This window comes from Quercus suber, unplaced genomic scaffold (assembly GCF_002906115.3).
Source record: "Quercus suber isolate HL8 unplaced genomic scaffold, Cork oak 2.0 scaffold_211, whole genome shotgun sequence".
NCBI classification, from domain to species: domain Eukaryota; kingdom Viridiplantae; phylum Streptophyta; class Magnoliopsida; order Fagales; family Fagaceae; genus Quercus; species Quercus suber.
The window spans coordinates 568,801-640,889 of record NW_027069669.1 but is presented as its reverse complement, the minus strand read 5'-3'; the positions used below and the strand labels follow the sequence as shown (position 1 = coordinate 640,889).

Sequence of the window (72,089 nt, the reverse complement as noted above, 5' to 3'; positions counted from 1 at the left end):
TTAACTGTGAATTGTAAAGAAAAACGTGTGAATATATGCATAAAAGCGGTGAATTTATGTGAGTAATTGTTCATCACTTTCAACCAAAACGAACTACCATATGATCTATGGTTTACAAGTTGGATCCATCAAAAGCCATGTGACATAATTAACTTTACTCTTGGAGAAAGTCTAATAACGTAACTATTGTATTATAATTTTTATCACAATTCTAATATTATTGATTGTATGCAATGAGCGCTTTCTCATCTTACGAAAGCGATTATCCACTACTTACTTAATCAAATTATAACAAATGTTATAGTCTTACTATGTGTTTAAATTTTGATTATAATTCAGCTTATTGTCTTTTTTTTCTACTATTTATAGGTCTCACATGAGTTTTTTATTTATTTCATTTAACTATTACCTTTTATTCATAGTACTTTCAACAAAAAGCTAAATAAGCAATTCTCAAATAGACACTTGTGTGAATTTGGCAACTGATTATAAGCTAGGTTTTTGTTTAAATTATCTACTATTTGTGGGTCTTATACTACTTTTTGTTTCAACTTTATTCCAAATAATCTAACTTTCAACATTTTAGAAATAAACTAATTTTTAACTTTTTGTCTTACATTATACAAATAAGCTACCAGAAATGAGTAATTTTCAAATGGTAAAAAGTCAGCTTATTACTTCTTCTTTTTTCGACTATTTGCGAGTCCTGTGTAAGTCATTTACTTATTTTATTTAACTTTTAACTTTTATTTATAGTAATTTCAATAAAAAATTTCAACAAAAAATCAAATAATATTTTTTTTAAAATAAGTTATTTCTTGTTTCCAAACAAACACTAAATAACTGTTACTCACCCACAAGCTCCACACATTTTCAGCATGACTTTTGTTAGGGTATCTAAAATTTCACCAAAATTTTCACACCTAGCCCATTTTTCAAAACACAAAATAATAAAGAAATATTGTGAAAATTTTTGTAAACTTTTCGGTGGCTATAGAGTTATTGTTTCAACTTTCAAGGTCCACGAGATAAGATCAATGAAGCCTAACATGAAAAAGATGTTGCTAAAATGTAAGGTACTTGGACTTTTAGGCCATATGGCCCAAGAGTATTCTCAACAACTCTTTTTTTTGCCCCAGGTAAACTTGAGGTGCATCGAGAACCAAATAACAAGTTAAAGATGAAAGAAATCAGGCCCTTTTCCATCATGTGCAATAAGATTAAAAAAAATAAATTTGGTAAGAAAGAGATGGGGATCATTTCCTCGTAACTACACGAAATCGCACAACTAGCTACATTATGGACAAAAAATTAGCCTCTTATATTGTATGATTTACAAACCACTCAAAGAATAAATTCAAAATTAAGAGAAATGTTACGTTCACAACATTTTTATAATATTTTTATAACAAATCATTAGTGGTTAGTTGTTATTGGTTCAAATTTAAATCTATCACTGAGATTACTTTTTTACCCTAATAATAACAACCAATAAAAATCTGCTACTTAAAATTTGTTATAAAAATATTGTGAAGTGGACATAACATTTATCCAAAATTAATTTAGTCTTACCAATAAAATGTTTGATCGACCAATAAGAAGAAGATGATTATTTATGTAGTGGAATAATCACATTAAAGGCATCTCCTTTGTTGAGTACTTGTGTCCGTGTTAAAATGGATCGATTCACCTTGCAAAAATAACGAACTCAGTCATTTCATGAGGGCTTGACCGTCTTCTTAAGAGGTAGATCCTAGCATTACAAATTCTATATCATGATACTATCAATTAAAGTACTAATAACATACTATACTCAAAAAAAATTAAATAAAATGTGACTTTGTTTTTAAGGGGGAAAGTATAATAAATAAATAAATAAAACCTATAGTTTTATCCATGTGACAAATTAAATCTTATACTTTTAAATGTGCAACTTTAATCCCATACTTTCATTATTGTGCTAAACAAAACCCCTACTATGGTCTTAAGTGTTTCACAATTTTCAAGTGTTTTGCATAATAGTGAAATTTTAAGAGGCAAGTTTGAAAGTATGAGGTTTAATTTATCATAATGATAAGCCTATAGGTTTTATATATGGGCAAGACTTAGGTACAGTACTTAAGTATTGTTTCTTAGATTCCTCTCTTAAAATTTTGTCATATGGCTACTTAACTAAAAAATATACTTTCATCCATGAAAAAAAAACCACATGGCAGAATTTTAAGAGGAGAATCTAAATAATAGTATCTAAGGTACTGTACATAAATTTTATCATTTATTTATTTATTTATTTTTGGACTTTCCTATCTTCTTTATTTTGAGTTAAGGGTTGAGGATTTTAGAGTTTTAATGAAGAATTTACTAATATAAATAATAAAATTAGTTTATTTACTAAATTCTATATTAAACTATTTATATGGTTAAATGTATTCGCGTTAAAAATGGGTCAATCCACCTTGCAAAAATAACGAACTCAATCATTTTGAGTCGATCATGGGTTATATGGGTCAATATGAAATTAACCCATATATTAATCATGATGCTAAGTGGGGTATTTGCCAATTCAGTGGTGTGAGTTCAGGGGTTGCTTGTGGTTGGTTGTGTTGTAAGGAGAGAGAAAAAAAGAGGGAACGAGAAGAATGACTAAACAAAGGGAAAAAAAAATCAATTTAACTTCTAAATAACTTTAGTAAAAATTACATTTCTTCTAGTCATGTTTAATTTACAAAAGTGAGACAGAGGGTCAATTTCGTCATTTTTGATAACTCATAGGTCAAACAATAAAAAAATGGAAGTATCAAAAGTATTTTTGCATTCCGCAATAACTAAACAAGGGAAAAAAATCAATTTAACTTCTAAGTAACTTTAGTAAAAATTATTAAAAATCACATTTCTTTTAGTCATGTTTAATTTACAAAAGTAGGACACAGGGTCAATTTTGTCATTTTCGATAACTTAGAAGTCAATCAATAAAAAAAATGGAAGTATCAAAAGTATTTTTGCATTCCCCAATAACTAAACAGGGGGGTGAAAATCAATTTAACTTCTAAGTAACTTTAGTAAAAATGATTATAAATGACATTTCTTTTAGTCATGTTTAATTTACGAAAGTAAGACAGATGGTCAATTTTGTCATTTTCGATAACTCATAGGTCAAACAATAAAAAAATGGAAGTATCAAAAGTATTTTTGCATTCTCCCCTCACCCCCCCCCCCCTCCTTTAAAATTGAGTAAGTCATTGTTAACACCATGTCATTGCCAACTCATCACAACTTATTTCACTTTTTTTTTATTATTATTTTTTTAGTTCCAATGGAGTGGAGGATTTAAACTCTAAATATATATAAAACATTAGAATATGTCAACCAATTAAGATATAAGACTTTTGGCACTCATATCACTTTATGTTGCAAAGAAATGAAGCTTTAAAAAATTATATATTTAGAGTACAAGTTAGTGAACTTTTAGTATAAGTAGAAGACTTTTCTTACACACAAAGTAAGAACAACTTTGGCTTATTACATTAGGCTAATATATCTTTAACATATCTCTAATAAACCCGCTTAAAAATAAGTTGGCTAATAAGTGGAACTCTAAATTTTGATGGGTAGTGCAGCCATACAGTAATCTCGCTTCATTTTTAGAGTACTATAGAAATTCTTCAACATTTTGTAAGCAGTCTAATGATCAAAACACTTTTTTTGGGTTGTAAGAATGATCAAAGCACTTTTACTAAAAAAACTAGCTCTCTGCTTGAAAAAGTCATAACTTATCATGGAAGACACAATTAAAAGGAAAAAAAAAAATATATATATATATATATATATGTATAGTTTTAAAGAAAAAGTGAAAAAGTAACAATTTAGTATTTACTGATAATAAATTAATTGACTAAAAGCGTGCATGATGGCCTCTTTACCGTTAAATCTTACTTAGTAAATTCATAAGAAAAAAGAAAAAGAAAAAGAAAGATTCATGGCATTCGTGAATTGGTACTTCGGCTGTCAATTTGGTGATAATTATATGCAATTACGCAAGAAATAATTTGTGTGTTTGTATAGGAGAAATATGCAGTTAGACTCAAGTATGACTAGTTTTCTATGAGCAAATAAATAATAATAACAATAAAATAAAATTGTATACTAGTTTTCAAAACAACAAGTTGACTTGCAAAACTTTGCAATCCTATTGTCTACATGCATGTTGTAAGGAAAATTAGTAGGTATTTTTGATACAAAATAGTGTTACATCCTCTCACACTCTTAATAAATTAATTGTAAATATGAAAGAAAAGAGTATTACATCATTGATTCACCGAATTTTTAGAAATACTTTAATAATTATTTATCGTGGAATTGTTTAATCAGACCACTTGTAAAGGGATTTTCAAACCAAATTCTAATGTTTCCACTTTATTTATTTATTTATTATTGAAATCGATGCTATGTACACATTGTGACTTATAAAAAAAAAAAAATCCTGATCGCTATTGTTTTGCCAAATGGCGGGCTCTTATACTTCCTAGGGGATAGGAGAGCTGACCAGAACATAGGTTGAGGTGCACACATCCTTTCCTTTTTTTTTTTTTTGGCTGAATCACTCATCCTTTCCTTTTAGATGGGTATGGTGCTCCTTTTAAATGTACTTGAGCAAAATTGTAAAGAGTTATTTATAGTAGCTTGTTTAAAATTCAACTAAAGGACGATTAGGTTGAGTTAAAAAAGCGATGGGAATTTGGGATACAACCAAAAAGCCGGCAAGTTATTCTACATATTCTATCATCACTTGCATTGACTTGGGTTCCATTTCTTTTTGTAGTTCAAACTTGCATTATTTTAGGCATGATATGGGACCTTGAAAACTTTATTGCACCTAGTTTAAAGACGGCAAGGACCAATCACTAGTATGGTATCAAAATTTTTAGAATAATTAGGTTTGAAGATGGACAGGCTTCAGTGAGCCTACATTTTACAGATTTTCAAACTCATTGCCTAATGAATCAAAGGATAAGCATCATAGATTCACACAGGCATACTAATTTAGAATGAGAATTTAGTTTCTAGCATGGACTTTTATGGCCACACAACTAGGAGTCTAGGACATCTATTTGATTCATATATGGTCTTAGGGGCATTTATACCTCGGGAGCTCTATGGTTATTCATCATCTTCAAGGGGTATTTTCTCAAAATCATATTTAATTTTAAAGGGGTATCTTATTAAAACCATATCCATTTTTTAATATGTCATCCAAAATGCTAGGGTTGCCCAAAAAATCAACCAATCCCTTTTTAAATGGATCAATTTTTAAACATATCATAGAATAATTGCCAAGCAAACAACGTGATAAGACTAAGGGTCCGTTTGGATACAACTTATTTTTGTTGAAACTGAAAACTGAAAACACTGTAGGAAAATAATTTTTAAATGTGTAAATAGTGTTGTGGGACCTGTGAAGAATGCGTGAACAGTGCATTTTGTCTTCTGCATAGTAAATTCATGTGATGTAACTGTTCACATGCTAGAAAAAAAAAAAAAAAAAGAAGGCAAAAACTTGTAAACGCAAAAACGCAAACTTGAGTCAAAACACATAATAAATAATAAAAGCCTAATAAAAATGTTCTTACAAATTTCAATTAATTGCAATTGTTAAGAAGTTTGTATCTCAACTTGTTAGTACTTTTGGGTGGGTTCATAACATTTAGGTTCAAATTTCACATCTTCTGTTGTAATTATCAAATTATTAAAAAAAAAAATTGTAATATTACAATTATGACGGCAATGTCCTCACATAATGACTCGTGCACATGCAGTTTTTTTTTTTTTTTTTGGGAGGGAGTAAATGCGAAAATATTTGATCACTAATTTAATGCCAAATTTGAAGAGTTGAACTTGTGGACATTCGGCTGCATGTGAATCTTGCCCTTTTGATAAACGTAGAAACAAAATTCTGCTACAAATCATGTCAACTAACACTGACGTGGAATAAAATCATATCAAGTAGTAGAAGATCTAAAAGGGATTTTTGCACAAGGTAAAAAATGTGGAAAGACTCCTCTAACTTTGGGGTCGAAGCCAAACCGACCTATTGTAGTTTTAATTTAAGTTTTAAAATGCTTGAAATATAATTAGGAAAATTACCAAATTGGTCATTCCATATGTGATTTTGTGTCATTGTAAGACTAAAGATCCAATCAAATACATGATGAGAACCTTTAAGTTTTAATGATCAAAGGTGGCTTCAAGTGTAAAGATCAAAGCATCGGATTGAGAGATCATGCAAATCAAATTTTTGTAGTTGATAGACATCTTTACAATCGAAGTGAATGATAGAATAATGAGAAGTTAATTATGATTGGCTCTAAAAAAAATCCTATTCGTTTAATAGAAATTCTAGGGCATAATAAAATCTTATAACATTTTCACAACAATTTTGTTTTGAGTTGTGGTAAGTCCATCTATAATCTTATTTTATTTTATTCATGGGGGATAGACATTTTAGTTTATGTGATTTTGTGTCATTGTAAGACTAAAGATCCAATCAAATACATGATGAGAACCTTTAAGTTTTAATGATCAAAGGTGGCTTCAAGTGTAAAGATCAAAGCATCGGATTGAGAGATCATGCAAATCAAATTTTTGTAGTTGATAGACATCTTTACAATCGAAGTGAATGATAGAATAATGAGAAGTTAATTATGATTGGCTCTAAAAAAAATCCTATTCGTTTAATAGAAATTCTAGGGCATAATAAAATCTTATAACATTTTCACAACAATTTTGTTTTGAGTTGTGGTAAGTCCATCTATAATCTTATTTTATTTTATTCATGGGGGATAGACATTTTAGTTTGTTGTGAAAATGCTATTAGATTATTTTTTTTTTTTTTTGCAATTATAGAAGAACTCTTGATTCAAATCTAAAGAATGAATTAATTTTTATGCATGGAATAAAATTTAATAGTATATAGTTGAATATTTTAATTTTTCTAGTTAATTAACTATTATTATTTTAAATGGTTAATAAATTGATAACTAGAATACCTAATCAATCCTATGAAAGATCTACCTTGAAAATGACTTAAATATGATGATGAACTCAGAAGTCATAATTATCCCCTAAAAATATGGTAAAAAAAAATCTTAAATATATCAAAAGATTGAAAAATAAAATAGTTGGATAAGAATGAAATAGGCATTATAAGTGCGTGTGTGTTGGGGGGGGGGGGTGGAGAGGGAGAGCCCGAAGAGAAGGAACCCTTGACAAGATCAACTCGAGAAGTAATTATGACCTAGCTGTCTATCAAACCAAGCTCAACCCAATCAAGACAACCTAAGTACTCGACAGACCAGAAAAACCGTGGGTTACAGCCCACCTAAGGAGGCCGAGGAACATTTGCCTCTCAGGAGACAGGAAGAAGGCCGCAAGAGCTGTGAGATTGAAAAGCTGAGGAGGACCATGATGACGTACAGACAAAAGAGAGAGGAAACTTCCAAATAAAACGTTCATCACCTCCGCATTAAGTGCCCTCCAACAACTCAATTTCCCACATTAATGGCAGAATGACCCCTGAACAGTGTCTTCACAGTCTATATCCTACTCTACCACCACCACCAAGGCAGTGATGAGACAAATATCCAAGGAAAGATTAGCATCCCTCCAAGTGGAAGGCTGTGATGCAATTCAAATGGCTATAAAAGAAAGGAAGATCCCACTTAAAAAGATATTGGAAAAGGTTTAGAGAGAGATAGAGAAAGAAAGAGAGAAAGAGGTACAACTAAATGTATGTCCATGCAAAAAATATAAAGCTCATAGAAGTTCTATGAGCTTTTTATTTTTCATCAGCCACAAAACTCATAGAATGCAGGAAATTGAATCAGATTAAATCCCACCAAACAATGTTTAAGATCGCAAATAGAAGAACTTTGTGGCTGATGAAAAAGAATAAAGACCCTTAAAAACAAGGGTATTTTTCTAAAGGATCCTGCTAATGAATATCCTTAAGGTATTTGTTAATAAATTATTTAAAGAAAATTTTAATACTAATTTTATGATAAATATAAAAAGCCGTTAAAATAATTGATTACTTTTTTCTTTCTTATAAAAAAAATTTTAAAATACTTTTTTAAACTAATATTCTTAGAGTATTCGCTAATATTTTCAGTTTTTTAAAAAGGAAGAATGCTAGCTATGTGCCTAATTTAATGAATAATAATGGATAAAATTGAGAACACAACATTTTATTTTATGGATAAATTTTAGCTACAAAATTGGTTATAACCTTAGGTTACAACCTTACTTAATATCTTTTTATTGGAGATGAATTTTGATAAATCCATCATTAGATTACATATTCTTCTTATATCTTTCATACTTACAAAATTTCAAGAAAATTAAATATTAATAGCTATGTCATCAATAAATTTTTTAAATCATAAGTTTTTGTAATTTAAAATTATGTATAAAATATAAACTTATAGATCATATAATAAATAATATCCGATTGACACAAAATTTGACATATGTATGAAGAGCGTAACGAACATACAATACAATGATTAGATTTTCAAAATATGTAATAATATTTATTTTATTGAGTAAGTTTGTAACTTTAAACTACAACCAACTTTGTAATTAAACTTTGTTATTTTACTACAATTCTATTGGATGCTAAAAGAATACCAATGTGATAGCTAGGATATGTGCATTTTAGTGATCATGGACAAACATGATTACCTTTTTCCGCTTTTGCTCTATGTGAAAAAGTCCCCGATCAGCAAAAGTGAACCTTTTTTTTTTCCTTCTTGCTGAAGCATTTTCAAAAGATAACAATTTAGAAAAAGTCCATCAGGGATATATAATAAATTCCAATTATCTGACAATTACCCATTTCTTTCTTTCTTTTATTGGTCCCCTCTCCTGTTCCTTTCATGAACTAGTTTGCCGGGTCAGGCGTGTTGTCTAATGTGAACCTATATATCAACCATTCGATCACTGTCCACTCCAATTTTTTTTTTCTTTTCTCACTTCAACAGAGATGGGAATGAAGTATCCACTCAACCCAAAATTAACATGGGAAGGGATAATGTTGATCTTCTTTTCCTTTTTAAATAAGCCAGATATCAACCCAGGACCAGGACCAGAGAGAAGTGACACGCCAGTAAATCACAAACTTCACAAAAAAAATGATTTTAACTTTTAAGAGAAGGCAAGACGTCAAGTTAAAAAATGCAAACCTGATAAATAACACTAACACATGTTATTTCAGTATAACTATGTATTTGAATTTAATTCGTGAACAGAAAGTATGGTTATCTATATTTTGTGTTTAGGACCTTATGTGCGTGTCTTTGTTTGAAACCAGTGCATTGGTCAATTAAACCTCGTGGTGGTGACTAAAGATCAACAGTAGGGAGAAAAAAATGGAATGGTTAAGAAAACTTGAATAACATCTAGCAATGTCAATCATGGTCGACAAAACATCCAATAGAAAAGGTTTCCAACCACGCAAGGCGCCGGGGACACCAGCCAGGAAATTCTCACGATTGAATGGTTCAAATTCTTCTCTATACTTATCAATCATGCTAAAATATCGTATCAATAATATAGGAAATTAATGATTCAGAGTCGTGTAGTACTCCGGAATTTTTCACTTTACACCTCAACCAGAACAGCGATTTGAGATGAATATATAGGTGCATTCATCTGGCCAAAGCACAAAGGGTCAAGCTTGTTATGATTATGTAATTGACTTCATTGCTACATTGCATTTGGTTCCAAGACTGAACTTGAATTTAATACTCAAATATGCATATTTCTGATCACGTGATTAGCTTTTTTCGGTAAATAATTATCTTCCTGTGATTTTCTGAAGTCAAATTTACATGGTTTTCCATAAGCAACTAGCTTAAGAGTTGTGACTTGTGAGTAAATACTGGCGTGTGCACAAATCTTTGGAACGGGGCAATTCTTACATGGTCTTGGAGCAGTGGCGACTCTAGGATTATTTTCTAGAAGGTTCAATAAGAAATATAAATTATACAAAATTTTAAATAAAATATAAATTAAAAATATCGACATCACCAAAAAAAGCAAAAAATCTTTAATATATTAAGTTTTACAATTGCCTTTTATGATATTTCGTATTTTAAAATTGTTGCTTGATATCTTCATTATCAATCTTACTAGCTACATTTGTTTCAATGTATATAGTCATGCAATTATTCATCTACTAATTTTCTATTTGATTGATTTATCTAAAATTTCTTATGATCTAAATGAGTTTTTTCTAAGGTTTAAGATTAGCAAATTCTACTTTTGTTGTTGGGCTAATTAAAATTTTTTTCTCGGATTTTAGATCAAATTGATTTGTTATTGAAATTTTTCTGTGTTTAAAAAGATCAAGATATTGTTAAGATGATTATATTTAAGTTTATTTCAGTTGTGCTTAAGGTTAAGGTGTTCAAATTTTTATTTTAAATGTCAAAACAAGAAAAATAAAAAAAATATATTATAATAAATTTTTTTTTGGGTTCAATTTAGGGGGTTCATTTTATCTAAAATTTCTTATGATCTAAATGAGTTTTTTCTAAGGTTTAAGATTAGCAAATTCTACTTTTGTTGTTGGGCTAATTAAAATTTTTTTCTCGGATTTTAGATCAAATTGATTTGTTATTGAAATTTTTCTGTGTTTAAAAAGATCAAGATATTGTTAAGATGATTATATTTAAGTTTATTTCAGTTGTGCTTAAGGTTAAGGTGTTCAAATTTTTATTTTAAATGTCAAAACAAGAAAAATAAAAAAAATATATTATAATAAATTTTTTTTTGGGTTCAATTTAGGGGGTTCATTTGAACCCCCTGGGCTCCAAGTGGAGCCGCCCCTGTCTTGGAGGCTGGAGTAGCGCTTTGGGCTTAGAGATGACAATTTTGCCCCGTCTTGCTTGACTCGTCTCTCCCTGCTTCGCTTTATGTGGGTTTTTTCCACCCTGCAAATATGGTAGGGCAGGGATGGGACGAAATTGCAACCTGCACCATGGGGTGGGGTGGGGCAGAGATGAGTTTAGATTTTTTAGACCCAACCTGCCCCACACCATATTAATAAGAGTTAAATTGTAAAATTTTTATACCCTAAAACCCTATTATTTAAACAAACATATCATCAACTTATTTTATTCTACCCAATAAGGATTTCTACCCCTCTTTTTTTCTTTAGCAAGGTTAGAAATAAGGTATCAATTTTAACATTTTCTTTTGTCTTTATTATAAACAAATTTATATACTATTGAATCATTGGTTTTGTATTATGAGATTTATGTTTTTGTTGTAATATTATCTTGTTAAACACTTTAATAATATTATTCAATTTTTGCTAAAAATTAGTTTGATTTGATGGGATAAATTTATTTTTAATTTCAAGTATATTTTTATTAACGAAATAAGTTTTATTAAAAACAATTGCAATAATTGTGAGTAGATTAACAAGAAGTAGAGTTTTACGGGGTGACGCGGGGCTTCACAGGGCCCAAAGAGGTGGGGATGGGGCAAGAAAATTTTCCATGGAGCAGGGATGAGGTAAGAAAAAATCATGAGGGGCAAAGGCAAAGACTCCATCCTTTGGACCCACCTCATCTCATTGCTATCCCTAAGCTCTCACAAAAATGATGGATGTTGCTCCAAGACTATGTAAGTTTTTTACTTTTTTTTTTTTAAATTTTATTTTATTTTATTTTTTCCCCGGGAAGGACCTTGATCTTGAACCACCAATAGGTTTTGATAATGTTTTCTTAGTACGAGTATCAATGTTGATATTTTATTCTCCCTTTTTACCCTTTCATGAATAAAATAAAGGCATTTTAATAACATGCAATGCTCAAAGAAACAGATACCTTGTACTCTCCTAGGGGGGTTCACGTGGGTGTGTGTGATGGAAAGATGGTAGTGTGTATGAGTGCCCGTTTGTTTCCACGTTTTGAGCCCAATATGCGCGTTCAACAAAAAGCTGAAGCATTATTTGCGTTTGGTTCAGCCCAAAACGCAACTTTTTGAAAAAAGCTGCGTTTTGGGCCAAGGCAAAAAATGCTACCTCGTGGTGGTGACTAAAGATCAACAGTAGGGAGAAAAAAATGGAATGGTTAAGAAAACTTGAATAACATCTAGCAATGTCAATCATGGTCGACAAAACATCCAATAGAAAAGGTTTCCAACCACGCAAGGCGCCGGGGACACCAGCCAGGAAATTCTCACGATTGAATGGTTCAAATTCTTCTCTATACTTATCAATCATGCTAAAATATCGTATCAATAATATAGGAAATTAATGATTCAGAGTCGTGTAGTACTCCGGAATTTTTCACTTTACACCTCAACCAGAACAGCGATTTGAGATGAATATATAGGTGCATTCATCTGGCCAAAGCACAAAGGGTCAAGCTTGTTATGATTATGTAATTGACTTCATTGCTACATTGCATTTGGTTCCAAGACTGAACTTGAATTTAATACTCAAATATGCATATTTCTGATCACGTGATTAGCTTTTTTCGGTAAATAATTATCTTCCTGTGATTTTCTAAAGTCAAATTTACATGGTTTTCCATAAGCAACTAGCTTAAGTGTTGTGACTTGTGAGTAAATACTGGCGTGTGCACAAATCCTTGGAAGGGGGCAATTTTTACATGGTCTTGGAGGCTGGAGTAGCGCTTTGGGCTTGGAGATGACAATTTTGCCTCGTCTCGCTTGACCCGTCTCTCCCTGCTTCGCTTTACGAGGGTTTTTTCCGCTTCGCAAATGTGGTAGGGCAGGGATGAGACGAGATTGCACCCTGCACCACGGGTTGGGGTGGGGTAGAGATGAGTTTAGATTTTTTAGACCCAACCCGCCTCACCCCACATTAATAAGGGTTAAATTGTAAAATTTTTATACCCTAAAATCCTATTATTTAAACAAACATATCATCAGCTTATTTTATTCTACCCAACAAGGATTTCTACCCTTCTTTTTTGCTTTAGCAAAGTTAGAAATAAAGTATCAATTTTAACATTTTCTTTTATCTTTATTATAAACAAATTTATATACTATTGAATCATTGGTTTTGTATTATGAGATTTATTTTTTTGTTGTAATATTATCTTGTTAAACACTTTAATAATATTATTCAATTTTTGCTAAAAATTAGTTTGATTTGATGGGATAAATTTATTTTTAATTTCAAGTATATTTTTATTAATGAAATAAGTTTTATTAAAAACAATTGCAATAGTTGTGAGTAGATTAATAAGAAGTAGAGTTTTACGGGGTGACGCGGGGCTTCACAGGGCCCCAAGAGGTGGGGATGGGGCAAAAAAAATTTCCACGTCATGCGAGGCGAGATTGAGGTAAGAAAAAATCATACAGGGCAAAGGCAAAGATCCCATCCTTTGGACCACCTCTTCACATTGCCTTTCCTAAGCTCTCACAAAAAGGATGGATGTTGCACAAAAACGAGTATCAATGTTGACATTTTATTTTCCCTTTTTACCCTTTCGTGAATAAAATAAAGGCATTTTAATAACATGCAATGCTCAAAGAAACAGATACCCTGTAGTCTCCTAGGGGGGTTCGCGTGGGTGTGTGTGATGGAAAGATGGTAGTGTGTATGAGTCGCATGATAAAAGCAATATTGCTAAACTACATTTCAGTGACACTATTAAATTCAATGACAAAGAGATTATAGTTAATTTTGGCAGTAACAATGAGTCATTATTTCATACTTTTGCAGGTCTATTCACCACAAGTTTCTAATTGGCTACATATGATTCAGCCAATTATGCTACTCTGGTCACATTGCTAGGCAGCGTGCCCATTCCAGAATTTTCTTCCAGAGAAATTGCATTAGACAATTGATTACGGTAAAGCTTTTACTGTAGTTGCATAGGTGATTTAAGAAATGATCTTCAAACTGACCCTGGTAGTCTAGAGTTGGCCAGGCATTTTGATAAAATTCCTGGGACAAGGGGCCCAAAAATATAAGTTGGGCCTTGGGCTTGGCCAAGGAGGCTTAGTGGTTCAAGGACAGATCAACAATAAGGAGGATGTAAGACTTTGAACTTCATAAGCAAGTTATGATTGTGAAAGATGGGAGAAGTATGCCAGAGAGGAGTATTTCCTCAGCTAACGAGGTAAAGGTCAGAAAATGTGTTCTGTTGTCTAGAATGATGTTCCAGGAAGTTATTTTGATAAGGATATGCATTGTGATCGTACAGGACAGATGAGAGCTGTGAAATATCTAAGAGAAAACTATCACCACCGCATTAAATGCTTTGCAGCTAACTCTTTGACCGCATTAATGAGGAAATGATACCTGAACAGTAGCTTTCAACCTTACAGCTACTCTCCAAAACTTTAGGAGATGGCTAATGTGACAGGGATCAGGATCAATAATATGATTTACACGTGGGGGGTAGAGATAAAGAAAGGATGATAGTATAAAATAGAGAGGAAGCCCTGAGAGAAAGGGATAGAAAAATTAAGAGAAAAATATTGTGGCAATCAAAGGTTGAACTTGTAATAAAACTTGAGAAGAAATATATAAGAATTGATCTCCTTGGATTGTGCCGATGATATTTTCTTTTTGATTAAACCAGTCTATATTCATTTTCTTGTCATCTGGATCTACCTTTCTTGTTGTCTAACTCATTAAAACCCATGTTTCTAACCCACTCTCTACAAATTCATTGTATTGGGCTTTTTGGGCATAGACCCATCCATCCATTAGGCTAGGAATTCAAATTGAGTCTTTACAATTGGCGCTGTCTGTGGGAAGTTCTGGTATTGTAGTGAGTCTAATGTTCAACTATGGTAGGTTCATGTCCAAACTTAGCAGAGTCTATAGGGTCTCAGCGTCAAGATCACTTCTATAATCTTGAACAAAGAAGGGACGGGGAGGGAAGTGTGCACACTACCCATACTAGTAAGAGCCAATCTCGGGGTGGCAGCCACATCTCTCCATAAAGAGAATGCTAGAAACATGCAGCAGGAGATTGACCACTTGCGGAGGAGGTTACGCCGTGAACGACGGAAAAGAACTCCTTCAAGTTCTATTTCTTCTTCTGGTGGAGAAGAAGATGACAGCTACAGGCCCAGATCGAGGACACCCCCTAGTGGGTCTTTCTCGTGCAACGAGGATTATCATCGTAGGCGCAGGGGTAAAAGCCCATCTCATAAAGATCTGGGAAATGATGCTATGAGTAAGGCACTAAACCAAATTTCCAGATCACATTTCACACGCAAGATTGAAGCAAGAAAGCTCCCTCGGCGCTTCACTCAGCCAGCATTTACCATGTATAATGGTCGTACAGATCCTGTGGAGCATATAAGTCACTTCAACCAGAGGATGACTGTGCACTCGAAGAATGAGGCCTTGATGTGCAAGGTGTTCCTATCTAGCTTGGGGCTTGTGGTGATGAGATGGTTTGATGGTCTGGGTGCAGGTTTAATTAATTCTTTTAAGGAGCTCACTTAGACGTTTGGGTCTCGTTTTATCACTTGCAATAGGGTTCCTCGGCCTTTAGATTCCCTATTGTCCATGTCCATGCGAGAAAGAGAGACCCTGAAAACGTACTTGGACAAATATTAGGAGATGTTTAATGAGATCGATAGGGATTTTAACGATGTGGCCATCAGGACCTTCAAGGTCAGCTTGCCCACCAAGCATGATTTGAGAAAGTCCTTGACCAAGAAGCCGGTAAGGAGTGTGCGTCGGCTTATGGATCATATCAACGAGTACAAACGGGTTGAGAAAGATCAGCAACAAGGGAAAGGAAAGGCTAAAATTATCCCTTAGGATAGAAGGGATTTCAGGTCAGACAGATACAATAATAATAGACCCTGAAGGGATTTTACTGGGCAATCTAGGTCTATGGCTCCTCAGGTGGTTAACACGGTGTTCTGAGAGCCAGTACACCAATTCTTGGAGAAGATAAATAATGAGTCATACTTCAAATGGCCAAACAAGATGGGAGGAGATCCTATGAGGCGCAACCAAAATCTTCATTGCTAGTACCACCAGGAACAAAGACATACCACCAAGGACTGTAGAACTCTGTGGAATCACTTGAAGCAGCTGGTCAGAGATGGAAGGTTAAAACAGTATTTGTATCGGCCCAATAGGCACGAAGACTAAGCAGGGTCGAGGGCTCAGGGGAACGCTTCTTCAAGGCCCCTTTTGAGCACAATTAATGTCATCTTTGCTGTGCTTGGGAGAACTGGTTCTCATCCTTCTAAGGTGATGTCTATAACTTGGCTGCCCTCCGAGGACTCTAATTCTGAGCTGAAATGGGCTAGAGTGAAGGCTCGACTGACGTTGAGCTTTTTGGATGAGGACAAGATTGGAACCATACAGCTGCACAATGATGCTTTAGTGGTCACACTCAGGATAAGAGGGTATGATATGAAGAGAGTGTTAGTAGACCAGGGCAATGGTGCAGAGATTATGTACCCTGACTTATACAAATGGCTAAACTTGAAGCCTAAGAATTTGACAACCTATGATTCACCTTTGGTAAGCTTTGATGGAAAAGTTGTCATTCCAAAAGGTCAGATTAGACTACCTGTGTAGGCAGGTTCAAAGGTAGTGGAGGTAGACTTCATTGTGGTGGATGTTTATTCTCTCTATATGGCCATTGTGGCGAGACCCTGACTTCATGCTCTAGGGGCTATTTCTTTAACTCTGCATTTGAAGGTGAAATGCCCATTGGAGGACTAGATTGAAGAGCTTGTTGGGAGTCAATCCATGGCTAGGCAGTGCTTGGTAGTTGCAATCATGCATCAGCCTGAAGCTGAGTTCTCGGCCTTAGTCGAGGGGAGATCATAGCAATCAAGGACTCTAGTCCTATCTACGAATGCGGTGTCGAAAAGGACAAAGTGTGAGAAGCTGGAAGAAATTGTTATAGATGGTGATCTAGAGAAGTTCTTTCATGTTGGAGCTTAGCTACTTCCTCGGGATAAGGAAACATTGATAGCATTTCTTAGAGAGAACATTGATGTGTTTGCATGAAATGCTTATGAAGTTCCTGGGGTGGATCCAGACTTCATTTTTCATCATCTGAATGTCAACCCAACTGCCCTTCCTAGGAAACAATCACCTTGGCGCTCATGTAAAGAACATTCTGATGCTGTCAAGGAAGAAGTGAACAAGCTTAAGCAGGCTGTGGCTATTAAGGAAGTGTTCTACCCTAAATGGTTGGCTAATACAGTGGTAGTGAAGAAGAAGAAGAATGGAAAATGGCGGGTGTATGTGGACTTCACAGATTTAAATAAGGTTTATCCAAAGGATCCTTTCTCCATGCCTCAGATTGATCAATTAGTGGCCGCAACTGTAGGCTATTCTCGGATGAGTTTCTTAGATGCCTTTCAAGGGTACCACCAAATACCATTGGCTCTAAGTGATCAAGAGAAGATAGCTTTTGTCACTTCCATGGGAAATTACCATTACAAAGTGATGCCCTTTGGTTTAAAGAATGCTAGGGCTACCTACCAGAAGATGATGACCAAGTTGTTTGAGCCACAATTAGAAAAACACATTAAGGTTTATATAAATGACATGATGGTAAAGAGTAAGGCAGAATCCGAGCATGTTAATGACCTTGGGAATATCTTTGGGATATTAAGGAAATACAAGCTGCACCTTAATGCTTCTAAGTATTCTTTTGGTGTTGGTTCAGGAAAGTTCTTGGGGTACATGGTCACTTACCGCGGGATTAAAGTTAACCCTGACTAAGTGTAGGGGATTTGAATGGACCAAGGAGTGTGTCCTTGTCTTCCAACAGTTGAAGGAATATCTATCTTGACCACCCATTATGTCCAGGCTTGAAGTGGATGGGGTTTTATTTGTTTACATCGCAGTAGCATCCCATGCGGTGAGCTTGGTACTGGTACGGGTTGATGGTGATGTGCAGAAGCCAGTTTATTATGTGAGCAAGTCACTACATGAGGCCAAAGTCTGTTACCTACCACTAGAGAAGGTCATTTTGGCAATGGTGCATGTTACGTGTAAACTCTCCCACTACTTCCAATCACATACAGTTGTTGTCCTAACCCAACTTTCACTCAAATCTCTACTCCGCAGTGCTGATTACACAAGGAGGATTACCAAGTGAGGTACAATCCTAGGGGCTTTTGATATCAAGTACATGCCTCGAACCTCTGTCAAAGGTCAACTCCTTACTGATTTGGTGGCCGAGTTTGCTGAATCCCCAATAGAGGAGAGAATGAAGAAGCAGGACATGGATGGAAAATCAATTGGCGTGATCTCCTTACAAAAGCCTTTATCATGGAAGGTATACATTGATGGTGCAGTGAATCACAGATGATCTGGAGCAAGGCTAGTTCTGATATCTCCCAAGAGGATCACAATTGAGAAATCCTTGAGATTGGGCTTCTCGGCCACAAACAATGAAGCTGAATATGAAGCTCTGTTGATAGGGATGACCATGGTTTAGAGAATGGGTCGAAAAGCAATGGAGATATTCTCAGATTCAAGACTGATTGTGGGCCAAGTTCAGGGTAAGTCAAAGGCCAGGGATGTGAGAATGCAAGAACACTTAAGTTAAGTTAAACATTTACAGTCAAGGTTTGAGTCTTTCAACTTACAACACATTCCTAGAAGTGGAAACACCCATGCTGATTCTCTAGCTACGCTTGCAACGTTCTTGGCGCAGAGCTTGCCTCAAATTATCCTTGTTGAAGACTTGTGTAAGCCTACTGAAATGAAGAGTGGGGTGGTCCATATCCATCAAATTAGGTTGGGGCCTAGCTGGATGGATTCTATAATACTATTCCTCAAGGAAAATATCTTACCCGAAGTGAAGTCAAAGACTAACAAAGTGCGAAGAAAGGCTCCTCGATTTTGATTGTCTAAGGACCAAAAGTTGTATAAGCATTCTTTTTCCGGGCCGTACTTGCTATGCATACACCCTGAGGCATCAGAGCTACTTCTGAAGGAGTTATATGAAGGGATTTGTGAAAGCCACATAGAAGGTAGATCCTTATCTCACAGAGCCCTTACACAAGGATATTGATGGTCGAACATGCAGAAGGAAGCACAAAAATATGTGAAGAAATGTGACTAGTACCAAAGATTTGCCCCAAATATTTATCAACTAGGGGGAGTCCTTAATCCTCTGTCCAGCCTTTGGCCCTTTGCTTAGTGGGGCTTGGATATTGTTGGACCTTTCCCTAATGCAGCAGAGAATAAGAGATGGCTGTTGGTCAGTACAAAATACTTCACAAAGTGGGTTGAAACTGAACTATTGGTAAATATCAAGGATATGGATGCCAAGAGATTTGTTTGGAAAAATATTGTCACCTGATTTGGGATCCCCCACACACTCATCTCTGATAATGGTCTTTAGTTTGATAGCAAAGCCTTTAGGAGGTACTCTTGTGACCTAGGAATTACTAATAGGTATTCCACTCCGGCTTATCCTTAGGGGAATAGGCAGGTTGAGGCTGTTAACAAGGTCATAGTGGGTGGACTCAAGAAGAGGTTGGATAATGTGAAGGAGAAATGGGTAGAAGAGTTGTCACACGTCCTTTGGACATATAGGACCACACCTCGCAGATCAATAGGACAGACACCCTTTTTAATGACTTATGGAGCCGAGACTGTTATTCATCTAGAGTTTGGATTCCCAACACTAAGAACAAGTTCTTTCACTCCGAGCAACAATGATGGGCTGTTGAAGAAGAGCTTAGACTTGATTAAGGAGCGAAGAGAAAATGTCATGGTCCAATTGGCATATTATCAACATAGCTCAAGCAAGGGTATGAGGCCAATGTAAAGCTTAGGCCATTAGCGCCTGGAGACCTGGTATTGAGAAAGGTTTTAGGTACTACAAAAAACCCAGTATGGGGAAAGTTAGGGTCTAACTGGGAAGGGCCGTATCGCATCACCTCAGTGGCTAGAATAGATGCGTACTATCTGGAAAATCTAGATAAACATGTTATCTTACACCCTTGGAATGTAAATAATCTGCGTAGGTATTATTATTAATGAAAGTCTTTTCTACCATACTTTTGTTAATGACATTATGCGTTACGTATTATTTGACGAGGTATTAAACATAACTTTAGTTATGCTTGGTTTCTCGGATCACATGCTTTAAGAAAATTAATACTTCATGACATCTCTCTAAATATCAAATAGAATATTGGTCATGTCCGGCTCCTCAGACCACATACCTTGAGTAAATTGATATTGTCAGTTCATCTTGCTAAGTATTCAACAAAACTTTAGTTATGCCTGGTCTCTCAGACCACATACTTTGGGTAAATTAATATTCAGTTCATTTTACTAAGTATTAAACTGAACCTTAGTTATGTCTAGTCTGTTGAACCACATACTTTGAGTAAATTAATATTTCAATTCATTTTACTAAATATTAAACAAAACTTTAGTTATGTCTGGTCTCTCGAACCACATACTTTGGGTAAATTACTATTTTAGCTCATTTTACTAAGTATTAAACAGAACCTTACTTATGCCTGGTCTCTTGGACCACATACTTTGGGTAAATTAGTATTTTTAGTTCATCTTGCTAAGTATTAAACATAACCTTAGTTATGCTTGGTCTCTTGAACCACATACTTTAGGCAAGTTAATACTTCAGTTCATGGTCTCTCTAACTTGCCTAAAGTATGTGGTTCATGGTCTAAGGAGTTAGACATGACTAAGTTAATACTTAGTTCACTTTACTAAGTGTTAAACAGAACATTGGTCATGTCTAACTCCTTAGACCACATGCCTTATGTAAATTAACACTCTCTATTTATTTTTCTAAGTGTTAAAACGAACCTTTGGTTATACCTGGCTCCCCGGATCACCTGTCTTAGGTAAGTTAATACCCTTGATTATTTGCCTAAGTATTGAGCAAAACCAGGGCTATGTCAGGTCCCTCGGATCTTTTTTTACTTAGTGTTTTGTTAATCTCCATGAGGATTAGCCTTTCCTATGGGTGGTCAATGCTCAATGCAAACATGTGATCATTTTCTTTATTATTTATACGTGTTTAGTTGGTCTAAATTAGTAGCAATGCATTACTGTTAGCTTTTGTTAAAGTTTGGGTAGTAATAATTCACTACTGTTAGCAACCTTATCAGTCCTAAGTCTTATCAGAGGGCAAAACAATAACTACACCAATCAGAGAATAGATATTATAAGGAAAAAGAAAGATTCATGAAATAAAAAGTGAAGTCTTTTCATTGATTAAAAGGAAGGTACATTATAAACAGTGGCTAACTGCCACCAAAAAAAAAAAAAAGTACAAAAAAAGAAAGGAAAATTCCTAAAACTATGCCTTGGTGTGGGGAGGGTCATCTTTGGAGTCAGCGTCCTTAGCCTTGGCAATAGCATCCTTAGCTTCGGGGTCAACATACTTTGTCTTGAGGGCAACCTCTTTACCCTTGGCTTCTAGCAAGGTTTTGGCCTCATTACCCTTATCCTTGGGCTAAGGACATCCCTGGCTAGCCTCCTTGCCCTCAGTCACCTGGCTTTGGTTACTGGCCTTATTAGGCCCTTTGGAGAATTCAGGAGGAGGAAGAGAGGCCTAGGTGGTGGAAGGCTGTTCCAAGGGAGGGAGCGCCGCTAGAACTTCTCGGATGTCCTCGGGATAAAATATGTTCTCAGCGAGCCTCCGCTCGAAGGTAGCAGGGACTCTTGCTTGGTTGAACGCCTCTGCCTACACCTCTTTGCAGTAGTCTTTACACACCTCCACCAGCCGAACCTTGGTTTCCTCCACCCTACGGTTGTAGGATGCCAGCTCCGAAGCCTCCGCAGCTTCCTTGGCCGTCCGAGCTACTTCTTTGGCCTTCTGCAAATCTATTTTTAACTCCAGGACCAGCTGCTTCTGGGTGGCCAACTCTATCTCAGTGTGATAAAGTTTTTTGTGTTGGTCTTCAGCCTGGTCCTAGGCGCTTTGTAGACCGGCCTTAGCACTCCTTCGTGCCTTCTTCTCAGCTATCAACTAGGTTGTAAGCTCTTGGTTTTTCTGCTTGGCAGTGCCCAAGGCCCTTACAGTCTCGGCGCGGAGATTGGCCTTAACCGAAGCTTCATTCCATGCGTCCCAGACCCATTTTTCGGCCATGGACCTCCTGGATAGCCTGCATATGGGCAGCAAAAGAGCACATTAAAAAAAAAAAATGAGAAAAGAAAAAAGAAAAGAAAGGGATCACTATTGATAAAAAGTGCCAAGGAGCTCACCATGGCTAAGTCCCTTTTCAGGGACAAGAAAAGCTCTGGTTGCCTCATGTGTTTTAGAGCGTTCATATCTTTGGGGAGAAGGAGTGGACGCTCTAGACCCTCAACCACATGGTAGGTGTGGCCTCTTTGGAACTCCTTGATAGAGGAGTTCTAGGGCAATACTGCACCATCAACTCCAACTTGGGGTTCCAAGTTGGATGGTGCACATCAACGGAATGCTCATCGTCCTGCTTTCCACTGAGGAGGCCCGCCCTCTGTCTTTCGTTGTCTTTTGCTGCTTGGCTCTTTCTCGGGGATTGGCTCCCCCTCCTCGGTAATCTCTTTCTCTTTCATTTTCTTTTTCAAGTTTGGGATAGGGAGCAAGTTGACTGTGGAAGGAGGAAGGGGAGGGAGTTAGGATCCTAAGGAGTCCTTGGGGCCAACCCCCTACCCTTCAGGAGGTCGCACAATCCTTTCTTTTTGTTGTCCAAGGGCATCTCGTCTTCCTCTTTGAGGTCGCTGTTAACACACGCAACTACAAGCTGGGAAGATTAGGCAATGGAGTGCTTGTCTAGCTCATCCTCGAACTCCGAGAGATGGATTATAGGTTCTCCCTACTCCTCCCTATCCTTTTTGAGGTGGAACTGGTCAATCTCAGCCTCAAGGGACAGGTATGAAGAGGCTGTTTCTTCCCTCGGGGCAGCTACTTCATGGGGAGAGTGGTGGAGAGGCAATTCAATTGGTGGGAGGTCTTCTCGGGCTAGAAAACCATGCATAGAAACATCAATCCATGCTAGTCAAGAATCTCCTGCCCTTATCACATGGCCCACGTCTTAGAATTAATTTGACAAGGGCTCAATGTCAAGTATTAGGTATATGGCTCATAATTGCCTGTCTTCACTCACGAACACTTTTGACCTTAGCACCTTATTAAGACCGATGAAGTTAACAAGATTGCGGTTAGGGCCTACGTATCTTTTATCTGCAAAAACATCCGAGAAGCAAAAACATGGTTAGGATAACAGAGCCGTCTATCTTAAGTAAACAGGATACTCAAAGAAAAAAGACAGTGGTGAAATTGTCAAACTAATGCCCATGTGAAGAGAAAAAAGGGAAACCTAAGTCTAAGGCACCCCACCTGGCTCTCCCTCTCGAACAGAGCAGTGAAGACCGTCATGTCAATCCCCTGAGGCTATCAGGAAGTCATCCTTCATACCCTTGTTGGATTTAGGGATGCACGAGATAAACCTGACCACCGAGGATCTAGACTTAATATAGTATCCTGCCTTTCCAAGCAGGTGACACTCGTACATCCAGATGACGTTGTGCCAAGTGAGGTTTAGCCCCATGTGCTCGTTGAGAGCATCTACACTACCCATAATTCTAAAGAGATTGGGTGTACACTGATGGGGACACAATCTATGGGCAAGTAAATAGTCTCGGGTTACCCTTCCCATAAAAAGCGTCATTCCTTCTATGAAAGCGATTATAGGAATGACAACCTTCCCTTCGTTTCTATCTACAACTATCCGGTTTAGAGCATAATACCGAAGGGCTACTCCCTACAGAATGTGGAACTTAGCCCTGAAGCCCTCTATACCGGCGGGAGAGTCTTCAAAGAAAGGAAACAAAGAATAAAAGGCCAAGGAGATTAGTTGAGGAGAAAAGAATCTAAAAAAGAAGATACTTATGAGAATAAGCACGTGTGTTAATCCCTGAACTTTTTAAAGATTTAATTTTTTTTTTAAGAAAAGACTTGGAAGATTTAGAAACTTGGGAAGCCTTGAAAGTTTAAAAGTTTGGAACTTCTGGAGAGCTTGAAAATTTGTAAAATAAGGAGAAATAACTCCCCCTATGTGCCTTATATAGAAGGCGAAATTGAGTGGGAGTTATTCCGCCCAAAATTCAAAGAGAAACGCCAGTTGTAGAATCTACATTTTATTGTAGGATGTAGGGAACAAAGCACGGCCTGGAGCATTTAATGAGACATCACTGACTCCGAAGCATCAAGAATAGTTATGGAACAAGCGAAGCAATGCTCTCACGTGTGGAAATCAGAGAAACAAATGGATTTAATTCTCCAAAGTTAAAACCCATTTTTCTACTCAGATTGGAGGAGAAAACTGGAATTTTAAGGGGCTATTGTAGGGACAAGGGGCCTAAAAATATATGTTGGGCCTTGGGCTTGGCCGAGAAGGCTTAGTGATCTGAGCACAGATCAACAGTAAGAAGGATGTAAGACTTTGAACTTCACGAGCAAGTTATGACTGTGAAAGATGGGGGAAGTATGTCGAGGAGGAGTATTTCCTCAGTTAACAAGGTTGTTGACACCTTATTTTGCAATTCGCATTTAACCTCACTTGGAGGGTAAAAGGGTAATTTTACCTTGAAAATATGTATCTTGATTCTGGCCATTAGATCCTTAATATAATTTCACTAAAATGATCTTGATATTGTAACGATCAAATCGACTGGTCATAAGTTCTAATCGGACCACCCAATTGAAAATTATCATTAAATCAAGTTTTAATGGCTAAAATGTATTATCACAAATTAAGTCCGACTATATGTGATTATGAACAATTGATTTCAATTGGTTATAAGTGTAATCAATTTGAGATCAATGATGTGTCATAATTTGATTGGTTATGACTACATTTTATGGTGAGGTTGCATACACCTAATTAATTAGATAGTTAAACATTAATTATTCAATAAGTGATTTGTACAATTATCTTTTAATTAGAGTAAATTTAGAACCAATTAAGTCTGAAATGGGAGTGATTGGAGCCATTTAATGTTAATTGAGAGCTAATTTGGAACCTATTAATGTTAATTGTGCTGAAATCATTTTCTAACAAATGACCTCTGCTCACCATTTCATTGATATCTCTTAGAATATTTTGAATCTATGAATGAGGTTAATTTTTCCAGAAATTAGACATCCGGGGCTTTAATTTAAGCACAAGAACGAGGTGATTCCGATTAGAATTGAGTTAAATATGAGTTTTCGAAGTTGGCTCTACAGGCTATTATAGTAGCTACAGGAAAACCGAATTTTGGCTTACTCCTCACTCCCACCAGTCGTTCCATTTAATGCACCAGATTTTCCTCAAGGGTAAATGAGGTTTAGGTTCATGATTTTTTGTCAACCCTCATTAAATAATCTTCCATTTATATTTCCTCCACCATTACTATATAAACCCTTCCTCTCCTTCATTCCAAAACACAAAAAAAAAAAAAAAAAAAAAAAAACCCTTTCTTTTCTTCTTTTTTTTTTTGTTTGTTTGGTTTTTTTTTTTTTTTTTTTTTTTTGTGTTGCCATGATGAGAGTTTAAGATTAAAATGTTATAGTAATCATTTAAATTCCGTTGAATATGTTTGAATGCGCTTGATTGTTCTTATATGTTCTTTACATGTTCTTGGTTGTTCATCACATGTTCATGCATATCACTAGTTTTAATCTTAAATCTACATCAAAAATATGAAAAACATGTTTGTTTAATAATTCTTTCAAATCCTTGAATCTAGGTTATCACCATCCATACACATTCACTAGAATTTATTTTTCAATCTAAATGCAAAACTTAATAAATTGAATTAGGGTTTATCACATGCACACACATTAATTTCAACATATAAATTGGTTGACATATTGGATGATATGATATAAATGTTAGCCACCATAGTCTAGAAGACCGATTTCTCCAGGCAATATGGGTGCCTAACACCTTCCCACCTTGTAACATAGCCTCCGAGTTTAGATCAAGGGTTAGTAGATCAAATGCTTATCCATGTAATTTTCGATTTTTATATTGTAACTAGGAAATAAAGCCATGTACTTTATCTTTAATTGTATCTAACACCAAAGTCATGTAATTTCCTATAATCAATGTAAATTCATTTTCAAATTAATAAAATGAGAAATTTTTCAATTTTGGTTTTCTTATTTATCCTAATAATTAAATAAGTGGCGACTCCATTATAAAACTTTTAATTTAAAGGGGTAAATATAACTAGTCGAACCTTCATTTTGAGAGACAATAACACGACTCCACCCATTCATGTAGGTTTGTCCCAACACCTCATAAAAACGGGTCGGGGGCGCAGTCTCTCACAAAGGTGGAGGTCTGAAAATGTGTTCTGTTGTCCAGAATGACGTTCCAAGAAGTTCTGTTGATAAGGATATGCACTGTGAACGTACAGGACAGATGGGAGTTAGGAAATATCTAAGGGAAAGCTGCTACCATCGCATTAAATGCTCTGCAGCTAATTCTTTAGCCGCATTAATGAGGAAGTGATATTTGAATAGTAGCTTTCAGTCTTACAGCTACTCCCCAAAGACTTCAGGAGAGGGCTGATGTGATAGGGATCAAGATCAACAATCTAATTTACATGTAGAGGGCAGAGATAAAGAAAGAAGGATAGTATAAAATAAAGATGAGGCTCTGAGAGAAAAGGATAAGAAAATTAAGAGAATAACACTGTAGCAATCAAAGGTTGAACTTGTAATAAAACTTGAGAAGAAATATATAAGAACTATTCTCCTTGGATTGTATCGATGACAATTTTCTTTAGATTAAACCAGTCTATCCTCATTTTCTTGTCATCTGGATCTATCTTTCTTGTTTTCAAACTCATTAAAACCCAGTTTTCCAACCCACTATCTACAAATTCATTGTATTAGGCTTTTTGGGCCTAGACCCATCCATCCCCTGGGCTGGGAATTCAAATTGAGTCCTTACATTCCTCATTTATCAAAGTAAAGTCCTATGCCCATGGTTCTCTCGGCCAATTACATAAGCACCTAACCTCTTAGCAAAGAAAATAGCATTTGTTACCTACAAGTTGCATAATTTTTTATTTATTTATAAACATCTAGTTTTATGTTAATAGGTGAAACAATTGGAGGATTTGTGTCATAGTAATTAATAAGATGATTGCTTGTGTCACAGTGCCAGTGACTTAAACATAACATGCCCAGTTGCAGGTAGAACCAACATCCTCTTCAGTTTCTTCATTTTTTTTACAAAAAAGGACCCAAAAAAAAAAAAACGAACAAAGAAAAAAAGGTTCGCTTAGCTGAGTTCAGTTTTGTGAAGAATTTGATATAATGCTTTAAAATTTGGGAAAATACTAGTAAACACACTATTCTACACATTCTTAGTTTCTTACACACTCTTAAAATGCACAAAATTTGTGACTTCAACCCTTTTTTTTTTACAAGATATAAATTATACTCTATAAGTGTATATGTGTGTGAAGCTCCCTCTAGACTTGAACTCCAGCCCTTGCCTCCCACACTTCACAAACACTTATACTTGTAGAGTGACCACTGTATCAATGGTTGACCTCACGCTCTTAAAGTCATGATTTATGTGCATTTTAAGAATGTGTGTAAGAATGTGTAAAATAGGGTGTGTATAATAAACACTACCCAATCTATAATAGAATTGGATGCTTGTACAAAGAAATTTAGTAATTTATCCTTTCTAAAATTCATTATAATATAAGTATAGGTGTACTTAAAAATTCGTTCTCAAATATACCAAACTCCAATATAAGATTGTGTTCGAAGTATTAGCCAAAAAAAAAAAAATGTTCATGATATTGTAACTCTAGCACCTTTCCAGTTTTCTCCCTACTGATTTACATTTTCATGGTGTGGTTTGTTAGAAACTGAAAGAATATGGACAGACACCCAATGTGAGCATGTCCTTCTATTTGCCTCAGATTGTAATATTTAGGAGTTATGGAGTAATGGTATTAGACCGTTACACAACCCCACTAAGTCCACTATCCCACTTAATATTAATGGAATGGTGTGTATATAAACACCAAGAATGGTACCCATTGAACAGGGAACAAATTCTACATTTCTCATAGTGTTTACAAAGTGTTGTGAGGCTCTTACATTGTGTTATGTTTGTATCACTCTAGTAGTGCGCAATACCGTCGGATAAATGTTTTTGGTTTACGGATCATACAAACTGGAATTTAGAATGTGTTTGAATAGCTGGTCTGCATGGAGGTTGGCTTTAGACAGTGTAGAATAATCTCAAAGCTCTTGTGTGATCATCGGTTTAGGCCAAGAGAGGTATGCCGAAAAACCGATTACTTATATTCCACTGCAAGTTTCTATTTCTTACATTGGTATCAAAGCATTTATAGGTTGTTCTCGATGTTATAGGCATATATGATTAGTTCTTAATGCGTTTTATGTTTCTGTGGTATTCTATGAATTTCTACGCACCTCACATGGCCTTCAATGGCAAGTTTTGATTTTGAGCATTCCGTGCCTTGAAATTAATATATGTTGTTTATATTACATGTATTAATATCTACCTTAAGTTTCATAGCAAATCTCTAAGTGTGCTATGAGATATAGTTTAACAAAACTTAGAACACCGAAACTTTAAGGACAAAACTACTCTTATATGATTTCTGTTTACAAAATATGATTTCATATTATGAATCTATGTGTTATAAGCTTTAAATCGGTATATGGTACGTTAAAAATGGACTTAAAATGAAGAAGATATAAAATTTTGAATTTCATGTTTGAAGCTCCTTTTTTGGCTGAAACAAATTGAAAGAACAAGGTTGACGACAACCTGCACATTACGTGGGCTAAGAGTGATAGTAAATAAAAAAATAAAAAAAATAAATAAAAAAAGGCAACCTGCACATCACATGTTTCACTTGCCAAAAGGGCTAGAACCAAAGGAAAAATAAAATAAAATAAAAGGGTTCCACAAATCACAAACGTTGTTTGTGGTCAGTACATTTAGGATCCTTGTTTCTTGTGAGCTTTTTGTTTTATGCATATTGAGCCTACTGCATTTGTTTCACCTTTATTTAAAAAGACATAATTGCGTAAGTACGTGACCAACTCCATATAATGGTCAATGATATATTTGCAATAATTTATTTGAATTAAAACTATATTAAATCCATCCAATTATACTAGTGTAATATTTATTTCTCATGAAACATAAAAGGTATATGTGTAAATGATATGGAATTTATTTAATTTTGCAAATGATTTAATTATATTATTATTTCTTAGTGAAATATGGTATTAAATGTGTATATATATATATATATACACACACACAACGTTAAATATTATATTTAACGCGACAAAGAAGTAATTATTTCTTAGTGAAATAATGAAATGCATATATGAATTGTTCTCATGAGTTTAAATTGTGATAGCATGTTTGGCTTAATAGTTAATTGATAATATTGGTGATTTATTTTCAATACATATATTTTGTAAATATGTTTAGAATTGAAATATGGAATAGTGGAGTATGGTTGAGTTGCGTTATCTCCCATACATAATTTTGCACGAATAGATTAAAATTAAGCTTAGAAATTAACAGTAGTGGTGCAAGAGATAATTAAGAAGCTTAGCCAATTTTCGATTTTGCGACATGTGTTGATTATCTAAGTTTATTTTAGATCGAACGTCAAAAATTTTGAAATGTGTGTGTAATCTCCTGTTTGTGAAATTTTGTAGTGAAATGGCTTCTAAAGGTATAGTTGCTGATTTCAATAAAGGAGAGAAACTGGATGGTGAAAATTACAATATTTGGCACCGCAAAATCCAGCATGTGCTGAATGAGCAAGAATTCCTAGAGACTCTAACTCATTCGTTAAGTAAACTCGATGAGGGAAGCACTAAGCAACACCAACGTGATCTTGTTGCCTATAAAAGTTGGCACAAGAAGGATTTGTGTGCTCGCTTTACAATGCTGAGCATCATGCACAATAACTTGATTGGTGAATTTGAGCAGTATACAACTGCACAAGACATGTGAAAAGCTTTATGGAGGGACATCAGCCACTAAACTACGTGGCTTAACAATGAAATTTGATTCATATAAGATGCGCTCTGAACATACGATGAAGCAGCATCTTAGGGCGATGTCCTCCATGATTCGAGAGCTCAAATCAGCTGGAAACAATCTTACTGACAACCAACAAGTCTAGACAGTGATTCGTTCACTACCAAGTTCATGGGAGACGATGTGTCAAAACTTTACACATAATGAGAACATCAAAACATTTGATGATGTGACCCGTCACTTAGAACTTGAAGCTGAGCCCCTTGAAGCAGCCAAGTTGATTCGTTTTGTGCACATGGTTGAGACTAGCTTGCGTAAGGCATCTAGGCCTAAACGCAGGCAACCTGATTACACTCCTAGATGAGAGAGACCTAATGGGCCACAACCTAAGAAGGCTAAGTTTGTCAACCACAATACTAGAGGAAATCACGCAAAGAAGGACAAGTCTAAGTTGACTTGTTATAATTGCGGAAAGAAGGGGCATTTTGCTCGTGAATGCACTGAGCCAAAAAAGGTAACACCTAATCCTACATCTCATCATGTTTTGGTAACTAGTCATGTCTTTGTTGCTGATTATGCTCCTATGTGGATTGTAGACTCAGTGGCAACAGAACATGTAACAAGAGATAGAGTGGGATTTGTGGAGTACCATTGGATTCTTGTTGGGTGTAGAGACATCAAGGTGGGAAATGGAGCTAGCATGGAGGTACTTGGAATTGGTACCTACAAGCTAGAATTGCGAAGTTGTCGCAATCTGTTGCTCCATTGTGTTGTATGCTCTAGAGATCCGAAGGAACTTACTTTCCATAGTTACTCTATTAAGACTTGGTTTTCGGTTTATTTTTTAGAATAATTATGTTTTATTGCATTTGGGAACAGTTTATTATGGCCATGGTTTTATTTCAAATGGTTTTTTAATTTTGAATATTGAATATTATAATAATGATAGTTCAGTTTTTTTTATTTCATCTGATAATGCTTCTGATAATTCAATTATATGGCTTGCTAGACTTGGTTATATAGGGCAAGAAAGGATGACTAGGTTAGCTAGAGAAGGCCTTATGGGCAATCTCGCTAAGGTCACTTTGTCCACATGTGAACATTGTCCTGTGGGAAAGTAAAAAAGAAAACCATTTGGAAAAGCCACAAGGGCATCTTTTCTGTTGCAACTAATCCACTCTGATATATGTGATCCAATGAATGTGAGGGCAAGGCATGGAGGTTTCTACTTCATCACATTTATAGATGACTATACACGTTACGGTCATGTCTATTTGATTTCTCATAAGTCTGAAGCTTTAGATTGTTTTAGACGATACATGAGATTGGTTGAGAATCAATTAGACAAGTGCATTAAGGCTCTTAGAACTGATCATGGGTGTGAGTATCTATCTAAGCAATTTAAGTAGCTCTGTAATGAAAAGGGAATTGCAAGGCAATTAACGATGCCTTATACACCGCAACAAAATGGTGTGGCGGAAAGGAGAAATTAAACATTGCTAGAGATGGTTAGGTCAATGATGGTGCAAGCAAACTTACCGATTTGGTATTGGGGGGATGCACTTTTGACTGTAGCCTATATACTTAACCGAGTGCCCTTTAAATTAGTATCTTCCACACCTTATGAATTGTGGATTGGCAAGAAACCTGACTTGAATAACTTACGGCCATAGGGTTCAATAGGTTATGTTCACAATACTTCTCATAGATATGGGAAGTTGCGGCCTAGAGGAAAGAAGTGTATCTTTATAAGGTATTCTGAGCATTCCAAAGGCTATGTGTTGATAGGAACAACCTGATGGAAGTATAACTGAATTGGAGTCATGTGATGTTGATTTCATTGAAAGTAAATTCCCTAACATAGGTGAGGTTAAAAAGAACTTGATTCTTTATGAAATGATGGATTAAGAGGTAGGCGCCCCAAGTAGACTAGTAGAGGACAAGGAAGAAATTCCTAAAACTCCTAGAGACAGTGGGAGCGACTCACAACCTAGTGGGAGCACACCTCTAGAAGCTAATCCATAACAACCTTAGGCACTTAGAAGCAACCGTGAAAATGTTCCTTGTCGTCATTTTGAGATTGAGGGGGAAGCTTTCATGATTGCTTCACAGGATGATGATGATGAGCCAAAAACTGTGTAAGAGGCTCTCTCATCTTTTATTAGTGATGAGTGGATGAAAACAATGAATGATGAAATGGAGTCTATAAGGACTAATCAAGTTTGGGATTTGGTAGACCTACCGTCAGGGCGTAAAGCAATTGGGAACAAATGGGTTCTTCGATTAGTGGCAAAATGATACACTCAAAAGGCGGGTGTTGACTACGAGGAAACCTTTTCTCCGGTTGTGAGGTTTGCCTTTGTTCGACTCATTCTGGCCATTGTTGCAAACTTGAATTTGGAATTATACCAAATGGACGTTAAGACAGCTTTTCTCAATGGAGAATTAGATGAAGAAATCTACATGGATCAACCTATTGGCTTTGTGACCAAAGGTCAAGAGCACAAAGTGTGCAAATTTAAGCGATCCATATATGGTTTAAAGCAGTCATTTAGACAGTGATATCTGAGATTTCATCAAGCCGATCTATCGAATGGGTTTACAATGATCGAAGAAGATCACTGTGCCTACGTAAAACGATCCAAGGGAAGTTTCATTATTTTGTCATTGTATGTCAGTGACATATTATTGGCTGGTAATGACATGGAGATGATTATCGCCACAAAATGGTAGTTGTCCTCTAACTTTGAGATGAAGGACATGGGTGAGGCAGATTATATTCTAGGGGTTAAAATCCTTAAGGATTGCTCAAAGAAACTTGTAGGTTTATCACAACAAACCTACATTAAGAAACTTCTTGAGCGTTTCTAAATGCATAATTGCAAACTCATAGATACTTCAGTTACAAAAAATGAGAGCTTAAGCCTTGATATGTGTCCTAAGACTTAAGATGAAAAAGAAAAGATGGCTCGTGTTCCCTATGCTAATGCAATTGGAAGCTTGATGTATGGAATGATATGTACTCGGCCTGATATATGTTATGCTGTTGGATTAGTCAGCAGATTTCAGTCTAGTCCAGGACTTGCTCGTTGGAAAGCTGTCAAGAGGATATTAAGGTATCTAAAAGGGACAGCGGACTACGTCCTTTGTTATCAGGGTTCAAATTTGCATATGATTGGCTATAGTAATGCTAATTGAGGTAGTGATCTAGATGAACGCAAATCTACGTCTGGATATGCTTTCTTGCTAAATAATGGCGTCATCACTTGGAGTAGCAAGAAACAACCCTGTATATAGCATTATCAACTATGGAAGCAGAGTATGTAGCATGTTCAGCAGCTGTTCAGAAAATAGTTTGGTTGAGGAGGTTCTTTCAGAATCTTGAGGTTGTCAAGGATGCCTCGGATCCCGTTACAGTACATTGTGATATCATGGCAGCACTTGCCTATGCTAAAAATTCTAAGTATCATGGTAGAACCAAACACATTGATATACGATATCACTACATTCGAGACATGGTTGCTAACAATGAAGTGGTTCTAAAACACATTTTTACAAGCCTCATGATTGTTGATCCTCTTACAAAGCCTATAGGAAGGGATGTCTTTCAGGCTCATGTTAGGAGTTTAGCTACATAAAATATGATGATATATTGTTTGTAGTTACCATTTATTGTACTCTTTTGGAATATTTTGTTTTAAATACATATGATGTCATTCAGTTAATAATATGTATGTTTACACACACATATACCATATGATGAATTCTGTGGTTATGTCGACAGGCTTAGGTTGTCTCACTCACACGAGCGATCATCTCTGGCGCTTCAGTAGTGAGCAGAGATTAGACATTGTGTCATTCAATGCTTATGTAGCATATATAGATGGTTGACACAAACAGATGTCGCCTTAGTTGGGACTAAGATGAGGTCTATAATATATTTATCTCGATTAAACTGTACATGGATAGCCCATGATCCATGTAGCATGTGGTTAGCCAGATGCGAGACCTTATTTGATGCTTGAGGTGGCAAGCGTATAAAGGACTCGAGTTAGGTGCTTGAGTAGTGACTAGACTAAGGTTTGTACGATGTGTTGAGTTAAGACATACGCTCTTACTTAAGAGAACTCCACTGTAGCATGTATTTCATACTACATGTGCTTGCTCGACCAAAAGCAGAGGTGAACGAACAACTCCCTACTTCTTCACCGTGTGAGTTCCATAGTTCTTTCATTAAGATCCTACTTATGTCCTTGTTACTTTTGACTATGTCTTGAAGCTGAGGTTTTGATGTCTGCTACTTTGGCATGTTACCTATGGCCATGTTGGATTCGGTCTAAGGGGACATTGCTGGGAAAGCGATTGGACCAAAGTTGAAGGACATGAGTGCAAAGGGAAGACTATTTAGATAGTTATGATGGATCAAGCATAAGTATGAGTATTAAACTCAAGAGGGGTTAGAGATGCTTGATTCGATGTGTTAATATATGTCTGTGGTATAACGAGACACTTTAGGGATGTTGATATGCTGGTCTTGGTATAAGATTTAGTATAGTGCTCCCAAATATGTTTTTCAAGTGTGCTCGGCAGTCGCACAACCTATTTGCCAGTATGAACACATTGAGAAACACATCGAGAGATGGATAATAGGGCCATGCCCACAGTGGATGAGTGGGAGATGTTAGAAACTGAAAGAATATGGACAGACACCTAATGTGAGCATGTCCCTCTATTTTCCACAGATTGTAACATCTAGGAGTTATGGAGTAATGGTATTAGACCATTACACTACCCCACTAAGTCCACTATCCCACTCAATATTAATAGAGTGGTGTGTATATAAACACCAAGAATGGTACCCATTGAATTGGGAACGAATTCTACATTTCTCATAGTGTTTACAGAGTGTTGTGAGGTTCTTAGGTTGTGGGTTATGTTTGCATCACTCTAGTAGTGTACAACACCATCGGAGAAACGTTTTTAATTTACGGATCATACAAACTATAATTTAGAACATGTTTGAATAGTTAGTCTGCGTCGAGGCTGGCTCTAGACAGCGTAGAACAATCTCAAAGCTCTTTTGTGATCATCGGTTTAGGCCAAGAGAGGCATGCCGAAAAATCGATTACTTATATTCCGCTGTAAGTTTTCATTTCTTATACCTTTTGGCTTTATTACATGTTATAATAATTTTGTGTCAAAAAACAAAAGGAGGACTCAATATGGTTTGAAATTTAATTTTTAAGTGAATTTTTAAAATACTTAAATATCAATTAAATTATATTATTTATTTAACTTTCTATATTATTATTATTTTTTGATAACAACTTTCTATATTATTATTATATGTTTAAAGCCCAATTTCTTTTACAAATTACAATTTATTATAGTTAATCCACTTAATCACTACACTCATAACAATTTTCTTTCGGTGAAACAATTTAGGTGTTTTAATTTGATTGGATTTTTATTGGCCCAATATTTTGAGAGAAAAAAAATGCAAAATTCACTTACATTCTTTTTTTTAAAAAAAAAAAAATATATATATATATATATATATATTAATTATCATCTTACAACAAAATTTTTATACAATTTTAAGTGATTTTTTTAATAGGGGGTCTTTAGGACCATTTTATAAAATTTTGGGACAAATGGAGTCTTAGGCCTAGACCAAGAGCTACCACTGCATTGAGTAGGAAAAAAAGTTGTCATTATTATGTAACACAAGTATGCATAAAAATTAAAATGTTATAGCATATATGAAAGTGCATGTATCATAAACAAATAACTAATCAAAGTTTATATAAAAAAAAAAAAAAAACTATCAAAAGTCTTGTAATTCAATAATATTATTATCTTATTCTCTCAACAAGAAAATTTTGAATTCAAATGCCCTCTTCTCCCACTTGATATACCATTTGAAGTGCTTGAAACCAAAATCTTCCGCATTGTAGCCACACCAAAAAAAAAAAAAAAATCATATTAAAACACAACCAAAGATCCTAACAAAATAATTGAAGACGTAATCTTTTCCTCAAATTAATTGGTGTATGTGAATTTAAAATAAATAAATAAATAACCTGAGCTCCATCACATCTCCTTATCATTCCAACAAATTAAGACTTGTGCTACAACCAAATGACATAAGATTTCTGTTTATTACTATGCAAACTTGGGAAATATAATTGAATCAAATAAAAATTATCATTTCATAAAAGATTTATTGAGAAGACGATGATGGTTATTGATTTTCTAAAAGCACATCAAACAAATTGTGATTGTCTAGAAGATAACATAGATTTGGTGGGGGGAATATTTTGTGATTGTTAACTTCATAAGATATTTTACACTCTGTAAAGAGGTGGGCCTGGATTGAGATGTTGGGCAAATTCCTGCCGCACTAAGCCCGAGTTGTTTCTGGGTGAGGAGTCGGGACCAGCCCAATTGGAGCACACCTTGGCATGGCTTGTGCGCAATCTTCACCGTGTCTGCCAAAGTCTATTTAAGAGCTCACAGCAGGTAGAGTCATTGTCAACAGGTTATGGCAGGCAGACATAATATATAAAACGTAAAGAAAATACATTCACTATTTCTTCCGCAGTAAACAAGATAAATAACTTAAAAGGCCTGACTTTTAAAGAATAATACTTAAACAAAGAGTTAGAGCGAGATTAGTAAAAAAGAATAAGTTTGCCACACTAAGTATAGCCACGGGACTCTAACCAAGGCAGGGGAAACCACTCCCTCAACGCAAGTAATTTCAATTGATGAAATTAATTGCTTTGAGAGACCAGCCCTAAATGGTATGTGCCCAAGTATAAGTTGTATTTCCTTTCGAGGACAAGGCTATTGAGGGAGAGAGGGGGTTAACCCATTTAGGTGCATGCCTACCATAAACACTTTGTTTTCTTTCTTAAAATTCTTTTCTCTACGTTTTTTGATAACTCTCCTCCGTCTCCCTTTTTTCACACAGCCATGGGTCCCTTATATAGGGTCTATCGTGGCCGATTTTACTGTTCTAAACTTTTGCCGACCACTTACCGAGTCAATGGTTCTGACCACCACCATTGACCTGTGGCTTTCAAACAACGAAGGTTCCTTCTTTACTTCATCCAGCGTGTCTCCTCCCTCTCTCGGTTTCTCATGGCATGCACTCAGTGGTTCTTACCCACCCTTACCTTTTTTGGGTGGCATGTCATCCCAGCAGGACTGTGCCCACCAAAAGAGTATGGGCAAGAAACACAAAATGGGTTTCCACTCCTCTCCCCATGGCCAGACCGTGCCCTCACCCATGACGTCACCCTTTCCCATAGTGGCTAGGTATAGGCTGGTGACGCCTGGGTCGTATGCATGCATTACCTTATTGATATTTCATTCATTTGCCGAGGTCTGAGAATGGGTGCGCATATCCTGTCGTGCGCTTTTTGGCCTTTTTTGGTGTGGAATGTATCTCCGACAGGCCAACGTTCATGTGTTGTCCCTTTCTTTGGGAGGTTGGGCTCTGTAGGATCAGTTGGGCCTCCCTTTAGTTAGGTGTTTTGCTTTTGCTTTGTGGCTTGGTGTCCCTTGCCATGCCAGATTGTTATTTCTGCTGCTTATCTTAATCTTGCCGAGCCCTTTTGGGCCTGCCATGTGCTTTCCCTCTCCGTAACCCAGTATACTTATTGGGTTCCTTCTTTCATTTTTTGCGGGCTCCAATGTCCCTTTTTTCTTGTGGGCATCCCTAGCCCATTTTAGTTCTGTTTCACCCATGGACTTTTGCTAACTCATTTTGGGCTTCCTTGGCCCAATTGCTCTATATACCTCATCCTTTGGGCTCATGGGTTCCCCATTAGCCCGTTACTCTCCTTGTTTTTTATTACGTTGGGCCTACTGTGACCCATTCTTTCTTTTCTTCATATTTCCCATGGGTTTGTTTCTTTTCTCTTTTTGGGCCTATTCAAGCCCATTTGATTTTTTTTCTGGGCCCATCTCATGGACCCTTGAACCATTCGTATGATTTTTGTCTACTGTTTCTTTTGATCTGCTCGCAATTTTGGGCCCTTTGTCCTGCTGGGCTTTGTCGAAAATGAGCCTCAACACACTCTAATCTCATAATTTTTTTTTTTGTTGTTTTTTTTATTTTAAAGAAACAAATAGATACACACACAAGGGAGAGGGAAAATGGTTTTAACATGAAGGTACATTACAAACTTTACTCAAAAGTCATGGTCAGTCGAATCTCACATGATTTAAGGAATTTGAGAAGCCATAATTATTTCGCTAAAATAAGAAGAAGTCATAATTATACTTAGAAAATAGGCCAAAATTAATTTTTCTGACAGTAAATTTTAAGCATGTCGAGAGTTAAAAATATAGTATGGCCATCAATAGTGATTTAAAATATCCTTTAAAAAATAATGATTTAAAATAATTCATAAAATGAATTCCATTTGTTATTAATAAATATAAATGTAAGGCATGTTTTGGTTCCCAAGCGCAAAATGAAAAGGACAAGAGCCCAAAGAGCCCAATACAATGAATTTGTAGAGAGTGGGCTATAAACTAGATTTCAATGAGTTGGACAACAATTAAGAAAATAAAAAATAATTGGTTTTAGGCAAGGAAAATCCTCCTCGGCAAAGTCCGAGGAAAACAATTTTTATATATCTCTTAGACATAAGGACAATTACAGTTCTTAAGTGTATAGTGTTTTTTCTTTCTTCTCCAGATTCTTTGATGCCCCCATTGTAATGGGGGTTTTTCTTCTTTATATTTTCGTTCTTTACTTCATCTTAGCCTTCCACGAGCAGATCAAATTGCTGGTTTTGATTCTTGTCCCATCAGCCTCTTTTTGAAGCCTTTATGGGTAGCTGTAAGACTGAATATTACTGTTTAGGTATCACCTCCACATTAATGCGGCTAGAGAATTAGTTGTAGAGCATTCAATGTGGTGGTAACAGCTTTCTTCTAGATATTTCTCGACTTTCCTTTGTCTTATTCCCCTTTAGTGCTTATCTTTACCAGTATGATTGCCTGGTGTGTTGTTCTTGACGAAAAGTCGGACCTTTGTCCTCTGCTCTGCTTAGCGGAGGAGGTACTTCTCCTTGGACTATAATCTCAACCTCTCATCACCAGACTTCTTCCACAGAATATTGACTTGTATGCCCCCACTAGTGCTTACCTATCCTTGGACGTTTTAATGTCCTCAAATACGGCCCATAGCCCAATATTCATTTTTGGGCCTTATCCCTACAATAAATATTCCATAAAAAATATAAATATAAATATTAAGTAGAAAACTAATGGAAATTTAGATATTAATTTGTGTTTCCATTCATTTGATGGAGAAGTCTACATATAATGAATAATTTTAAGAGTCTTGGTGAATTGTGTGTATCAAAACACATTTAGATCATAATTTGAAATAAGTTCGGGATAGTAAATTCCAATTAATTCAATCAGTGAAATATCTTATCTTCAAAAAATGAGCTTGAAATCAAATCTCACTCTTATGGTTTCATGGCTTGACGGTAAAGAACAAATAGAATTAAACCAATATCATGAATTCAAAATTTATCATATATACTAAAAAAAGATAGTTTTGTATATATTTTTATTTCTTTTTCATTTTCTTTGTTCTTGAATAATTGAATTCGTTTACAATTAAAAAAAAAGAAAGTTTAATTATTTAAATTGGGAGAGTTTTGAAATTATTTGGGTTTAGTTTTTCGGTGAAACAATTTAGGTGTTTTAATTTGATTGGATTTTTATTGGCCCAATATTTTGAGAGAAAAAAAAATGCAAAATCCACTTACATTCTTTTAAATATATATATATATATATTAATTATCATCTTACAACAAAATTTTTATACAATTTTAAGTGATTTTTTTAATAGGGGGTCTTTAGGACCATTTTATAAAATTTTGGGACAAATGGAGTCTTAGGCCTAGACCAAGAGCTACCACTGCATTGAGTAGGAAAAAAAGTTGTCATTATTATGTAACACAAGTATGCATAAAAATTAAAATGTTATAGCATATATGAAAGTGCATGTATCATAAACAAATAACTAATCAAAGTTTATATAAAAAAAAAAAAAAAACTGATCAAAAGTCTTGTAATTCAATAATATTATTATCTTATTCTCTCAACAAGAAAATTTTGAATTCAAATGCCCTCTTCTCCCACTTGATATACCATTTGAAGTGCTTGAAACCAAAATCTTCCGCATTGTAGCCACACCAAAAAAAAAAAAAAAAATCATATTAAAACACAACCAAAGATCCTAACAAAATAATTGAAGACGTAATCTTTTCCTCAAATTAATTGGTGTATGTGAATTTAAAATAAATAAATAAATAACCTGAGCTCCATCACATCTCCTTATCATTCCAACAAATTAAGACTTGTGCTACAACCAAATGACATAAGATTTCTGTTTATTACTATGCAAACTTGGGAAATATAATTGAATCAAATAAAAATTATCATTTCATAAAAGATTTATTGAGAAGACGATGATGGTTATTGATTTTCTAAAAGCACATCAAACAAATTGTGATTGTCTAGAAGATAACATAGATTTGGTGGGGGGAATATTTTGTGATTGTTAACTTCATAAGATATTTTACACTCTGTAAAGAGGTGGGCCTGGATTGAGATGTTGGGCAAATTTCTGCCGCACTAAGCCCGAGTTGTTTCTGGGTGAGGAGTCGGGACTGGCCTAATTGGAGCACACCTTGGCATGGCTTGTGCGCAATCTTCACCGCGTCTGCCAAAGTCTATTTAAGAGCTTACAGCAGGTAGAGTCATTGTCAACAGGTTATGGCAGACAGACATAATATATAAAACGTAAAGAAAATACATTCACTATTTCTTCCGCAGTAAACAAGATAAATAACTTAAAAGGCCTGACTTTTAAAGAATAATACTTAAACAAAGAGTTAGAGCGGGATTAGTAAAAAAGAACGAGTCTGCCACACTAAGTATAGCCACGGGACTCTAACCAAGGCAGGGGAAACCACTCCCTCAACGCAAGTAATTTCAATTGATGAAATTAATTGATTTGAGAGACCAGCCCCAAATGGTATGTGCCTAAGTATAAGTTGTATTTCCTTTCGAGGACAAGGCTAGTGAGGGAGAGAGGGGGTTAACCCATTTAGGTGCATGCCTGCCATAAACACTCTGTTTTCTTTCTTAAAATTCTTTTCTCTCTGTTTTCTTTCTTAAAATTCTTTTCTCTCCGTTTTTTGATAACTCTCCTCCGTCTCCCTTTTTTCACACAGCCATGGGTCCCTTATATAGGGTCTGCCGTGGCCGATTTTACTGTTCTAGCCTTTGATCGACCACTTACCGAGTCAATGGTTCTGACCACCACCATTGACCTGTGGGCTTTAGACAACGAAAGTTCCTTCTTTACTTCGTCCAGCATGTCTCCTCTCTCTCTCGATTTCTCATGGCATGCACTCAGTGGTTTTTACCCACCCTTACCTCTTTTGGGTGGCATGTCATCCCAGCAGGACTGTGCCCACCAAAAGAGTCTGGGCAAGAAACACAAAATGGGTTTTCACTCCTCTCCCTACAGCCAGACCGTGCCCTCACCCATGACGTCACCCTTTCCCATAGTGGCTGGGTATAGGCTGGTGACGCCTGGGTCGTACGCATGCGTTACCTTATTGATATTTCATTCATTTGCCGAGGTCTGAGAATGGGTGCGCATATCCTGCCATGCGCTTTTTGGCCTTTCTGGTGTGGAATGTATCTCTGGTAGGCCAACGTTTATGTGTTGTCCCTTTCTTTGGGAGGTTGGGCTCTGTAGGATCAGTTGGGCCTCCCTTTAGTTAGGTGTTTTGCTTTTGCTTTGTGGCTTGGTGTCCTTTGCCATGCCAGATTGTTATTTTTGCTGCTCATCTCAATCTTGCCGAGCCCCTTTGGGCCTGCCATGTGCTTTCCCTCTCCGTAACCCAGTATACTTACTGAGTTCCTTTTTTCATTTTTTGCGGGCTCCAATGTCCCTTTTTTCTTGTGGGCATCCCTGGCCCATTTTAGTTCTGTTTCACCCATGGACTTTTGCTAACTCGTTTTGAGCTTCCTTGGCCCAATTGCTCTATATACCTTATCCTTTGGGCTCATGGGTTTCCCATTAGACCGTTACTCTCCTTGTTTTTTATTACATTGGGCCTGCTGTGGCCCATTCTTTCTTTTCTTCATATTTCCCATGGGTTTGTTTCTTTTCTCTTTTCGGGCCTATTCAAGCCCATTTGCTTTTTTTTTCTGGACCCATCTCATGGACCCTTGAACCATTCGTATGATTTTTGTCTACTGTTTCTTTTGGTCTGCTTGCGATTCTGGGCCCTTTGTCTTGCTGGGCTTTGTCGAAAATGAGCCTCAACACACTCTAATCTCATAATTTTTTTTTTTTGTTGTTGTTTTTATTAAGAAACAAATAGATACACATACAAGGGAGAGGGAAAATGGTTTTAACATGAAGGTACATTACAAACTTTACTCAAAAGTCATGGTCAGTCGAATCTCACATGATTTAAGGAATTTGAGAAGCCATAATTATTTCACTAAAATAAGAAGAAGTCATAATTATACTTAGAAAATAGGCCAAAATTAATTTTTCTAATAGTAAATTTTAAGCATGTCGAGAGTTAAAAATCTGGTATGGCCATCAATAGTGATTTAAAATATCCTTTAAAAAATAATGATTTAAAATAATTCATAAAATGAATTCCTTTTGTTATTAATAAATATAAATGTAGGGCATGTTTTGGTTCCCAAGCGCAAAATGAAAAGGACAAGGGCCCAAAGAGCCCAATACAATGAATTTGTAGAGAGTGGGCTATAAACTAGATTTCAATGAGTTGGACAACAATTAAGAAAATAAAAAATAATTGGTTTTAGGCAAGGAAAATCCTCCTCGGCAAAGTCCGAGGAAAACAATTCTTATATATCTCTTAGACTTAAGGACAATTACAGTTCTTAAGTGTATAGTGTTTTTCTTTCTTCTCCAGATTCTTTGATGCCCCCATTGTAATGGGGTTTTTCTTCTTTATATTTTCGTTCTTTACTTCATCTTAGCCTTCCACGAGCAGATCAAATTGCTGGTTTTGATTCTTGTCCCATCAGCCTCTTTTTGAAGCTTTTGTGGGTAGTTGTAAGACTGAATATTACTGTTCAGGTATCACCTCCACATTAATGCAGCTAGAGAATTAGCTGTAGAGCATTCAATGTGGTGGTAACAGCTTTCTTCTAGATATTTCTTGGCTTTCCTTTGTCTTATTCCCCTTTAGTGCTTATCTTAACCAGTATGATCGCCTGGTGTGTTGTTCTTGACGAAAAGTCGGACCTTTGTCCTCTGCTCTGCTTAGCAGAGGAGGTACTTCTCCTTGGACTATAATCTCAACCTCTCATCACCAGACTTCTTCCACAGAATATTGACTTGTATGCCCCCACTAGTGTTTACCTATCCTTGGACGTTTTAATGTCCTCAGATACGGCCCATAGCCCAATATCCATTTTTGGGCCATATCCCTACAATAAATATTCCATAAAAAATATAAATATAAATATTAAATAGAAAACTAATGGAAATTTAGATATTAATTTGAGTTTCCATTCATTTGATGGAGAAGTCTACATATAATGAATAATTTTAAGAGTCTTGGTGAATTGTGTGTATCAAAACACATTTAGATCATAATCTGAAATAAGTTCGGGATAGTAAATTCCAATTAATTCAATCAGTGAAATATCTTATCTTCAAAAAATGAGCTTGAAATCAAATCTCACTCTTATGGTTTCATGGCTTGACAGTAAAGAACAAATAGAATTAAACCAATATCATAAATACAAAATTTATCATATATACTAAAAAAAGATAGTTTTGTATATATTTTTATTTCTTTTTCATTTTCTTTGTTCTTGAATAATTGAATTCGTTTACAATTAAAAAAAAGAAAGTTTAATTATTTAAATTGGGAGAGTTTTGAAATTATTTGGGTTTAGTGTTTATTTATTTATTTATTAGATCGTGTTTTATTTGAATGGTTAAAATTAGGGATGTTCACCAAACCGTATAAACTGTACAAATCGCAAAAACTGCACCAAAACTGCTTGCAAAATAGCATAACTGCACCGCAAGTAACAACACACTGCACTGCATGGTGTAGTGCAATTTGCAGTTTTATAATAAAAAAACCGTACAAACCGCACCCTCTCTATATATTAATATATTTATTTATTTTTAATATTAAATATATTATTAATAGTTTAATAACCCTAATTTAAAAAAAAAAAAAAAGTTTGATTACCCTAACAAGTGTTGACTAGAAAAGCCAACCCAAAATAAAGAAAAACTAGCTAAATAATTTAAAACTTGGCAAAAAAAAAAAAAAGGGAAAAATTAGTTTTGGGATGGGTAAGAAATGCTCAAAATTTGAAAAATATATCAACTTCAAATATCATCTTATATATAGCACCGCACATGTGATCGCAAAAATAAGGTGCAGTGCGGTTATGATTTTGGTTAAACTTTAAACCGCACCGCACCGCATATGTGACCACAAAAATAAGGTGCGGTGCAGTTATAATTTTAGTTTAACCATACTGTAAAGTGCGGTGTTAAAAATGGTCCATTTTTGCAGGCCCCTAGTTAAAATGGTGTCTTCTTCCAAATAAGATTTTAATTATTAAAATTCTAACACAAAACCTAGATATTGTAATAACTCAAAAAAGAAAGAAAGGGGGAAAAAAAAAATAGCGCCGACATATATATATATATATATATATGAGCTGCGTGAGCGGCGAGCAGAAAAAAGAAAAAGTATAGCAAAATCAGGGTCCCCTTATTCGGACATTCTGGCATTTTACCCCATTTTATTTTTTTAATTGGCAAAATGCCCATGTTTCGAAACTATATAGGTGCGTGCCCCTGTTTCGATATTCGATGACCCTAAAATCGAGTTATGCCCGATCAAACTTAAAAAAAAAAAAAAAATTCATGAAACTCGAGTAAATGGAAATCGAGTTCCAAAACGTCACTATAGGGCTTAAAAACGTCACTATAGGGATAAAAAACGCTGCTATAGGGCCACTGGAACCTGGTATAAAAATTTTTTCCAAAAAAACGCCACTATAGGGCTTAAAAACGTCACTATAGGGTTTAAAAAGGTCGCTATAGGTCTCCTTGAATATTTGGCGATCACACTTGTAAATTTTTTTTGCATGGAACTCGATTTCCCTAAACTTGAGTTACATGCAAATTTTTTTTTTTTTTTTTAAAGTTTAATCGGGCATAACTCGATTTTTTACAAATCGAGTATTTTACTGAAACTCAATTTTAAAGTAATCGAGTATTGAAATAAGGACATATCTTTATATAATTTCAAAATAGAGGCAAATTGCTAAATAAAAAAACAATTATGGCAAAAGGCTAGAAATTCCCCCCACATTATGGTAAAACCTCAGCGCGCAAAACCTCGCAGCCCTTTCCTTCCTTCTTTCTTTCTTTACTCCCTTTCCCTTTTTCGCTTTTGAACCTCACCAGTTACTGTAGCGACTGTTTCACGTACATAGAGATTTCGAGCTAGCATGGACCTGGACGACATAGACGGACCGAGCCAAGTTCCGTCTCGGACCTCAAGATTTGCGCCGAAGTCCTCCAAGCTGAAACCGAAACCGAAATCCGAACCCGTATCGAAACCGGAGCCCCAAGAATCCGTGCCAAAACCAGAACCACAGGAACTCGATGCCACCGCTCCGAATAAAAAAGAAGAACAAGAAGCGATTGCGGCAAATGCAAATGCAAACGCAAAGGCCGAGGCATCGACTTCGAATGGCGCTGTGAAAATGGACATCGACGGCAAGTCGGGCGGCGGCGGAGAATCAAAGGAAAACGATGCAATGGATGAAGAAGACGGCGACGGCGACGAAGACGTAGTTGTTCGCGAAATTGACGTCTTCTTCAATCCTGCCATGGATGACGGCACTAAGGTCTGTGGAGTAGTATTTCAATTTTCTCCTAAATCTTAGCGCCTTTTATATTTGAGAATACCTTATTTATGTGTTTGCTATTTATCTCAGCTATATGTTATGCAATATCCATTGCGGCCGTGTTGGAGGCCCTATGAATTGGATGATCGATGTGAAGAGGTGCGTAATTTCATATAATTTATATCACATTGGTGCTTAATGTTATGTGTTTTCAATTTTGCGTTTGTTTTTGTAGGTTAGGGTTAAACCTGTGAGTGCACAAATGGAAGTAGATTTGAAAATTGATGTTGATTCCAAGAATTACGATAAAGATTTTGGTGAACGGCTGGATATGACCAAGCAGGTCTGTTTCTACTTGTATTTTTCAAATGAGGATCTATTTTGTTTACATAGTAGAAAAGGAAGCAGGGTTTCTTGTAGTCTTAACATTTCAATTGATAGTGTGTGATTAATTTGTGAATTTGGTTTGTTTGTATGTGTAATAAATTGTGGAAGATTATGGAAACTAACAACCTTGGTATGAGTGCATCGCACAAAAATTAACGAGTAGTTGAGTACTATTACTATTGAATAATACTAGGCGAGGTAGCATAGTCTTTTTATTTTTCCTGGAGTATGGATTGAGTTTGGCTAGGCTCCCTTATTTTATTTTTTTGTTGGATAAGTAGCTACTAGCAGGGTCCCTGACAGTGTTCCGCTTTTGCAATGAAGTTCTCATTTAGTTAGTGGTATCCCAAGTATTTAGGTAAATACCAATCATGAAATAGTTGATGTCCTCTTTTATCATTGAGTAGTAGTCTGCTACTTTTTAGTTCAATTGTGACTTTTATCAGGTCATAATTCTCATTATTTCTTGATTTTTGCAGTGGGGTTTTATGAATTTTTATTTATGGAAAACCACATTTATTGAGGCTGTTATGTCCTTGTAACCTGGCTTTTTTGCTGTCAAACTTTTTTTTGTGCACGCTGTAATATATATTTTCTGGTTTCTTTTTAGACTTTGTCATCATCGTGGAAGGTGCCACTCAATACTGGCTATGCTGTTGGTCTCCTGATGGGTAATAAGGTACGTATTTATTGTTTTGTGATGTTTATCCTACTATATTTATGCTCTTGAGTGTTGCTGAAATTACATGAACTGTGATTGGTAGATATTCTGGCATGTTTCAGAAGTCAGTCACTTGTGCGTTTTTAGGCTAATCAGCATCTTTCCAAGATTTGCATGGCTAGCAATGGTGCCATGTCATTTAGGTGCTTTCTAGTGGAATATTAATCTCAGAAGGTCTAGTCAGCTTGCAGGCTTATTTTTTTGTTTAAATTGATTAGGGTAAATTATACCAACCTTTCTTTAGGTTCAAGGAAATGACAATCCCTGAACCTTTGCAGAAATTTAGCAAAGTACATGTATTTTTTATCACATGAAAGTAAATTCTTTGATTTGCAGCTTATATAATATTTTCTTAGTTCCCTATTTATCAGAGTTTGGTGCTTCTCTAACTTCAGCATCACCTATTTATTCCACTCAATGTTAGTTTGGGGATTAGGCGTTTGATGATCTTCAATCAAGTACTGTTAGGGAAATGGTTACGGTGTTTTGTGGTGGGGACACTTTATGTGGGATGGGGTGATTGCCACTAAGTATGGGCTTTCATTGGGTGGATGGTGCACTGCTCTTGTGAGAGAGGCTTAAAGGTGTGAGTCTGTGGAAACATATTAGTAAGGGATGGACCGTATTTTCAAACTTTGCGAAATATGACATTGGAACAGGGGACTGAGTTCAGTTTTGGGGGATGATTGTTTGACTGTATCAGGTGGTATCCCTGCACCCAGTTTTTATTCAAGCTGTGCATGATTGGGAGTTGAAATCATTGGATTCATTTTTGGATGACTTGTACTCTGTTCAGTTATGCCAGCATTAGGAGGGTAGGATGATTTGGAGTTTGTCTAAGGCTCAGGCTTTAATGTTTGAACTTTTTACCATGCTTTGTGAATAGGTGGGGGTTCCTCCTTTCCCTGGTGAGTTATTTGGAGACTTAAATCTCCACCTTGGGTTGGCTTTTTTATTCAGGTGATGGTGAAAGCAAGTTCTTAACAACATATAATTTAAAGAGATGGGGCATAGTTATTCTTGATTGGTGTAGCATGTGTGTGTTGGACAGGGAGATGATTGATCATTTATTTCACATTGTTAGGTGGCTAGAGATCTATGGGGTTTCATGTGGTGTCTACTGGGTGATGCCTTGACGAGTGCAGGATTTGCTGCAGTGCTAGGCTGGTCTTCCTGTTAAAAAGGACAAATTGGCAATTTGGGTTTGATTCCATCTTGTTTGATGTTGACTTTTTGGAGAGAGAAATTCTTGTGTTTTTGAAGACAAAGCTTGCAATTCATGAGCAACTTATTTGCACGGAACCAGGCTTTCTCTCCTTCCCCTGCCTGTGGTTTTGATTTGTTATCTTTTCTAGTTTCTATGTTGACCTTCTCTCTCCTCTTTTTTTTTTCCCCTGTTTGGGTTCTCCGTACTTTACTCTGTGTACTTTGGCCCCATTTTTTTTACTTCCGTTTAATGAAGTTTTTACTTCTTTACTGATAAAAAAGAAATGTTAGTTTGGTTTTTTTATATACTAGGATGCATAGATACGCCCAAAATGGCAAAGTACCTGTGTCCAACACATGGGAACAAATGTATACTATATGTACCCAGCCAAGAAATTTTTTTATTTTTATTTTATGGGTATGGCTAGCACAAGGCGGTGGCATGGTCTCAGTGGGAAAAAAAGAAAAGAAAAGAAAAGGAGGGGATTTTGGCCGGAATATAAAAAATAAAAATTGCACCAATGTGTTCCATGTTGTAGATCGCAGCCACCACACTGGAAGCCCTATTGTCGCCACATTGTCATCATCCTTCTGCTCCTTCTTCTTCTTCTTCTCTCTCTGGTTTGTCCGCCATTGCCTCCCAGCTTTTTTTTATCATTTTTTAGGTGACTTGTTTCCTGTGCATCAACCACGTGAACTCTTCAGTTCACTTGATTTAAATGTTATTACTTAAAAAAAATCTTAATACTTTCTCATGCCTGTCAATTGTTTTCTTTCTTTCTTTTTTGTTTTTTATGAACATAATGGACCTTTTTTTTTTCTTAGAATATGATGGGCTTTTATCTAAATAGGTGCTGCTCTGCTATTATTTTTTGATAAGCTAATTATGTTTATCAATGTGTTTATATATTGGGTTAGGAACTAGCATATTAAGTTATTGTTGTTACTGAAAAATCTAAAATAAACACAAGTTATATCTATTGCCTTGATTTGATGAGGAGTTATGGAAAAAGAAAGGAAAAGTGGAAAGGAAAGTTCCCACTTCTTGTTTGGATATGGAAAGGAAGGAGGGAAGGGAGAGCTCCTCTCCTTCTTTGGCCCGCTTTTATAATTCTCCTAAAAGAGGAAGGGATTTGGAGTGGCAAGTAAAGTGATTTGAATTTTATTGTATTGACCAACTTACCCTTGCATTTTTTATATTGGTTAGTTTCATGCGTTCCTAATAGGTCTTTGACTTATGATCTCATCCTCTATCTCCCTTTTAGAAGGAAGGGAGATGCCATTTGAGCTAAAAAGTATCTAATGAATCATGAGTTTAGTACATCCTTTTTAGCAGAAAGACTGATATTTCCTACTCATTATTAGATAATCACTTATTCACTAACCTCATGAGAGGCTAATAGTTTTCTTCTCCCATCTCACGGAAAACCTTTTTTGGCTCCGCTTAGCCCTCTCCCCTTAGGGGTATTTTAGTGATTGGCTCTATAGGAACTGAGCAATCTTATTTGGTCAAATATGGAAATACCTAGCGGAAAACTCCTATATTCCTTTCATTATTATATTTTTGAACAAGTTCCTGGATAACAAGCCAAGGGTTTCTTATTGATGATAGTGATGATATTGACCATAACCTTGATACGGAGTTGGAGCTTCTAACTATGAAAAATGCGCTAACTATGGATATGATGCCGAAAATGGATCGATTTTATATCATCCTTCAATTCGAATTAGCAAAAGCAATGTCTCCTTGCATAATATGGAGTCCAACCAATATGACCCTTTCATTGATTAAAGAAAGATAATGGTATCATTTGTTTTAAGTTTTCTAACGAAAGAGAAAATCCCTAGCCTTTCCTCTTCTCTTTCTTCTTTAACAATGGAATTTTGCTATTTTTCCCTTTCTCTGCATGGCTCCCAATAGTAGTATAACCATTTAAGAGGTTTTGTCTTCTTTGTCTTCATGCAGTTACACCTGAATTCAATTCATGCAGTTGTGCAGTTCCGACCGTCATTGAAACATCCAAGGGCTGGTGGCTCAAAAAGGAAGAACAATGTTGCAGGTGATGCAGAAGTTTCTGTTGAATTGGAAGAATCTGCTGAAGAAAAATCTGTTGGTTCATCTAAGAAGCAGGTATATATATTTATTCGATGCAGCCATTTAGTGCAGAAGAATATCTTTGCATGGATTTGGTGTTCATATTCGTTTTGAATGAAATATGTATTGACATCATATAGTCTGTTATTCATCAAAAGCTTCAGGTTTTTTTCCCTTCTAGTTAGAGATGACATGTAAATTATTTTATTCTACAGTCGTTGATATGGGATTAGAATTAGCATTAAGCATTGGTGCTTTTGAATATTCTAGCCCCCAGTAGTTGTATTGCTGTATAATGTATCATTAAGATTTTTTTTTTTCTTGTGGCCGGGGGGGGGGGGGGTTGGTTTTGTACTTTGATGCTCTGAAGTCTGAATCCAATTCATTGAAGCCAATTTTGTCGCCTATTGGGTTCTATTTATGCATATTTACCCTTTTCTCTTGATATTTAACTATTTTTCAGTTCATTTATCAATTTGTTTTCATTGGCTTAGAACAAGCGGATGGAGCCTTCAACTGAGAAGAAAACTGATGATGAAGAGGTATGTTGGTTGAACAAGAAATATCACAATTAGTTTTTGATACATTATATTCAGCTTAGAATAAAAATGATTTATCTAGTTATTTTTCTCCTTTTAGTATGAACAGCCAAACTTTTCTAATTACTTGCATGAAAGAATATGTATGCAGTGTTTTAGGAATAAGGTAGACATTTTTCTTTGAATGTTATTCTCACTCTTCTCCCCCCTCTCCCCTAAATCAAATGATAACTTGAAAAATCAATGCATGTATAAGTTGATCAAAAGTTCTATGGATCGTGGACCAGTGATAGTGTTGATAAAAGTGTTTAGTGCACTTAAGCGCATAGACCTCTTGAAGCCTAGGCCTGAAGTGCAATGTGTAAGTCTGTCCCTGATTGAAGTAAATCACACATTTTTTAAATACAATATATAATAACTTTAAATAAAAAGATTATATAAAAAAAATTAATTAATTAATATAGTAATATATTTTGCCTATTAGCTAAAATAAATAGTACAATTACACAAAGTTTATAAGTTCAAATTTTACAAAGTTTTTTCAATTTCATAAAATTTTATACAATAATTTCAAAAATAATTATCAATGGACAATAAGATGATAATCTAGTTATAGAAAATTTGAATATAACATTTAAAATAATCCTATTGCGCTTATAAAAATCATATTTGTGATAGCTATGATTGAAAGAAATATTCTCAATCAAAATATATCCAAAAGCAAGGTAGGGCCAGGGGGGCAATATTAGTTATTAGTTATTACAGTTTGCAAGTCTTCCCTATATATATATATATATATAATGTTATTAGATATTTTTCTTTTTCTTTGGTGAATATTCTTTATGCCTTCCTTTTTGATATAACTAATAAACTATTCTCATTTATGTGTCTGTGAACGTTTAAAATTTAAAAAAGGAATACAATGGTAGGAAAAAAAATAAAGAAGCAAAGTTTTAATCAAAGAGAAAAAAAATATAAGAACATTAGTGTTACCTTTTCAAAGGTGATAAGAAATAACGATAATAAGATCTCAAATTATTTTTGTAATAATTATCATGGTTTGTGTCTATTGATATGTAATTTTTTTTAGGGGTGTAATATAGCACCTTAAGAATAGTGCTTTTATAAAAAATCAATAGTCCATGTTATTTCCTTCTAGATCAAGCAATTAATTTTAATGATTTATATATTTTTAACCAAAAAAGAAAAAGAAAAAGAAAAAGAAAGCACGCCTTAGTGTGCTTTGTCAAAAAGTGCCAAAAGAGCATGCTTGAGACACACTTCATTAAATGAGTTTTGCTTCAACCAAGTGAAGCACTTAGACCTTGGGGCTTTGAGCTTTAAGTGTAATTAAGCACTCCTTTAACAATACTATTGTGGATACACGAGATTACTAAAGCATATAGTGGCAATTTGATAAGTGCTGAGAGTCTGAGATTTAGGTCCGAACTTTGACTAAAAAAAAAAAAAGTTTTGTGTACTGGTTGGCACCTTCTGGTGTTTCCAACGGAGACATCCAGGATTCAAATCTCCCCACCCCCAACTATTGAGTTATCAAAAAGGAGAATGTATCTCATGAGACCTCTCTCAGAACATGTGAGACCCACACATGTGAGCGAGATATCTCATAAGACAATCTCACAAGATAATTTTCCCTTATCAAGAGTTCATTTGTCATGAACATTTGGCTGTATGTGGATACTAGTTGATTATATTTGGTTGTGCTGATATCTAGCAGTTACCGACTTTCCAAAGTCTGTCAAGTAATTTTTAGCAGTTGATGGGTTTATTAATATATAGATAATGTGTTTATATGGACACTCACAATAGTATTTTAACATGTGATATTGAGGTTTTGAAGTCGGGCAAATTTGTTTACGGTTTCTAGGGATGTGCTATACTAATGGTACATTGGCCTATTTTTAGTTATTTATTTTGGGCTTAGTGGTAAAAGCCCCAAGAGTTCAACTTTTAGTAAGTTTTCAAGCCACTAGGTTTAGGTATTAGTCTTCTATCTATATAAAGCTAATGATTTTTATTTAAGAGGAGAAGATTAAATTATCTAAATTTTCAGAAGCTATGATGTTTATACAACATTCCTGAGGTGTGATGCCTTTATTTTTTCCCTATCCAGGGGGGCAATATTAGTTATTAGTTATTACAGTTTGCAAGTCTTCCCTATATATATATATATATAATGTTATTAGATATTTTTCTTTTTCTTTGGTGAATATTCTTTATGCCTTCCTTTTTGATATAACTAATAAACTATTCTCATTTATGTGTCTGTGAACGTTTAAAATTTAAAAAAGGAATACAATGGTAGGAAAAAAAATAAAGAAGCAAAGTTTTAATCAAAGAGAAAAAAAATATAAGAACATTAGTGTTACCTTTTCAAAGGTGATAAGAAATAACGATAATAAGATCTCAAATTATTTTTGTAATAATTATCATGGTTTGTGTCTATTGATATGTAATTTTTTTTAGGGGTGTAATATAGCACCTTAAGAATAGTGCTTTTATAAAAAATCAATAGTCCATGTTATTTCCTTCTAGATCAAGCAATTAATTTTAATGATTTATATATTTTTAACCAAAAAAGAAAAAGAAAAAGAAAAAGAAAGCACGCCTTAGTGTGCTTTGTCAAAAAGTGCCAAAAGAGCATGCTTGAGACACACTTCATTAAATGAGTTTTGCTTCAACCAAGTGAAGCACTTAGACCTTGGGGCTTTGAGCTTTAAGTGTAATTAAGCACTCCTTTAACAATACTATTGTGGATACACGAGATTACTAAAGCATATAGTGGCAATTTGATAAGTGCTGAGAGTCTGAGATTTAGGTCCGAACTTTGACCAAAAAAAAAAAAAGTTTTGTGTACTGGTTGGCACCTTCTGGTGTTTCCAACGGAGACATCCAGGGTTCAAATCTCCCCACCCCCAACTATTGAGTTATCAAAAAGGAGAATGTATCTCATGAGACCTCTCTCAGAACATGGGAGACCCACACATGTGAGCGAGATATCTCATAAGACAATCTCACAAGATAATTTTCCCTTATCAAGAGTTCATTTGTCATGAACATTTGGCTGTATGTGGATACTAGTTGATTATATTTGGTTGTGCTGATATCTAGCAGTTACCGACTTTCCAAAGTCTGTCAAGTAATTTTTAGCAGTTGATGGGTTTATTAATATATAGATAATGTGTTTATATGGACACTCACAATAGTATTTTAACATGTGATATTGAGGTTTTGAAGTCGGGCAAATTTGTTTACGGTTTCTAGGGATGTGCTATACTAATGGTACATTGGCCTATTTTTAGTTATTTATTTTGGGCTTAGTGGTAAAAGCCCCAAGAGTTCAACTTTTAGTAAGTTTTCAAGCCACTAGGTTTAGGTATTAGTCTTCTATCTATATAAAGCTAATGATTTTTATTTAAGAGGAGAAGATTAAATTATCTAAATTTTCAGAAGCTATGATGTTTATACAACATTCCTGAGGTGTGATGCCTTTATTTTTTCCCTATCTTTGTTCTTAAAGTTCCAGCAGCTTGAAATCTAGTACCCACTTATCGATTTGTCACATTTAAAACTCTTAAATTCAAAACTTCAAATCCTTCAACCCATCAAATAGCCCTAGATAACCCACAAACAACCAGAGTACTGTTCACGGGTTATTGTTCACAATCTTGGAAAAACAACCCAATTCTTTATATTTTCCGTTTTGTTTCATTCCCAAATTCTACTACTCCTTTTCACCTTTAAAAACCCTCTATTGCATAATATTTACTGGCCTTTTTCCACCAAACCCTAACCCAAATTCTTCAAAATCCTAACTCATCTGTCCAGGAATTCCAAATCTAATTTGATTTCTTTTCCTGTCCTATGTCAACTTGGACTCTTATTGCTCTCTCTCTCTCTCTCTCTCTCTCTCTCTCTCATGTACTAGCTAAGGTTAGTGAATTTCTAGTTCAAGTCCGCAATGACTCAATGGAATTGGCAGTTTTCTTATGTGACGAAAGTACTCCTTACTCTTTACAAAACATTTTAGGGAAATTACTAATGTCCTCTGTAAGCACAAACAATTCATAAGATTGACCTGCCTGGCAGTGAGCATTTTTGTCAGTTTATGTCAATTGCTTAAGCGTGTATGTATTCTGCCTCTCCTACTTGGAGCTTCATATTTGTTCTTGAAAAGCTGGAACATCGCTTAGCAGGTTGGAAGAATCTGTACCTATCAAATTGTGGTAGATTAACACTAATGAAGAGCACTCTCTCCAGCTTGCCAACGTATGTATTCTCCTTATTTCCTATTCCCCGTCTATTGCAGCTTGAATTGAAAAATTGCAATAGGACTTTTTGTGGGGTGGGATGGGAGATGATTTTAAATTCCATCTTGTTAAGTGGCAGCAGTTCTGTAACCAATTCAGGTAGGTGGTCTGGGCGTGCGGAATTTAGCGCTCTTTAATTAGTCTTTGCTGCATAAATGGCTTTGGGGGTTTGCCATTGAGAAAGATGCTCTTTGGAGGAGACTGGTGGCTATAAGGTATGGTAGTGATTGGGGAGGGGGGCTGGTGCTCTAAAATTGTGACAGGAGCTCATGGTTCTTGCCTTTGGAAGCTTATCATGAAGGGCTGGGAGCAATTTTCTGGTTTCATCAGATATGAGGTTGGTTTTGGAACTATGGTTTGATATTGGCATGATTGGTGGAGTGGAAAGCGAGACCCAAAAGAGAAATTTTCTAGATTATATAGGCTGGCTGACAAGAAAGATGCTGCTGTAGCTGATTTGTTGAGTTGGAGGGGGGCTTAGTTTCAATGGAATATCCCTTAAAGTATATGTCCTGTGACTGTTTGGTGTTTTTTCTCATTCAAGCTTAATAAAATTTTTACTTATTTATGAAAAAAAATATTAAAAAAAAGAATCTTATGTGCTTATCTGCCTGAAAATAAAGTTTTGTAGCAACAATCCCTGTTTGGATGTTTATACATTGTGTTCTGAGTAGCCATTTTATGTGGTTTGATCTGTTGATCCAATGGAAGTTAAAATGATTTAAAGGGTCTGAATAGTAGAGTTATATTGTAATCGATTCTGTATGTATAATGGATACATGTTATATTTGAGACAGGAGCACGGGTAACAGTAATAGATTAATGTTATGTTATGTTTGAGACTGTTTATGTTAGAATGTTGATAGCTTAAATTTCCATCAATTTTTTTTTTGCTTTGACCTTATAAGCTATCTTTTTGACATGTGAATAGAGGTATTTCTGACTGGATTATATTTTTATTTAGTTTCTTGCTTATCACATGATACAATTTTATTTTCTGATTTGGTTATTGTGACTAATATGTTTTATTCTACATATGGAAATTTGACTACATATGTGTGTTGGTAGGAATCAGATGTTTGGTTTGTCATGTAGTAGAACTCTGACAACTTATATTATTTTTGGTAATACTTGTTGCACATCGGTGGTATGGACACAGGTGTGCAACAACTTGAAATCGTGTCTTCAACTCATGTTTTCAGTTGTTTGCCCACCTGTGTGTCCATACACACTGATGTGCAACAATCGCTGCTCTTTTATTTTATTTTAGTCCATCATTCTGGGCTGTTTCCAGCACTAGTCATCTTTCCCTTGATATATTTATGGCCATACAGCTGCCTACATTATTGGATGCTTTTATTCTTATGGTTACATCTTTGCAGCAAATTGAGAACTAATTAGTCACCTCTTGAATATTTTGTTCTTTCTTTTCTTTTTCAGCCTTGGGTTGCTCTCAAGTACCATGGCTCAAAGACTGATTTCTCTGCTAGATATTTACAAAGAATGGCAGCACAAGAAGGCTCTCCTATACAATTTACAATGAACCCGTATGGCTTTTATTTAGTTATTGATACATATTATCTTCTTTTTCTTCTTTTTTTTTTTTTTTTTGGGTCCATTGTGCATATGGGTTACATAACGAGAGGCAGTCCTCTCATTTCCTCTAAATCCGTCTTCTTTCTCAGTGGGATTTGAACTTTACTAATGGAATTTGAGCTAGCTAACATCCACAATATATACTCGCCACGTCCCATATAAGTGATATGCTTTTCTCTTTGGGATGTCTCAAAATAAATAACACTTTTCAAAAGTAGAAATTCAATTCCCTATATTACCATTGACTTTTTTTCCCAAAAACAAAAGATGATTCTTATTAAGGCCGTGCCACCTCTAATATAAAGCAAAGGTTATTTTAGGAAGAACACTTATCTTTACCTTTTCATTAATAGTTGTGCTGCTTCAAATGTTGCACTTATATAGGGATAGAAAGAGCATCATCTTTGTCGCAATTACTTCACCCTTATGTCTTGCAAGTGTTTTAAACTTATTCTATTTAAAGCAATTATGCCAATCATATTGTCTAAATTTTAATTGTTGTTTGAAGGTCTGACTATGTTGACTCCTTGTGTCCTGGGGCAGGCAACAACAACATTAAGCCCAAAGGTCCTTCAACAAGGTATTGTTGTCCTTATCGTTCAGTTCCTGGATACTGTCAGTAATGTTAAGAGCATTGTAGGTGTACGTATCTTAATTTTGATATGTTAGCTCTTTTTTTTATGTTCTGCTAAATGTTGCAGCTATTAAATGCAAGTGTTTATCTTACAAATTTCTATATATTGAGTTCCTCTTGAGTGGGCTTTAGCGAATATTGCAGAATGCAATTATATGTTGCTTGATGAATGGTTTTTATGCATGACAATCAAAGAAAATTAAAAGATAAATCCTAAGAATCAGCACCTTGGGTTGCCTGGAATCAGCACCAAGCAAGAAACTTAGGCAACAACACCTAAGGTGTTAGGAATCAGCACTTAACTTATTGGAAAATCTCCAATCTGAATTTCATTAATCAGTTGTCTATCCTTATACAAATAAACCAAGAGCTTATATAGAGCTAGAGTTTCCAAGAAATAAAGAGATAAAAGATAACAACTTATCCTATCTGAACTCAAATACTAATCCCTATCTAATCTCAAATCTAATCCCTATCTAATCTCAAATCTAATCCCTATCTGAATATGTCTACAATTATCCAATTTCCTATGAGATAAATAATAAAATTTGAAATTATGAGTTCTAAAATAATTTTCGTTTTGCTACAGCATCAGGTTTGGTGGCTTTTATGATCTATATATTCATGCAAGTGTATTAATGGAGAAGCTAGCATACAGTCAAATAAAGTTATAGTACCTTCACCTCATTCTATTCTTGTGAAGTTCAGCACTTTCTGCTTAGTTACATTTCTGACATGTAACCGCTGCTACATTAATTATATTAATTCTATTGAGCATTTGAGCTACTTTCAAAAAAAAAAAAAAAAAACAATTTTGTTGAGGTACCTGGTGTTTGTTGATAGGAATGTTATGAGCCCTTTGGTCTTTTGCTGCCCCCAGCCTCTGTAATTATAATACAGAAACTATTTATTTATTTATGTGTTTATTGCCTTGCTATGTGAACAGAGACTGAAACACTTCAAGTAGCCGCTTTGCATGTTGAATTTTAAAATTTTTAATGGATAATGTTTCAGGCTTTTGTTTTCACTTCCTCTGGGAGAACGTATCAAGAAGCTTCTCTGCGAGGTTTGTTGCTACTACTTAACACTACAAGCATGAATTTTGTAATGATAATGTATTGGCACTTGCAAAGGAATGGGCACTTGCGTGTGTGTAATGATAATGTTGGACCTTTCTTGTAAGTCAGTATTCAAAATAAAATTTTGAATCTTTTTATCTTTTAAATCCTTGGTTTAGCTATCCAATAAATGGTTATGTAACCAAATTTAAGATTATATGCCATCTGCTATATAAGGCCAAATTTAACTGTGCAATAGATACAGTCAATCAGATTTAAGCTTTTATGATCTTGACTGGAATGACTCATGCTATCAAATCAAGTACAATGTTCTTGGTCCCTTTATAAATAATTGCCTTGTCTGTGATGTAAGGATTTTTGCTTTTCTTACTGATGTTTGGTTCACAATATATGGTTCATTCCTGGGATACAAATATGTAAAGCAAGAGGAAGAGCAAGAGAGTAATGGTTTTGAAATTATCTTAGGGTTGAGACTATGGAAAGTATCTATACATTTATATTATAAATAGTTCTTCACTTTATTTTTTTGCAATTGAATGAAATAAATAAATCTATGTATCTAACTTATCAAAAGAAATAAAGTAGCTTAATGGCAATAAGTCCAATTCTCTAGTCCATTAGTTTGTATTCCAACCCTGATACTGATAAGATGACTAAGTAATCAAATTTTATGTTTAAGTTGGTCTAAATTCATGAATTGGACTGCATTCTGTGTGAATGCTGTGCACATTCCAGAGCAATTTGCCACCTATGTGAGCAAATTCTGCATCCTAGGTTCAAACAGCACAGGTTACATTGTTTATGTAGTCATTAATCTGAACTTCAGATCATTTTCTTATTTCATCAGTGTTACTTTCAAATGAAATTTTTAACCTTTTTTTTTTCTCCACACATTCTATATAAAGAATCTTGACTGTGCTTTCAGACCCGTTTTTCAACATTTTTTTTCTTGATTTTCTGTATTATTAATTTGGCTGCTTTTCTTAATAGGGGCCTCCAGTTCAACGATTCAAATTTCTGAAACACTTTGCTCCAGATTACTCCAATGAAGAATTTTTGCTAGTCCTTCAGGAGCATGCTCTCCTAATCCATGGAGTTTGGACTCCAAAAAGTATATTGCTAAACCAAGAGGGCAGTGAATCATACATTTTTAGGAATTACACCCTTCTGTTATTTAGGGAAAAATTAACAATTTCAGAATCAGATTTCCCATTAAGATTTATAAAAAAACTTCAACCCTTCCTGGAAGCTTTCGCTGTCAATAGATCTTCCTTTAAATCTAATGATTGGAAATTCAAAAGGCCTACTGATGATGCATCTATAAAACCTTCCCCAGAAATTCTTAAGGCCCAAAATGATTTTTGGGCCCAAATGGAGAAAGATGTTTATAATGCTATTGGAATAAAAAAAGATAGGGCTCAGGAAAATAATGCTGTCTCAAAGCCTATCATGACTCGTATGCCTCGAAAAACTGGGAACTCTGATGAAGATTTGGCCAAAAATGCAAGTGTAGTATCCAGTGGGAGGAAGACTATGTCAGAAGAAGCCCGAGTAGCTCTGCCAAAGGTCCTCCCAAAAGTTTTTCAAACTCACAAGGTTTGCAGGTAGGGTTTTGGATCTTATATTTTTTTTTTTTTACATTTTACTGTAGTATAAACCCTTGATTGTCCATGGGCAAAAAAGAAAATCCCTTGGTTGTCATTTTTAATTACCTCTATTTTGATTTTCAACACCAAGCAGTCTTTATACTGTAAAAAATCCATGATAGTTGTCTGGTATGTGTATATAATGAACTTAATATTGAATGAACAACCAAAGATTAGACAAATCCTTTCCATATATGCATACTGCTTTTTGCTTGCATCTATCTGGATTCGATTAATTGTTTGACACAGCCAGAGGAGTGTATCAGTGTTGGCAAGTAAAGTAGGTTAGAAGAGCGTATCAGTTTTGGCAAGTAAAGTAGGTTATAAGTATTTTGTTTCTCTAAGGATCACATGTGATTTTATTTAAGGCAAGACACTCATATGGCTCTGAAGGTCCTCTTACAAGTATTTTAGGGTTGAAACAGTTACTAGTTTGAATAGAAAAAACAAAAGATAACCAATGATTTTAATGCTTTACAATTTTTGAAAATTCTGTTTAGTGTTAGAACTTGTTTTCTTGAATTTTATGTCTGTTGGGTTTTACTAGGACAAGGAGATCGTGGCAGTTTTGGTGGTAGGTCTATTGTAGTGGCATTTTAAGTGTTCTTCTTGTAGGTAATTTGGTGCTGGTGGTATATTTAGTCTATTATAGATTTCTTTGATTCTCTCTCTTTTCATTTGTAGTTTTCATTATTTGTAATCCTTTAGGCTACCCCATGCATGCTTCCTGTGTACATGATCTAGTTCCCCCACATCAATAAAATGATTACTTATCAAAAAATATATTTTAGTAGTTTCAAAACGGAATGTAAATTCCGCTTTTGAGCTTGGTAAACTAGCGAAGGTTGGAGTCCTTCATATTTTTTTTCTCACTTGGTTATTATTATTTATCATGTTTTAGGTCATGTTATCATTCAAAGTCACCTATGTAGCATTTTCTACCATTCATATTTATAGTATTCTGCAACTAGAGTTGAGAATTTCCCATGGAAAAGCATTTGGAAGCCTAAAGTCCTAAAAAAGTGGCATTGTTTATCTGGGTTGGTTCTTTGGGGAAAATCCTTATAGTGGATAACCGAAGGAAGTGAAACATTGTTTTGATGAGCTAGTGTTGTATGTGCAAGGGGGATGGGCAGATAATGGATTACTTGTTGTTGCATTGTCTCATTGCAAGGGAGTTGTGGGATATGGTTTTTTTTTTTTTTTGGGGTTTAGTGGGTGATACTTGGAAGAGTTGTCAACTTACTAGCTTGCTGGCAAGGCTGTAGCGGGAGACATTGGAACTGTGAGATATGGAATGCCACCCGTGATTGCATGATGTAATGCATCTGGATGGAAAGGAATGCAAGAAACTTTGAAGGGCGTGAGAGGAAAGATCTATATCTAAAACTACACTTCCTAAGAACTTTGTTCATAGTGGGTGTCGGCATCAGGAAGTTTCTCCTTCTCAAACGTATTAGAGTTTATTGATAATCCTACTTTTAAAGCTTAGCTGCGATATACATCTAGTATAATTCCTGTATAGTTGGTGCATTCTAGCATTTTTTATTTTTATTTTTTGTTGAAGGCATTCTAGCATTTTCTAAATAAACTTATTACTAATAAAACTAAAGGCAAGCATTCTGCATGTTATGCAATTTTTTAACCTATTAATTTCCTAATCATTGATTAAACAATGTCCATTTTTTTTCTTGAAACTTGCTGCAATAATGGATAGTAGAATGATAGTGTTAATTGCCTGGCAGCTTTCAACAGATATGCCAAGGTCTGCGTGATTTGGCACTTTCCCAATCTACACTTCCAAAGGCAGATGCTAGAAGGGTAGTTGATGCTGCATCTGGCGTTGATGCTCCAGAGGAGTTGAAGGAATTCATAAACCAAGTTGCAACAGAGATTAATGGTCGTTACGTCTTAAAGTCATCCCCGGAACACCCAGAATATGATCCATTGAGGTTATTTTAATTTCAAAGAATTGAGTTTCCTTTCATCTAATCTAACTTAAAAAGAAATTTAGTTATGTCCTTGACTGCCCAATTTTTAGGTCTAAATGAGTTTTAATTTGAACAATCAAGTTCTTGAATTTTAAAGCACCAATATAACAGCTATTTGATGGACCTTGATGATGTGTTGTATACTTGTATTCTTTCTTATATGGGTTGATAAATATATAGCATGGCATGCATATGAGAGAGATTAATACTTCATTGGCAATCCAGATGTTCAAGTCAATGGGCCAATGGACTCGGCCATTGTTGGTTTTCCAAATCTAAAGGGGACATTTCTATATGCTTTTTATAGGCAACTGCCTTTCTAATTCTTTATTTTTTTTTCTTGGGTCAAGTAAAAAAGATATTATGAGAAATAAAAAGAACAAATACAAAAGGGGCGAACAAGTAAATGTGTTTCTAAATGTAATTTTAGATATTCAAATGATTTAAGCAGCTATCGACCAATTCCATCACAGCATCACTAATGAACTTGTCTAGTTGAAACTAACTGATAACTGAAAGGGTTGGTTAGCTATATATGATGGAGGGCAGAAAGCTCAGTAGTTTCATGATGGCCTCAAGGTTGCCATGGAGTGAGATGAAGGCTGTAGGGGCGATCAGGGTCTGTTTCTTGTGACTCTGAGACTATGGGTTGTGCACCTGTTGCAAAACATATTTTTGGGTGGTTTGAAGTAGTTTATAGATGTCAATTTGGGTTGTCAGATTAATAGTAAAGATAAGATATCTATTTGTCTTTTTTTCTTTTTTCTTTTTTTTCTCGATATTTATTTGTTTTATGATAATGGTTTGCCTCTCTCCAAATTTTCCCAAATATCATATTGAAGATTGGTTGCATGTGCAAGTCATGTGGTCAACCTCTCCATCTCCATCTCATATCCCTGCCATTGTTGATGGGCCCACATGGTTGAGAATTTGAAACATAATCAAATTATGCCACAGCACTAAGCCACTAAGGTCTGTCAAATTCATAATAATTACTTGCTTAATAAAATTTAAGGATTTGATTGTTTGAATGGGAACCTTAGGGACATGATTGAAATGTTTGTGAAACTGAAAGCAATGGTGTTGAAGCTCCTCTAATGGAGCCTTATTAATTTTTAAAAAAGTTTGTGGTAATATTGCATGATACTCATATAGTATGTTCGAATGAAATGTAGTGCATTGAGGTTATTTGAAATTTTCCTTCTTCTCAATTATGTGTTTCTTTTGCAGGAAAGTTGTAATTAACCTTCTACGTGGAGGAGGACCTGATGTGAAGCTTAGAAGGGCTGAGGTCTCTGAAGCTGCCAAGATGGCTCTTAAGAGGGATATCACTAATACTGAATATACTAAGGTCACTAGTTAATTTTGTTTCTTCATTTTTGCTTTTGATCTTCTTCCAAATAAAAATAAACAATGATCCCTCTGTCCCAATTTAATTGTCATGTAATTTTTCCAGAAGAAAGTGCAAGTTGTTACTTCTTTGATTTCCTTTTCTACACTCTCTTTTTTCAAAAAAAGGAAAAAAAATTCTTATTAAAAATCATGCCACTTTTAATATTAATTGAAGGAATTTTCAATAAAACCAATACATTTTTAAGTTTTTAATAATAATCATGCTATTTCAAACTAGAACATCTATTACAAAATAAAGAGTGTAGCAATTGTGGTAGTAATAATAACAACGTAAAGAAGAAAAGGAATTTGTTGTCTTTATAAGTAGTTGGTATCGCAAAATTCTAGAGAATAGTTCTTTGATAGGATGGATCTGGATCCTCTCATGATCATGTGTACAAAATATGAATCATGTTTGCAGCATTTTGGCTATATTTGATTTAATGAGTGGCCTTATTTCTATACCACAACAGGATTCTTTTGCCTTCATGATAGGGACTTAATTTATATTTGTATGATCACTTTACTAATATAACATTGTATGGTTGAGAGTTCACCAACAGAAATCATGCTTCTTGTCATGAACATAAGAGGATTTTGATCCTTAAAGAGTATTACACTTCCAAATTTAACAAAAGTGATCTTCAAGGTGTGTGATGAGTAATGACCCAAAGATTTGGAAAATTTTGGCAAACAAGGTGGTTTCATCAGTTATTTGATAGTTATTTGGTAGAAGAAAGTATTTAGGGTTTTGATAGATAAAATAAATGTCTTGATTTTGGATTGTAGGGAAGAAAGAAAATAGAGTATTTATGGTGTTTAGGGACTATGAATAGTTCCCATGAATAGTACCACAAGAAAGAGAAGAAGAAAATAGAGAAGAGAGTGGGAGAAAAGAACACATGAAGGTCAACATTCTTTAATACTCAATGTTAAAGAAATTGAGTTTATGTTGATATAATGGCCCAAGAGGCCTGATTATGTTGGAAGCGCATATAAGGCTAACCCTGGCTTCTAGTCTCTATATATACCCTATTAAGGATTCACTGTAATAGTTGACTTTATTATACAATAAAGATATAGCTGTTAGGGCTTTCTTTTGTGGATGTAGGCCATCAAGCTAAACCACATAATTCCTTGTGTTATTCTCTCTTTTTTGCTTCCGCTTCTCTATATTATTTCATTCTCGTCTTTAACATGATATCAAAGCCAAGGTTGTTTGTAGTTGTTTGCTTGTGCAACCTACATATTTTTAACACTCAAAAAGCTCAATATTTTAATAAATCAATTGTATCTAATTATTGAGTACATTGAACGCGCACGCACACACATATATTTGGAGCCCTCTATCAAATTATTTGGAGCCCTGTATTGGAAAAAATGGAGAAGAGGCTTGTAGGTTGATAGAAAATTTATTTGTCTAGGGGGAAGGCTCACCCTGATTAAGTGTACTAGCTCTAGTTTGCCAAATTATTTTCTCTCTCTATTCTCTATACTTTCTAGCATTGCTCGGCATATTGAGAAGATGCGGAGGGATTTTCTTGAATACTAGGAATTTATCTTCTTTTCAGATCTATACCCTAAAAACCATTTTATCTTTAATTTGTCGATGCATTTATTGGATCTCTTCTGGTATAACTTTGGTACTCTTAGATGTTGCTTCTTCTGCTTTCACAGAAGAATTATTTGTTAGTATAACATCATATGCCGCTAGAATTGAGATTATATTATGAAGCATCTATGATGCTATGGAGAATAGAACGTTTCATCTGTTCCTCATTTCTCATTAAATCCATTAGATACAAGTATGTAACTTCTCTTTCTTTTTCTTTTTAATGATATGAAACATTTTTATATTTTTTACTTATCAGAAAAAAAATGATATGAAACTTGTTTTTGTTGCTCAGCTATTAAGAATTTGAAGTTTTATCTCTTTTTTTCTTCTTTTTTTCTGTATAAATTTATCAAGTATAGCTTCCCATTCTTAGTATTGTATGCCTTGAAGCATGTAGATTTAGAAAGCCATACTTTCTCATCATTATCATATGCTTCCCATTCCATTTCTGTACCCGTACATGTTCTTATGTACCCGGCTGCCTACTATTTTTAATGAATTCTTTACTTGTAGTTGTTCATGGTACAGAGCCTTCAATTACTTTTCTTTGCATCTAAAGCACCAACATTGCATGTTGCCTCTAGCAATGCCTCTCATATTTTGGAATCAAAGTTAATAAAAGATCTAAAATTACAGATTTAATGATATTTCCTTGTTGCAACCTTTATCTGTGCCCTGGAATAATTCTGTAAATGGAGAAACATTAAAGCATGACACTTACAAAAAATTTGTTTGTAAGTTTCCTTTGATAACATCCTATGGTGGTTTAGGAGAGGAGTTCAAACATTTTTTGGTTGAGTGAGAGAAGGTGTGTACTCCTTTGGCTAGCAGAAGGTTGGGGATTCAGAAACTTACTACTCTCATACAACATTTGTTGGATAAGTGGTAATGGTGGTTTGGGTTTGAGGAAAACCGATTGTGGAGATGGGTAGTTACTATGAAGTATGGGGAGGAGTGGGGTGCATGGTGTTCGAAACTTGTTCGAGACACTCATGGTTGTAGGTAGTGGAAGAGTATTAGAATGAGCGAAGATCATTCTTTAGAGTGCATTCAGTTTGATGTGTGCACTGGTAGCAAAATCCAATTTTGGCACGACTGTTGACTTGGTCTCGGAAGCACGGATACCCCAGTTTTGCTCACGTACTTATATCTGATACAATATCCGTACCACATATCTTTGGGATAAAGTGCCGATATGTCTAGGAAATGCCCATGATACAATCGTAACCCAACCTCCTAATAGTGAGAGAGAGACCAAACTTGTGAAGATTTTGATTTATGTTTTTTATATATTGATTTCAATTTTAAGCACTTATAAAATTATCTTGTATTTACTCTTTTTTATCTTGATTTGTTTTCTAAACATCATTTAGGGTCCGTTTGGTTCCTGTAAAATATTTTTCGGAAAATACTTATTTTCCGGAAATGCTATTTTCCGGAAAATGAAAATATTTCTAAGTGTTTGGTTGTGTTATGAAAATTGTTGTGGAAAATATTTTCATGTGTTTGGTTCTATTAGGAAAATGCTATTTTCCTACCATTTTTTCACAATTTCCGGCAACGAATTCCGGCAACAACAACAACAACAACCACAACAGCAAATTCCAGCAACAACAACACCACAACAACAACAACAACAACAACAACAACACTCAGATCATCAAAAAAAAAAAAAACAACAGCAACACAAAACCCACAGAAAATCCACCGTCCACACCACCGCAACGAAAAAAAAAAAAAAAATCAGAGGAGGACGACGAGATCGAGAGGGCGGCGCCTTGGTTCTGCGGTTCAATCTCAATCCCCTGGTTCGGCCTAGTCCGGCCCAGAATCGGGTCGATCTCGATTTTGGGAGACGACCCACCACCGTTTCTATGATCAAAACCTCTCTCTAAATCAAACCCAGCACTATGGAAGCACCCTTCACTCTCTCCGGCTTGTCTGGGAATTGTGAACTCGACCCAGCTTCCATTTTAGCGTTCTTTTTCATTTTTCTCAAAACAAGATCGCGATCGAGACGACGATGAGATCGAAGATAATGATCTGACCCAGAGGAGGACGGCGCGATCTCGGCGCGATCTCGCAGGCGCAAACTTGGCGCCGTGATCGCGATCTTGGCGCGATCGAGAGGGCGGCGCGATCTTGGCGCAATCGGTGACGAAGGAGGCAACGAGATCGGTGACGACGGAGGTGACGAGATCAAGGACGAAGGAGGCGACGGCGACGAGGATGGCGATCTGACCGGCGAGGACGTGCTTCAGGTGGAGTGCTTGGGCTCTCTCTCACTCTCTCTCTCTCTCTCTTCGTGCTCTGTTTCTCTTTTCCGGAAAATTAGATTTGAAGTGAAAATGGAAGGTGAATTCGTTTTTAGCCTTGACCACTGGTCAACGGAAATTAATTTTCGGAAAATGCGTTTTCCGTGCGCAACCAAACACCTGTAAATACTGAAAAGCATTTCCGGAAATGCTTTTCACCCGATTCAAACGCAGCCTTAAAGGCCATAGATTCACTTTATTATCCATTATTGCTTTTAAATTAATATATGCTTAACAATATATAAAAATATATAAATAAAAATATCTTTAATAGTTAATTAATACATTTATCACTGCCGTATCGTATCCTAGTTTTTCTAGAATTATTGTATTGCCATATCCCGTATCGAACCGTTCCTGTACCTGTACTGGTTCTTTTTTAGTTGTTGGTGTGGAGATCAGCCTTTGAAGATGATGTATCTTGTACTGTTTGAAACTGCCATGGACAGAGTTGCTTCTGTGGAGTCATTGTTGGAGAGATGGGATGAGGGGTGGAGGAGTTGGGGTATGGGGTTCTTGAGGAATTTTAATGGTTGGGAGATAGAGGGGGTGGGTTCATTCTTCCAACTGTTAGTATCTCATATTCCCGCTAGTGAGGGGGAAGATAGGATGAGATGGAAGCTAAAAAGAAGTGGATAATTCACTGTGCATGAGACATTACAGGGCCCATCCCTTCTATTATTCCCTTGGAAAGCCATGTGGAGGGTCAAGGCTCCTCTAAGAGTTTCCTTCTTTTTGGTGTGGCTTTTGAGTTGTGGAATTTTGTATTTGGGTCGTTTGGGATTCAGTGGGTATTACTAGATAAGGTCTTTGATCTATTATGTGGGTTGCAGAATGGAGTAGCTAATTTAAAGGCCATAGATTCACTTTATTATCCATTATTGCTTTTAAATTAATATATGCTTAACAATATATAAAAATATATAAATAAAAATATCTTTAATAGTTAATTAATACATTTATCACTGCCGTATCGTATCCTAGTTTTTCTAGAATTATTGTATTGCCATATCCCGTGTCGAACCGTTCCTGTACCTGTACTGGTTCTTTTTTAGTTGTTGGTGTGGAGATCAGCCTTTGAAGATGATGTATCTTGTACTGTTTGAAACTGCCATGGACAGAGTTGCTTCTGTGGAGTCATTGTTGGAGAGATGGGATGAGGGGTGGAGGAGTTGGGGTATGGGGTTCTTGAGGAATTTTAATGGTTGGGAGATAGAGGGGTTGGGTTCATTCTTCCAACTGTTAGTATCTCATATTCCCGCTAGTGAGGGGGAAGATAGGATGAGATGGAAGCTAAAAAGAAGTGGATAATTCACTGTGCATGAGACATTACAGGGCCCATCCCTTCTATTATTCCCTTGGAAAGCCATGTGGAGGGTCAAGGCTCCTCTAAGAGTTTCCTTCTTTTTGGTGTGGCTTTTGAGTTGTGGAATTTTGTATTTGGGTCGTTTGGGATTCAGTGGGTATTACTAGATAAGGTCTTTGATCTATTATGTGGGTTGCAGAATGGAGTAGCTAATCATTCTTCAGATATCTGGAATCTTGTTCCTTATGTTTGTTTGTAGACTATATGCAGGGAGTGAAATTGATGCAATTTTGAAGATGTGAAATGCATGACAACTCATGCTAGCAACCTTTGCTAGTTCTTATGGTCTTTTGTTTTGGGTCTTACGGATAGTAATTATGTTCAATCTTTCATAGGGTCTTTACATATGTAGATAATTCTTCATTTTGTAATTCTTATATACGTAAAGTTGTCTATTTTCAATAAAATTTCTATAAAAGATCTTTGAAATCTGAAAATTGAAGAGATTATTGCTGCAATTGATAATTTTTTTTTGTTTTTTTGTTTTTTGTTTTAGATAGGTATGAATGTTATTATCCCAAATCTCATTGTCAGTGTCAAATGGGGTTTTAAAGATTGTATCCTCTTCTTCTCATTTCCACTTGTAGTGTTTTTTGTCCGTGTAAATTTATCCCATATGACAATCATCAGAATCTACTCTCACTCTTATTCCTTTAGCACAAATTCGTGGGGTTATTCTATCACCCAGGCATAAAATACTTTGTGATTGATTTTCTGCATTCTGCCACTTGAACATGCTACAGGGGTACTTACTGGAACTACTTTCAAGTTAGACCCTCTTGATGATAGTTTAAGTTCAGCTTACATGAAATGATTGGTTTAGGTGGATTCATCATCTTGATATTCAGTAACACCATATCACTTATTTTTGTACTTCTGGGTGAAATTTCTTCCACTGCTTGTCTTGAATATTAACAGAGAATCCTAGGATAATTTCCATCTGCAGATTCACAACGTCAACCACCTTCCCAGATTTCTGCACTCCTCTTTTACTAGTTATTTATGTTCTTAACTAAAATTATCTTCTTTAAATTTTTATGCACACATATTGCGATGTCAATTACAGCTCATCCCAATAATAATATAATGGTCTTTGTGCAGGTTATGAGTGATATTTGTGTCTCCAAAGGCTCCGCATGGGTCTTGAAAAGTAGTGACGGAAATTCAAAATGATCCTATACTGTCCATTGGATTAATGACAAAAAAAACCATTACAAGGTACAGAGAAAAACAAGTCATCAGAGGATTTTCAAATTTTGATTTATTATATTGAAGTATTTGATACCAAGTTATGAAAATGTTCATGCGCTCCCATTTCCCTGCATGAAAATGTTCTAAGATATTATTGGTGCATGCTAGTTGAGAACCTAAATAATTGTGGATAATTTCGGTGTTTCTAGTGAATTGATCTTTTAATATGATTTCTCAAAATAAAAGGAAGTACCAAATAAAATAACATTCATTTCCTTGATCTTTCTAAGACAAAATATATAGCTTTTGGAAATTATAATAGTTTGAGATTATGATAAGATGGAAGTTTGGTATATGTTTCATGTTAAGATTTAAGCATCTGGTGGCTGCAGTCATTTCTGTTCTTGAATTCTTAAGATTGTTAACAATAAGTTTCCTTTTGCAATTGTTAGCTAGCCTTTTGAAGGATCCGAAGATTGGCTGCTAATGTAATAGATAACTGTGTCTACATATCCTTTTCTCCATTAAAAAGGGGTTCAGCAGTGTAATTGGAAACGGAATTTCACTTGTAGAGCAGTTACGCCTCACCACATAGACAGTTTGTTGCGTCAAATTTTCATGGTTTTCGTGTGAGTTCCTTTTCTTTTCTTTTTTTTGGCATCATTTCCCTCTTGCACAAAACTCAAGTTATGAATAGATAAATCTTACGAGACTACTATTCATTGCTGCTAGATTATGATATTATTTGGATGCTTGGTTTCTGTCATAATAATCAGTTTATTAACATGTCATTCCATGCAGGTATGCTGTTGTGTACAAAGTGTACTTGGATGGTTGGTGATTTTTGTTGTACCCATCCGCGTTTTACACAGACCTGGTAGTCTGGAGTACTCGTCAACAAACTGGAATTGGTTGAAAGGTTGGTGGTGATGCGCCTCGCTAGGTCCTTAAAAGGGCAAAGCGTCGCATTTGTTAGCACTTGCACTGAGCTTGCCGTCCCCATTTAGCTCTAATGAGATATCTATATTGCTATTTAGTACATCAAAACAAGGTCCTATTATTCATTTATGCCCCCGGGGGTTAAATCTTGCCAAGTGGAACATATTTTTGAATGAGTTACTTTATGTCTCTTGTACCATACATAACTTGGATTTTGATATAGTCGCATATTTTCAGAAAATCAAGTATAAATATTCTTCTATGGCTTACACCCCCCGCCCCACCCCCCCCCCCAATAGATCACCTACTTGAGACATCAAAAATGTGATTTTTTTTTTTTTTTATAGAGAATTTCAACTTATAACATTTACTTTTAATGATAACTTTTTATCATTAGACCAAGATATCAGTTAGTTTTTAGTATAGAAAGGAATTGAATCTTAAATATCTTATTCAATCATCAAAGACTTTATCAATTGAGCTAACTGAAACATATAAATATGATTTAAACTTTGTATGATTTAAACCAAAGTAGCTCATTCTATGCTTCAGCCAATTATCCATATTCATTACATATCAAACGTGATGCTCTTCAAATATGAAAAGTGGAATTCTTCTATAAAAAAAAATAAAAGTGGAATTAATTCTTAACTTCTCAATGCAACAAACAAACTGCTAATATATCCTTTAAATATATATATATATCCCTTCTAGCATATATCTATTTGGCGGAAGGAGGCTCGAGCAAAATGGCGTGGCATCCAATATATGCAGCTTGTTCAAAGTCGTGTCACTTGACTGTGGCATTCAAAAACCGGTTGGAAGAAAGTATCGCAGCTATTGCTCAATTTTATTGCTAAAGCCTTGTTAGGTTTTGATATTACGTGTGTGTTTGGAAAGCGTTCCGTTTGTGCCTTTTGCTAAGAAATTGTGAGTCTCGCGGCATTATTTATGGACTTATAAAAGTCATCTAAACTTAGATTTTAATAT

General features: G+C 35.4%; 2 protein-coding genes across 4 annotated transcripts; both read left to right on the top strand.

Annotated features, from left to right (window-relative positions):
* The first annotated feature begins 18,170 nt into the window (after nt 1-18,170).
* Nucleotides 18,171-19,820, top strand: LOC112005164 (uncharacterized). The gene is made up of 2 exons (XM_024037415.1): nt 18,171-18,317; nt 19,470-19,820. Exons 1-2 carry the CDS (start codon nt 18,171-18,173, stop codon nt 19,818-19,820), a joined length of 498 nt encoding a protein of 165 aa, XP_023893183.1.
* Nucleotides 19,821-45,523: 25,703 nt separating this feature from the next.
* On the top strand, nt 45,524-71,361 carry LOC112005111 (uncharacterized). 3 transcript variants are annotated; one of them, XR_010631350.1, is made up of 15 exons: nt 45,524-46,056; nt 46,147-46,215; nt 46,292-46,399; nt 47,054-47,122; nt 50,337-50,501; nt 50,960-51,007; nt 56,776-56,882; nt 57,440-57,511; nt 58,580-58,631; nt 59,635-60,248; nt 62,036-62,242; nt 63,512-63,632; nt 70,071-70,187; nt 70,617-70,789; nt 70,962-71,361. XR_010631350.1 is itself a non-coding variant. In XM_065779523.1 (14 exons), exons 1-13 carry the CDS (start codon nt 45,655-45,657, stop codon nt 70,140-70,142), a joined length of 2,106 nt encoding a protein of 701 aa, XP_065635595.1. In that variant the 5' UTR covers nt 45,524-45,654; the 3' UTR covers nt 70,143-70,187; nt 70,962-71,361. The 3 variants fall into 3 exon arrangements, 1 of the variants encoding a protein (XP_065635595.1); XR_010631349.1 differs by having other exon boundaries at nt 70,613-70,789; XM_065779523.1 differs by lacking the exon at nt 70,617-70,789.
* The last annotated feature ends 728 nt before the right edge of the window (nt 71,362-72,089 follow it).

Coding starts and splice junctions, on each gene's coding strand:
- LOC112005164 (XM_024037415.1), top strand. CDS start 18,171: ATGCCTCGAACCTCTGTCAAAGGTCAACTCCTTACTGATTTGGTGGCC. Junction 18,318..19,469: donor AAAAGCCTTTATCATGGAAG/GTATACATTGAT, acceptor GCTTATCCTTAG/GGGAATAGGCAGGTTGAGGC.
- LOC112005111 (XM_065779523.1), top strand. CDS start 45,655: ATGGACCTGGACGACATAGACGGACCGAGCCAAGTTCCGTCTCGGACC. Junction 60,249..62,035: donor CAAACTCACAAGGTTTGCAG/GTAGGGTTTTGG, acceptor ATTGCCTGGCAG/CTTTCAACAGATATGCCAAG. Junction 62,243..63,511: donor CCAGAATATGATCCATTGAG/GTTATTTTAATT, acceptor TTTCTTTTGCAG/GAAAGTTGTAATTAACCTTC.